Here is a 72,089-nt window from a genome sequence, read left to right as displayed (position 1 = left end):
CTCCACCTGCCCTTCCTGTTAGTTACACATATACGTATCAAGTAGGGTAAGCAACTTTACGCACAGAGTAAGCAACTTTTAGAGTAAGCAACTTTATACACAGAGCATACAAAGAATAAGTACTATAAACCAAAGATGTTAAAAGCATGAGGTAAGAAAAAGAAACATACAGTAGCTAAAACTAGTTTGTAATGATTCATAACACAACACAACTTCCTGTCTTTTTCTATTTGCAAACCTTCCTTGCTTCCACATTTCCAGGCACCATTTTGTCCATTGCTATTTGTTCTTTAATATTTTCACCTCTCTCTTCTGGAGGACCTCATAAATTCCATCCAATCTCAGCTCTTCCAGTCTTCCTCTTTTTCTCTGTCTATCCATTCTTCCTTCATATATTTGGCAAGAGCTAGCTGAGCCTTGGATGTTCACAGGCAAACAGCTTGATCACACATTAACCCAGACAAGAAGCAGGTGGAAACTAGCCCACTTTATCATGCAAGTGGGAGAAAGAGGTACAACTGTACACCTTGATTTTACTGTACATTAATCTTGCATTTGAAAATCACTTGAATTCTCCTGTAATGGCTTCTTTAGCTTTTCTACAGCAAACTAATTTGTCTGAACATTTGCGTCCTTGGAAATTGATTCTTTTGGTTTCCTCTCTAGCCTGCTGAGAGAAATTTGCCCTATTACTTTTGCTGTGAAATCATCATTTATGAACTCATAAATCCTCTATATCACGGGTGGTCAACCTTGGCTCTTTTATGACTCGTGGACTTCAACTCCCAGAATTCCTGAGCCAGCATGGCTGGCTCAGGAATTCTGGGAGTTGAAGTTCACGAGTCATAAAAGAGCCAAGGTTGACTACCCCTGCTCTATATGGTCAAACCACCTCAACATAGGTCTTTCACTAGCTTTTGTATTCAGTCCACATTCATTCAGCGCTCATATTTTTTTCACACAACTTCTTCCTGTTTTACTGTTTTTAAGGATGTCATCCCCGTGTCATTCAGCTTCTCTTTATGTTTCCCCAAACATGCCTAAGTCTCATTTTCATATAACCAGGGCTTTTTTCCTCATAGAATGCCCAGAACGGAGTTCCGGCACCTTTTTTGGATGGAACCTTGTAGGGTAGGCAAGGCGGATTGTATGATGTGTGTGAGTTCCAGCACCTTTTTTTTTTTTTTTTAGAAAAAAAGCACTGCATATAACCAAGTGGACAGAAGCATGCTCTTATATGCAGATATATCTGCTTCTTTCAACAAGCATTCATGACATGCCTCAGACAACATACTAACTCCAATCTCCTTTCTACCAGCCTCTGGGTAGCTTGAACATTTCTACCAAAATTCATAATTTCATCTGCTCTTTGCCATTTGTATTTAATTTCCATTCATTCAATTTTTCCTGTAACTTTTTTTGCATTCATGCTTTCTCCTTTTACCTCCGATAGGGGAATAATAATAATGACACTGGTAAACATTGTCAGGCATGGATGTAGTCCATCTTGTGCAGCCACTCTAGAAGCAAACTGCATCTACAGTAGCACTTATTTAGTTTCATCAGTTTTCATCATGCTTGACAGAGTCATATTCTTTTCATCTATTCTTTTTCACATGAATATTTATAGCATTTGTTTGAATTCCACTCTTTGACATATCCTTCTCATTCAAATCTCTAAAATACTCCTTCCAGCCTTTCTTCTCTTCACTTTCATCTCAAATCATGTCATCACTTTTATTTTTAATTCCATTTACGCTGCTCTAGGCCCTCTTCACCCACTGCCAAAATGATTTCTATAACTACTCTGCACTTTCTGTGCCTCCTTTAACTGTTCCTTCCTCTCTTTGATTACATTCCTTGTAACTTTTTCCCCCCTCTATGCATATTAGAGAAGATCTTTCTCTCCGAGACCGCCTTCTGCCGCAGGTTACCTCCCATCGGCCGGTACGCTCCCACAGAGTGGGTCTCCTCAGGGTGCCGTCAGCCAGACAGTGCCGGCTGGCGACCCCCAGGGGGAGGGCCTTCTCGGTGGGAGCCCCCACCCTCTGGAACGAACTACTCCCAGAGATCCGGGTGATCCCAGATCTCCCCTCCTTCCGCCGCGCCCTAAAGACATGGCTTTTCCAACAAACGGGATTGGCCTAGGGAATTTTAGTGGGGTTTTTAAGGGTAATTTTAACGACTAGGCCTTTACAAATATTTTCTTTTAATCTGGTTTTAATATTGATATTTGTTGTAATGTTGTTTTATAAGGCTGTCAGCCGCCCTGAGTCCGGTGAGGAGAAGGGCGGGATACAAATCAAATAAATAAATAAATAAATTGTTATTCCTTGCAACAGCAACCATTGTCATTTTTTCTCATCTAACCCCTTTTTAATTTCATTCCACCTGGCATCCTTTTTTTATACTTCCCATTAGTGAAGCTCCACACTCTTCTGTGGCATTGGTAACATCAAACTTCCCTCTCTTCCGAGCAGCTTCTCATTGTCTTTCCTTATGTCCTTTCCTTTCCATTCATTCTATTGAGAGATCAGTCTACCTTACAATACTTCTTCATGCAGAACTTGTATTTTTCTATCTGCAGTTGCTCTACTTTAACTCTAGGTTGTTTCGCTTCTTTCCTTTTCTTCCATGTCCATTTTTTCCAAGATCAGCTCTTGATCCTGCCTCCCAAAAAATAATTATGTGCCACGTTCAGATCCTATCATCACCCCTGTATCTTTGGTGTGTTTTTTTTCCTCATTGTTGTATCGCAAAGAATCAAATCCATTGTGCTTTTGAATTTATATTCATTCCACTGTAGGTAGGAATAGACTTATGTTTAAAGCATGCATTCAAAAATCAGGAGCTCACTTTTCTGAACAGAGAAACTCACAAAACTCACAAGAAATTGTCATTTATTCTTAGGTCTCCAAATGGACCAATCACATTTTATGTATTCTTTCATCTCCTTCTCCTCCATCCATTCGTGTCACCTAGCAGAATAACCCAACATCATTGGAGTGTGACATGGCACTATCATCAGCTTATGGTTCCCTGCTTTAATGGGCAGCTTTAATAACCTAGTCAACCCCAATTAATATTTTATGATGTGCATTTTAATTCCCTCAATCATAATTAAGTTCCCTGCATGCATTAATCAACTTTACTCCATAAAGTCTGGAGAGTTTCATTCAGACCTATTGCACTCTTCTCTTAGTTTCTCAGGAAGGTTTTATTTCTGTTCTCTTCATTTCACAAACAATGCATCTACTTTTCTTCCATTCGTTGCATTAGTTAACTGTTTATCATTAATTTTCTTACACCCTAACTTGCAAACCTCCGTGTCTCATGCAGCTTTCTCTGTTAATGAATGGCCCACTTTGATTTACATGCTCTCAAATCAACTGAAGCCCAGTTTTATCCCAAGCATGCTTATATTATTCTGTGCGAGGCGAAGTCTAGAGATCATTTTGCAAGACAACATACAGTTTTCTGCTACCTTCTCCCCATCCCCACATTAGGAGGTACAGGGTCGTCCTTGATTCACAACAATTCATTTAGTGGCCATTCAAAGTTAAAATGGCACTGAAAAAAGTGATTTATGACTGTTTTTCAAACTTATGACCGTTGCAGCATACTTACAGCATTATGATCATAATTCAAACGCTTGGCAAATGACTCATATTTATGACCACTGCCGTGCCCTGCGATCATGCAATCCCTTTTTTGCGACTTTCTGACAAAGCAAAATCAATGGGGAAGCCAGATTCACTTAACAGCCATGCTACTAACTTAACAACGGCAGTGATTCACTTAACAAATATGGCAAGAAAGGTCGCAAAAGGGGGGCAGACTTGCTTAACAAATGTCTCACTTGGCAACGAAAACGTTGGGCTCAATTTGGTTGTAAGTTGAAGACTACCTGTATATGCAGAGTACCAACACATAGATGATACTTAGGATGCCTACACTTTTTAATGAATAACTTTAGGCAAGACTGAGTTGACTATCCTCTAATAATCTTTAAAAACTAAGGCTGTCCTTAGTAAAGTAAGACAAGTGGCAATCCTAGATATGCACCTTCAGTTATCAATTCTAGATCAGAGTATACAAATCCCAATTAAACTCCCTTTCCTTTGCTTTTATGAAGAATGGGAAGCAGCAGTCTCATATTAATGTGATGTTTCTTGACCAGGACGATGTCTATATGCAACCCTGTTTCTATTGACTGAGTGAGGAAATCAAGGCTGCATTGCATGCTACTTCTGGCCTGGTAACTGCCATCCCTGAGGAGAAGACAAGCAAATAAGCTGTCCTCAAGTGACAGAGTACGGCACAGGTTGACTAAGAGATCAGAGCAACTCCAACATTTCTCAGACTGCTGGAAATTACCCCCACCCCCAGAGATCCTTACTGATGCTGTCATATTAAGGAATCAGTGACAGAAGAAGAAAATAATTAAAAACACAATAAATAATCCTACTACGAGAAATGAAAAATAAATATTTGCTGGCCCCATCCACTTTTCTGCTAGTCTTCCTTGCCTTTTGGAATGCAACCTCTGTTTTGCCAATTATAGACCACGTCTAGTCCCCAGCTTGAAAATGTTTGCACCACCGTGAGTGAGACTAGAGTGAACACAGTTCAAATCATCACTAAGCCAGGAAAGACAATGATGAACTTGGAATAGCTACCGATATTCAGTCTAACCCAAACCACCAGGTTGGAGACAGGGGAAAAGTAGAGATATGGATTATACCTGCCGTCTTGGGTTCCTTAGAGGAAAGGCAGAATTTGGTAAAATTGATAAACTGGTGAAAGGGAAGGAAGGGAAAGTCTTTCAGGGGTGCAGGAAGGGAGCAAAAATAACCAAGTTGACACCCATAACGATGGGATAGTAGCCTTACCCCTTTTTAATTGGTACCATTGCACATAAGAAAAGGCAGGGCATAGGTTGAGCATGCAAGGCAAGCTGTTTGATTCCTTCCGCAGATACTTCCCGAATCTTCACGTTTTCAACTTTTACTATAGGAGCCCACCACACCTTTTGCAAAAAGAATTTGTCGGTGAGTACACATATTCACAAACACAGTCCTCCTTTTATCTTCTGCCATAAATTAACCAAACCACATTCAAACGCTGTTTTCAGAACTGCTTCAAGCATCCCTTGGTGCCGGAGCAGAAGCCGGATCCAAAAGGCAGTTGTTGACTCGCCCCGTATTCTCTCTCACACACGCCCACACACACACGACCTGCTGTATCTGAGCTGGAAATTCTGTTAGGAAGTTCTGTGAACCTTTTCGCAGTTCAAAAAGACCAAAGAGCTCTTCCACCTTGCAAAAATCTGTTGGCTGAGATATTGCAATGAAGCAAGCGGACACGTTTATGCAAGCGTATTGACCTTACAAACCACAGGCGACTTTAATGCGACAATTCTACCTCCAGGATATGGGAAACTTTTTCACGTGTAGCCTCTTGGTTTTTTTTCTGTGCCTGAGATCTTGTGTTAACTACTAAAGCAGATGTAGCCTTAAGCCAATCTATGATACCGTACAGCCACAATTTCTCCAACTTTCATTGAGGCTGTGGAGGTGAGGGAAAGAAATACTCATATGGTTGTTTAAATATAACTCTCTGCTCTATATCTTACATTAATATGGCTTATAATTATTTGAGAATGATATGGCATGCAATAAGGCTATGCGCAGTGGTGGGATTCAGCCAGTTCGCACCAGTTCTGCAGAACCGGTAGCTACTTTTTTGTTGCCCAGGCCCAGAATGGACTTTCGGAAGCGGCATCCACGCAGAGAACCGGTTGTTCACATATTTGAATTCCACCACTGGCTATGCATAAGGTATGAGTGCACAAAATCTGTTCCGAGATTGTCTGCAAGGAGAGGCCCAAAAACTCAAGCTGGCATCCATGATGCAAGTAAAAAAACAGATGGCACTTCAATGATACCTTTGGGGCGGACATCTTGAATTTTTTGACCATGCTGATATCTTCTGTACTAAAAAATAATATGGCAAATTTTACTCCAATTAAACTTTTATTCCAAAATAAAAATTGCCTTCTCAACCCTATGGGTGATTTGTGTCTTTCTCAATCTTGGGTCCTCTCCCAGAGGCCTGAGAATTCTGCACAGTATCTGAGTTAGGAGTCACAGTTCCGAATGCTCCTACTACTGCTAGGACCACTTTGGCCTTTACTTTCCACATCCTAATTGTTTTATTTGTTTAGTTTATATGATGCCCATTTCACCCAGAAGTGACTGTAAGTGATTTACAATCATGAAAAACAAGCTAAAATCTTAAAACGTTAAAAACTATAAACAACACTAAGATGGTTTAAAATTAACAATTACGGGACCAGCACCTTGTTAATTTAACATAAATGCTTGTTCAACCAGCATTTATATGAAAAGCATCTCAGCCAATTTCAGTAAATTTCATAAGCCACGAATGTAAAAACAACAAAAAGAAACAAGCAAATCACCAAAAAAAAAACAACAACCAACCTTGGCACACTATGAGAAAATAAGAACATATCTGTTTTATTCTAATAGGCTACTCATCATATTCCAGCACTTTACCTTAATTCTTAGTTTTAAACTGTATCCTGGGCTGGCCTGATGACCTTGTTCTAAGGTCTTCTGGGGCCTGACTGATGTGCCTACGGGAATCCTTGCACATCCATGCTCCAGACACGATGAGAGGAGACTGAAGAGTCTGGAGACTGAGAACTTCTATTGTCCCCAGAAACAGAGAGATGCAGCTGCTACCATACAGAGACACAGTAGCAGCACAGATACACACAGGGCCTAGTTCACATGATACGGTTCTTTGAGTCAATACGGTACATGCACTAGTGAATTATGAGAACTCCCAAAAGATGCTAACTGACTTTTTAATACCAGGGTATTAACTTTCATTCTGTTCAGCTTTTGGAGAATTATCCTGCCAATGGACAAACAGGCAGATATCAGCTTCTTAAGCCCTTTTCTATTTTTGTTTCCGAAACGTGTGTTGTGCTAGAGAAGAATAAAAAGAGGGTTAAAATAAGGGTGCAGGGTGCCTTTAAATCTGCATCTGTTAGTTTTTAAGCCTTGACAGGTGCTTAGGAATATTTAGGAATGCTTACTGGAATGTAAATTGAAACATAATACATTTAACTGTATTGTGGAAGGCTGGGATTTCTAGGATAGCTCAGCCTTTTTATCCAGGTGGTCAGAGCTGAAGGGCAGCTTTCCAGCTGGCACCCTGGGTCTTCTCTCTTTTTGTTTTGTTATCTTTGCATCAGACTTGGGAAAGCCTTCAGAGAATGCCTTAAAAAAGGCGCAGCCTCTGAAAAATAAGAGAAATAGCCACCTTAGAAGACCTCAGCTGATGTCCTCAATCACATCCTTTCTCCTGTGGTTGCCAGTTTTAAACACTTTCAGTTGTACCAGCTATCTAGCCAACTCTGATCTAAACTAACTTGCTTACTGCAGAATCCTAACTTTCCATACATGCCCGGAATTAACAAAATATTTTGTGTGGTTGTCCATGAAATACATAACTCACGGATCACCTGCTGGGACAACTAGGCTTTACAGCAGGGTAAATGTGTAGGAGAAATGGCAAATAGTAATAATAATAATAATAATAATAATAATAATAATAATAATAATAATAATAATAATAATAATAATAATAGTAGTAGTAGTAGTAGTAGTAGTAGTAATAATAATAATAATAATAATAATAATAATAATAATAATAATATCATCTCCAGAATGCTCTCTAAATCACCCTCAAGCGTGTTTCCTCCGCGAAACACTGCAAAACACCGCATAAGAAGATCTAGCTTGTTTTTCAATGTATTAAGAAATACTCTGATTGCTGTAACAACAAAGGAAGAGGAAGAAAGCAGAGTTTTGATGTTGTCCCTGGAAGGATAGATCTGGATTCTTCTGCCAGCGTAACTGGGAACAGCGCCGACCTGCCACTTCTAATCCCCCATTGTTACCATCTATTATTTATTATCTGTAATGCTATATAATTCCCCCAGCTATATTATTAAAATCTGCAGAAGCGTTCAGAGATACCTTTGAATAGGATGCGCTCAGTGGAAATTAATTGCATTCTTATTAGCTTGACAGGTCCCTTTTATTCACATGCAAATGAGCGGCAAAGAGCTTCAGAGAGACTTCTGGAAAAGGGAGTTCGAGTCTTCCAAGCAACAGCCTCCTTTGGGAAAGAGCGCCATCTAGTGACTCCCAAGGTTGTTAAGGTGGGAGACTTATTTCGGTGTTCCTATCCAAGGGCATCTCTCACAGACGCGCAGTCTTAAGGCCGAGTTCTCACAGGAGATGGCAGAGTTTAAACTGCCTCACAAACTATAAAATTAGAAGCCAAGGAGGAGGCTATTTTGGATTCTTTCCAAGACGCAGCTTTTTGTGCGCAGGGATTTAGAGGGGATTGGTAGAGTTAAAAAAGAGAGGCAGGCTAATGCCCGCAAGAGATGTTTTTCTCTATACTTACAACACTGATTGCATCTAATTGGGATATTCTTTCACTTTCTTTCTTTCCTTTTTTTAAAGCAAGGCTTCTGGAGTATTTATGAGCTTTTTTTTTTAAAAAAAAGTAGATCTTTTAAGTTTCCTTAATCAATAAAAACTGATTTGTTCAGTTCCGTTCACCTAGAAGTATGTCTATCCAATTCAATGGGGCTTACTCCTCTGCATATTTTAATCCCATATTATAAAACTGTGTTTTCAAAAGATAAAATTTCTGTCAAAACGAAAACATGGATGCCAGATCTGGGCTGCAAACATCTGGTTGACGATTAGACGGCAGAACAGAGAGAGAGAAATTCCTGTAGTTCTTTGCTACAATTTAAATATCACCCAGCTTTTGCCCAACCCAAATCAGGGAGCTCTATTTGAAGCAGCGTATTGTGTACAGCTATCCATCCTTGCTTATCAGCTAGTCCTAGCCCAACAAAGGGTAGAGATCTAAAATATTACAATTATAAACCATGGGTTGTGGTTTGGCATAATGTATGAACTCATCCAATTTGGGGTTATTCAGCATACCATATCTAAGCAAACAATGGCTTATCAATCCATAAAGATCCAGCCAAATTTCTGTTACAGAAGGCTGCTCCAGTGGATTTCCTTGATAGATGCTTTTTGAAAGGGATGTATCCATGGCTGCATACAATGTTGGAATTCATTGCTGGAATGTATTTCTATGCAACAACTATAGTAGCATTCAGCCAGTAGACGGCAGTATTTACAAGTTTGGATCTATGGTATATACTCTATGCCAGACATGTCAAACTCGCGACATCACGTGACGTCGCGCAACGTATCGGAGCTTGTTCGCCGTTGCCGGCAATGGGGTGGACGCGGCTCCGGTATGATGAAACCGGCCCATGGGCCGGCAGTTTGACACCCCTGGTCTATGCTCTTGTGTGCTGAGTAGCGTTTCCTGTTTCCTATTACAGTTAAAATAGTTGAGCAGTAAAGCACATGGTGATTGTTCTCTTTGTTTGCTCTGTGTGGTGCTTTATATAAACAGAATTTCTAACATACAGTCTACATGAGGTTGGCCTTGAAGAGTATTTGGAAGCTTCAGCCATGCAAGATGCAGCAGTGCAGATAGTTGTGTATGCTCCAAGAACTGTGCATGTTACACCTCTGCTTGGTAAGTTGCATTGGTTGCCAATTTGCTTCTGAGTCCAAGATGCTGCCTATGATCTTTAAAATCTTACATGGCATGGGACTGGGATATTTGAGGGACTGCTTCTCTCTAGTTATATCTATCTGTCCTACCAGGCTTGGCAGGAGAGGGATATTATGAGTCCCATCAGGGAGTTTTGTGGGCTGGGAAGAAAGCCTTTTCTGCCCTAGGAGGAACCTCATTCCGGTGAAGCTGGTTCCAGTCCTGTGGGCCTTCCAGAAGGTCCTTAAAACATGATTTTGTCAATCGGTCTGGGAATCCTATGACAGAATGAAGCCTGCTAGATGGTTATATATGAGGCTTAAATGGGATGCACTTTCTTGCATGTCTTTCTGCCATTTTGTTTTTAATGTTCTAAGTTTCTTTTGGTTTTATTTCACTGAGTTTTTTTAATGCATTTGATTGCTCTATTATGTATGCCATGGGGCCAGTTTGGTGCAGTGTTAAGGGATCAGGCTAGAAAGAGGGAGATGGAGACTTCTAACTCTGCCTTAGGTACAAAATCAGCTGATGACTAGGAGCCAGTCACTGCATCTCAGCCATAGGAAAGAGGCAAGGGCAAACTATTTTCCCAAAAAAAACATGCCTATAAAACTGGTCCAGTGAATGAGATGGGTGGCTATATAAATTAGATGATGATAGATAGATAGATAGATAGATAGATTAGACAGACATAGATAGACAGAGAGAGAGAGAGAGAGAGAGAGAGAGAGAGAGAGAGAGAGAGAGAGAGAGAGAGAGAGAGAGAGAGAGAGAGAGAGAATGTTGCATTCCCATGAAAAATACATGTAATAATGCACTTGACTTTTCTGCTATCCACACAACTTTATGAAAAATTATTCACCGACTCAGATGATCAGATAATGAAGCTAGTTGAAAATATTGTACCACTCTTTTTGCTTATTTGTTCTGTAAATGAATTAACTTAAGCTGTTCAGTCTTTTCCTTCCCCCCTTCCATCTCTCTTTTCCTCCTCAATGGGCTAAATGGCCTGGGAAAGAATAGTGTGAACAATATCAATTAAGTTATGTTGCCATCTTGTACATCAACACACATTCCTAAGCAGGGCCACATGCAGCTTTTGGTAGCCCCCAGAGACCTCTAAATGTTAATACTAGATTGTAACGAATCATATGGCAAACACAGAAAAATATTTCATATATTAACCAGTCTGTTTTTATTAAATGTTAAGTGAAATCAAATCAAACTTGTTTTCTTACTTTGATCCCATCTACTGCTTCTTGGAGTATGGCCCTTATGCACCACTCCAAAGTCAAGGTCAGGACTTGGCTTAGTTAAGGTTGCATACTCTGACATCTATAGTAGTGGTAATTGCCATGAAACTCAGTAGACCCTATCTCCAGATGCTTGCTTTGGACTGGATTGATCGATATAGGGAAGGCAACACTTGTTTCTGACTGCTCTTCCACGCTTTCTTACCAATTTTTTTCCTGACTGGGTTTGATGGGAGCTGTAGTCCAAAGCACTTGGATGGTGCCAAGTTGCCTATCCCTGGACTAATGAAATAAATATGCCTTTGAGTCACTGTTGATTCCTGATGACTCTCTGGTCAAGTCCCTGCAGTTTTCTTGTCAAGATTTCAGAAGTGGTTTCCTTTGCCTGCAATCTAGGGCTGAGAGAGAATGACTGGCCCAAGGTCACCCAGCTGGCTTTGTGCCTACGGTGGGACTAGAACTCATTGTCTCCTGGTCTCTCACCTGATGCCTTAACCACTAGACTAGAGCAAACTGGCTCCCCTACTTAATGAACTTGTAGGATTAATTGTGAAAAGGAGATTCAAACCAAGAGACTTCTTAGCCCCAGCAGGCAGAGAAAAGATTTCATTGTACAGGTAAGTATGTACCTTGGTCATTCTTCACTTCTCTTGACTTTGCAAGTATAGAAAGGGCATTGCTAATTCTTTTAAACTACTCAAGTGAAACATGAATCTTCTAGACCAACAGCCTTTCTCACTTTCTACTGGAATTATATCATCAGAGTAGTGCCAAAAAGTCATAAAGCTTCAGCAGTAAAATATCACGATTCAGTCATCCGAGGGGAAAAAAATGTGCGGATACTTCCTGGAAATCAAGAGGCTTCTGTTAACAGAGATTAAGCAGGTCTTTGATAAACATTTCCTGTACTGCGAGGAGAGAATCAAGGGGAGGGAGGACAGTGACTCACCAGCCCGGTACAAAATTTGCCTAGTGTGTGAAGTGCAGAATACAAATGCCAGCAGTGATACTTTTTCAAGGATGAGTTCGATAAACTCTGGAGAGCTGGAAGTGATTCTCCTGATGGGAAATCCAGGGAAAACCAAGTAGAAAGCAGTTTATGGGCACAATCTAGGAAAGGTTTTTCTAAGACGCTTCCCTTATAGGCTAGAAGGCTTTGCATTGGCAAAGCTTTAGGTCAGGGGTGTCCAACCTGGGCAACTTTAAGACTTGTGGACTTCAACTCCCAGAATTGGCTGGCTGGGGAATTCTGGGAGTTGAAACCTACAGGTCTTAAAAGTTGCCACAGTTGGGCACCCTGCTGTAGAGCAATATAAAAAGTAATCTGGGATGTATTCAATGGTCATTTAGGATATCCAAAGAGGCATGGCCAAGTTCCATGCCTGTGGATTCTATTAGATCTACTCATAGGAAGGATGAGGATTTCCTAATTTCCTAATGTCCCTCCACTCCTCAGATGCTAACTTCCTTCAAGCTACAAATGGAACATCACTAAGACTTCAGATTCTACTGAACTGGAGTTAAGCCTAAACCACTGAGGGTAGGAGATGCTAAGAAAAATGGTTCAGCAATATCTGGAAAGATCCCACACACACACACACACTGTAGGCTATATAACTATAAAGAAATTATCTATCTATCATCTAGCTGTCTGTCTGTCTGCCTTCCTGCTTGCCTGCCTGCCTGCCTGCCTGCCTACCTACCTACCTACCTATACCTGTCTGTCTGTCTATTAGCTAGCCAGATAGCTCTCTATATCTATCTATCCTATCTAGCTATCTAGTTATCATCTATCTACAGGTAGTCCTTGACTTACGACCACAATTGAGCCCAAAGTTTCTGTTGCTAAGTGAGACACTTGTTAAGTGAGTTTTGCCCCATTTTACTACCTTTCTTACCTTTCTCGCCACAATTGTTAAGTGAATCACTGCAGTTGATAAATTAGGAAGCCGGTTGTTAAGTGAATCTGGCTTCTTCATTGACTTTGCTTGTCAGAAGGTTGCAAAAGGGGATCATGTGACCCTGGTCATAAGTATAAACCATGATCATGGGGATGCTACAAAGGTTGTAACTGTGAAAAATGATCATAAGTCACTTTTTTCAGTGCTGTAACTTTGAACGGTCACTGTTGTAAGTTGAGGACTACCTGTATTATCTATCTGTCTGTCTGTCTGTCTGTCTGTCTGTCTGTCTGTCTGTCTGTCTGTCTGTCTGTCTATCTGTCTATCTATCTATCTATCTATCTATCTATCTATCTATCTATCTATCTATCTATCTATCTATCTATCTATCTATCCAAATTTGCTATAGCTAGCTTATCAACTCCAGTGGACTTTGAATGGCATACCACCACCACCCCCCAAAAATCCATAAAAACCGATGAAACATAATACCATACAGACAGCCCGGTAACAACAAAAGCAACACAAATCAAACAAAACAAAGCACACACCCCTCCCCCCAAAAATGCAACACTAATTTAACTCCAGACCTGGGACCAAAGCCAGGTTTTAAGTGATTTCCTGAAGGAGAGAAGTTGCTATCATTATTTCTGGGGGGATGCTGTTCCAGGTGTGTGTTTCTGCATGTGTTTACATGCATGCGTTTGTGTGGATGCGTGTGTTTTTGAGACAAAGAAGGCATGCTTCTTCCGTCCTGCAAAATGACAATATTTAATAGAGAGGACCTGGAGGATGCCTTCTCTGATGGAATGTACTGGGCTGGGCAGAAAGGATTGGAGATAAGTGGACCTTCATATATAAGAAGTAAAGTAACAAACATTAATGCTTTATTTTTAAATACATAGCCTACAGCAGGGGTAGGCAACCTTGGCTCTTTTATGACTCATGGACTTGAACTCCCAGAATTCCTGAGCCAGCCATGCTGAGGGGAAAGGGAGAGGCTTCCAAGTTGAGCCATGCTGGCTCAGGAATTCTGGGAGTTGAAGTCCACGAGTCATAAAAGAGCCAAAGTTGCCTACCCCTGGCCTACAGCATGTATTTGTATTCTGCCTTTTCTCCAGGAACACTAGGGAGCCATACATTATAATATAACCCCATAATACATGCAGTCCTCGACTTATGAGCACAACTGAGGCCAAAATTTATGTTGCTAAGTGAGAAATTTGTTAAGTGAGTTTTGCCCCATTTTACGACTTTTCTCACCACATTTGTTAAGTGAATCACTGCAGTTGTTAAGTTAGTAAGTGAATCTGGTTTTCCCCATTGACTTTGCTTCTCAGAAGGTCGCAAAAAGGGATCACATAACTCCGGGACACTGCAACCGTCATAAATGTGAATCAGCTGTCAAGCATCCGAATGTAAATCACGTGACCATGGGGATGCTGCAATGGTCATAAGTGTGAAAAACGGTTATAAGTCACTTTTTCCAGTGCCATTGTAACTTCGAACGGTCACTAAATGAACTGTTGTAAGTCGAGGACTACCTGTAATTCCTTCTCAGGTGGACTGAGAATGACTTACTGCCCAAAGTCAAAGGTGAATTTCCATAGCTAAAGGGAGATTTGAAAGTACAGTGGTTCCAGGAGGCGTGATGAGTACCAAAAACAATGAATACCAAATACATTGTTCCCATAAGGAGTAATGTAGTGAGTCAGAAGGCAGCCGACACCTACAAGTTCTAGCTTGTGCATTGAGTACCAAACAAATGATGAATACCGGGACAAAATTTTCACATCAAAATGCATTGAGTACCAAATTCGATGAGTTTCAAAGCAGTTGAGTACCAAGGTACCACTTTAAATCTTTCAGCCCTAGTTCAATTATTGTACCACACCATCTATTATTATTATAGTTGGTTGCACATTCAGCCAGATGTTTAGACTGGATTTGGCACCTATCAAATCCTTCCCAAGGACCTGGGATAGATAAATATTGTTGTCTAATATTAAAAACATTAATGCAGGATGTTATTATTTATATTATATCTACAAAATCACAGCTGCCAGTCCTTTGGCTGGTGTTGGCCTTCATATGCGCCGAGTTCTTCTCAAGAATATAGGATGTTATTATTTATCTGTGCAGTATATTTGTGGTTCCAAGCAGTGTGTGGCCTTTTGTAATTAGCAAATGGAAATTTTATCAATGTGCAGATTTTCTAAGTGCTGTTCAAGATTTTGGGATACAGTGCCCAGTGTGCCAATAAACACTGGGACCATCATGATCAGTTTATGCCATAATCTTTCAATTTTGGTTTTCAGAGTTTGATACTTTGTGATCTTCTCCAATTCTTTATTTTCTATTCTACTATTTCCTGGTATTGCCACATCAATTATCCACACACTTTCATCTGTTCAATCACAGTTAAATTTGGCGGGTTATAGGCCAAGACTTTAAAAGTTGTATTCCGAAATCCCACAATATTTTAACCTGCTCATTTTCAACTACTTTTTAAACTCTTATTTCCACCAGTTTTTCATTACTAGCACATGGTAACTTTTATAGATGTTCCAGTGAATCATTTTGGTGAATGTGTTATGTCATTGTTTATAAACCATTTGTGCAATCTTCTTGCCTGAGCTCAGTGTGTGATCTTCTGCTTCTTTGCACAATCCACACTTTGAAATATTTTATGATTTTTTAAAAAAATGTCGCCTTGCTTGCATTAGTTTGAATATCTTTTTTTCCTGAGCAGCCACAATCAAGCCTTCAGTTTCGTTTTTTTAATGTTCCACTTGTAAACCATTGCCAGGTTTCATCTTTATCCACTTTTCCCTTGATCTTTTGTAGAAATAATGTTTTTTTTTTCTGGCCAGCATTCCATTCATGTTTTTATTACAGTAGTTCAGTATTCATGTTTTGTTTTCTGCACATTCAGTAAGTTCCAATTTTAACTTGCGTCAATGCTTGTTCTTGGCCATCTTTTATGTAATCAACATGCTTTTCTTCTCTGACAGTTTGTCTGACTTGAAATAAACTTCTGCCTTCATTTCTGTGGGGCAGGTATAAACTATTAATATTACCATTGGGATGTAATGCATAGTGACTACAGACATCATCAGTTTTCTTGGGGTTTTTTAATATACAAACTGCCCAGTTCAGCTTGTAGTCAGTTAATCATTCCACAATGTATAATATCACAGGTATGGCCCTGATGTTGATGGCTCCGATGGTGTTTCTACCGCTTGATTTTGTCTTTAGCAATTTTCTCTTTGGATGCATTCTTTATTTATTACATTTTTAACTTATCCATGCTTGATGTTATCCAGATACTTGTAGGCTTCATCCTGATGGCTCCAGATAGTTTAGCCATTCAACAACTCAGTTCTATTGCTGTTTGTGATTTTACCCCAAATTATTGCTGCTTGTTCACATTTTTCTAGGTCAAATTCCATTGTTATATCTGTGCTAAAAATTCTTATGGTACTCGTCAATGACTGGATTTTGATTTCTGATTTTCCATAAAGCTTCAGATCATTCATATAAAGCAAATGAGAGATTTGGGGGATAGGCAAGCTCTTATTCTCCAGAAGTTTGAAATTTAAAGGGTTTTTTTTCCCATGGTCACTGGCCAATAGAAAGATATTGTATGACATGCAGTCAAAAATACTGGCAAAGCATTCTTTTATAAGGTCTCATAGCACTTATTCCCTATGCTCCAGAAAAGAGAATCTGAATCAGTGGGTTAAAGCTACAAGTAAGCAGCTTCAGACTAGATCTGAGAAAGAACTGTCATCCGGTGGAATTAGTACCACATCAAGTGATACGTTTTCCTTCATTGGATATCTTCAAGAGAAACTGGATGGTCATCTGTCAGGATTCTGAATCAAGTGACCTCAGAGGTCACTTCCAACTCTATGATTCTATGACAGTTTTGCAAAAATAGTTTATCAGCCGTTCATAAGGATCTCTGCTGCGGTTTATCCATTGATATGTTTGTCTTCAAGGACACGTTGACATAGCTTTTCTTATGAACCAGAACATTGTTTGTCAGAGTCATCATTCATGTGTCTATCCAGAATACTTATTATCTGCAGGAAAGGGAATCACAAAGAAGGAAAACCACATATAGGAAAGAGGAGCAAAAGGACCTCCTTCCTCAGGGGGAAGGCTTCAGCAGAACAGCCAGGAGATGGCTTCTGAAGGCCTCTTGCCCATGGACATCTGAATCAGTCACTTTTCTAGGTCCCAGGTAAAGGAAATGGGACAAGAGCCAGTTTGGTCTAGTGCAGAGGTAAGCAACCTCGGCTCTTTTATGACTCGTGGACTTCAACTCCCAGAATTCCTGAGTCAGCTATGCTGACTCTTGAATTCTGGGAGTTGAAGTCCACAAGTCATAAAAGAGCCGAGGTTGCCTACCCCTGGTCTAGTAATTAAGGCAGGGGTCTTCAAACTTGGCCCTTTTATGACATGTGGACTTCAACTCCCAGAATTCCTCAGCCAGGCACACTGGCTGAGGAATTCTGGGGCTTGAAGTCCACAAGTCATAAAAGGGCCACGTTTGAAGACCCTTGGATTAAGGCATCAGGCTAGAAACCAGGAGATGGTGAATTCTAGTCCCACTTTTGGCCTGAAAGCAGGCTGGGTTACTTTGGGCCAGTCACTCTCTCTCAGCCCAAACTCACTTCACACGGTTGTTGTTATGGGGAAAGAAGAGGAGGAGGGGGAAGAAGAGGGAGATTTTAGGTATGTTTTTCACCTTGAGTTATTTATAAAAATAATAAAGTCGGGATAAAAAAGCCTAAAATTTTTTTAAAAAATAAAATTTTGAATCTCACTTGGAATTAACCAGTAACTACCAATTTTTGCATGTTCCATGTTTTCTTCTGCTTTCCCGTGCCCCTAACCACCATACAAAAAAAAAATCTTATATCTGTAATGGTCAATATCTGCAGTTCAGAACCTACCTCAAGTAGCCTGTGCAGGCTGAGTCACATCCCATGACCTGTTCTGATTAACACTCTATTTCTGAGTTATTCAGTGTAAACGTTAATGCCTTGTAAATAGCTCCAATTATTATGCCTTTTTATTACAGTACCACCAAATCCACAAGATCCTTTATAGCGTTTTATAACCCCCACCCACCCCAAAATAAAAACAAAAACCACCCAACAGTAAGAATGGTGCAGCTGTCTCTGGCAGAAAAATCTGGGATGCCACTAAAAGGTGAGAAAAAAAAACCCCCAATCACTTAATGTGTTCTTTTACTTTACAGCACACATAGACGCTGCAGCCAGGAATTGCTACATCAATCATCTTCTAAAGCATTACTTAATTAATGTGCAAAGACAGAAGGATAAGGCAGATCATCTCGGTATTTTCCAAATCCCAGAAAACAAGGAATAAAAAAAAGAAAATTATTATTTTCCTTAAATAACCATGTACGATAGTTTGATTTTTTTAAAAAAAAAAAAATTATATTTCAGGCATCTCAAAGAGACATCCCTGCAGATGGTGTATTAATATACACATAGTTAATTGATTATGTAATTCAATAACAATTGAAAAGCAGTTGATTGGATGTCTTTCGTTTGGCGGGTCTTACCGTTGAGAACGGGGCTGAGATTTTCTCAGTGCCTTACAATGAATGCAAAGGCCAGGTTGCAAGTGACCGACTAAAAATGCTTTCAATATGCATCATCTTTGTGGGTCCAGGAATGGGCTTTTATTCTAGTAGCGCTGCGACATGTTCCCTGGCACTCTTAAACCTGAGCTATCTCTCCCTTGCAGCTTTGTGTAGCACCACTCTCAGCTGAGGATGTTTAAGGGCAGCTAATGTTTGGAAGGGGGGAGGCGGGGGGGGAATTCTGCACGCAAGCAACAGCCACAAAGATGGCCTTGTCGCTGAGTGGCTTTCTGTGCATAGCAAGGCACGTTGCAGAGAGGGGGGGGAGAGGGGGGAGGAGGCGGGAGACCCCCTCCTCTCCTTCCTTTGCTTCAACCTAATTAGCCAAGAAAAGAAGGTACAGCAAAGATCCTGCAAGGACCAGCTGTCCAGCTTCACGGTGGATGGAGGAAAGAAAATTATCTCCTTACCCAACCAATCAATCAGAATGGAGCTGGAAGGGACCTTGGAGGTCTTCTATTCCAACCCCTTGCTCAAGCAGGAGACCCTATACCAGGGGTCTTCAAACTCGGCCCTTTTATGACTCACGGACTTCAACTCCCAGAATTCCTCAGCCAGGCAGGCTGGCTGAGGAATTCTGGGAGTTGAAGTCCGTGAGTCATAAAAGGACCGAGTTTGAAGACCCCTGCCCTATACTATTTCAGACAGGTGGCTGTCCAGCCTTTTCTTAAAATCCTCCAGTGATGAAGCACCTACAGCCTCTGAAGCCAAGCCCTTAGTTTTTGAAAGGTGGACAAACTAAGGACATCCAGCCTAGGGATACAGAGCTCAATTTCTCTATTTAAGTCTCCAGTTCTCAGCCTAACCCACTACCCTGGGGTGTTACAATGTCTTTGGAGGAAACAGGATATATAAATACACATTTTTAACAAAGAAACATCTCCAACCCAGTAGCAAAGTTTAATATAGAAGTAAGAGCAATAGGGAGGAGGAAGTGCTGGAGAAATAGTAGAAGATATATAATGTTGAAGTTTGAAGCTTGGGTTTGATTATGGCTAGCAATGAAGAGCTATTACAAATATTAATAATGCAAGGTAAGAAAGAAGTACTCTGCAATTATTCAGGAGGCATTTCCTACCTTCTAGTAGAGCTTACTGCAGATATTAAAATTATATTCTTGGACTGAGCTCTGGTAAGACTATTTTGGATATAATGCCTGAATTAGTTAAAGCGAAGTACATATGCATGCCCATAAATGCGGCATATGTGTCCAGTTTCAGGAGTTCTAAATATAGGAGTACATTGCTAAAAAAATGGGTCTTACTTTTTCCTGAGAAAACCACCCACAATTCTTATATTCGTTTGCTATCCCCCTGCTCAGCTTCAGCTTAACTGCAAACAAACATTTCTTTCTTCTTTGGAGTTTTGTGCTCTTTAGCCACCATCTATTCAGATTCTGTGGGAGGTCAGGATGTGTGACAATGTGAAAAACACACAGGAAATCAGTTCCTGAAAATGATATCAGAAAACATGGCTAATGTCAAACAAACTCACCTCAAAAAAAATTTTTTAAAAATTGCCGAGCTTGATTTTAAAAAGGGAGAGCCATACAAGACTGTGTTATCCCTTGGCCTCACACATAATTTCCAGTCAACAATGACAGAGAGGTTCTTAACGTTGCTCTCCTGTTGTGTACCTAGAAAAAACTTACTCTGTCTCAACCATATGCAGGTAGTCCTCAACTTACAACAGTTCATTTAGTGACCAGTCAAAGTTGCAATGGCACTGAAAAAAAATTACTTATTTTCCACATAGCTGTCGCAGCATCCCCATGGTCACATGATCAAAATTCAGACTCTTGGCAACTGACTCATATTTATGACCGTTGCAGTGACCTGGAGTCACGTGGTCACCATTTGCAACCTTCTGACAAGTAAAGTCAATGGGGGAAGCCAGATTCACTTAACAACCGGGTTACCAACTTAACAACTGCAATGATTTACTTAACAACGGTGGCAAGAAAGGGCGTAAAATGGGGCAAAGCTCACTTTAACAAATGTCTCACTTAGCAACAGAATGTCGGTCTCAGTTGTGATCATAACTGTAGCTCTGTAGTATTGCTAAAACATTGGGGGAGGAGTGTTGTTCTTTGTAATAGAAATCCCACATGCCATAAAGTCACACATCTTTCCATAGTATTTACCCAGAAGTAGGCCCTAGTCTGGCCAAATCTTTCCCAATGTTAATTAAGCATTCTACCCATTAACCTGCATCTGGTTGACTGAAACAGGAGACTGCTCCTGTTCATTTTTCTCCGATCATCCAACAAGGTACGGGTAATTCAACACTTTCCCATAATGAAAAAAAAATGAAAGGAATTTAGTCACTACAACACTGTTTCAGGTATGGAAACAGAATTGAAAGCTCTTAGAATTGCACGATTTAAAAAAACCATAAATAGGTTATAAACTAAACTCATTCTGAACATGAGTGCTTATCTATGTGAAGAAGTGTTATGCAGGTACACAATGTGAGTACCAGAAAATTTAGAGAAACTCCCAAATTTTGCAGAATAGACGTTTTTTAGAAAGAGAGAGAAACCCCCCTCAGGAACCCAGGGAGGGCTGAGCACATTTAGATCCCAAGGATGTTATTAGTGTGGACAGAAAACTAGAAAGCCAAGGATGAAGAAATAACTCAATAGAATATTATTGCTTTATGTCCAAGTTATTTATTTCTTGTAACCAGAAAAACAAGAGGAAGAAATAAAACATAGTGGGCCCAAAAAGAAAAAACAAACAAATGTTGACTTGAAACCATAAGAGGCTCCGATGAATAATCCAAACTGAGAAAATATGGGCGTTGACCACAAACAAACAAATAACAACAAAAGTTTGGAACAATTTGATAGAATTCTGGATTATTATTTTTTTAAATGAGCGAATTCAGTATTTCCAGATCTTAACAATGAGGCAGTCAAGGTTAGCACCTTTTAAAGAGAAGCACAATTCTTGTGAGAGCTCTGCTTCTTCAGGTAGGTAATGAATATAATAAATTTAATCAAAATATTAATATTTTGAATAGACTGGATTATATCATATTATATCACATTATGGTTGGTCACACCATCAGCCAGGTTTTAAGACAGTGGACATTTTTGTCCACTTATTGAGTCCTTCCCAAGGATCTGGGATAGGCAGATGTTGGCGTTTAATAATATTAATTATTAACAATAAACCTTATTGTCCCAGAAGGTCAACTGTTCCAAATTATTATTATTATGGTTGGTCACATAGCCAGATGTTTACCCTGGATTTGGCATGTTTATCCTCCTATCAAGTCCTTCCCAAGGGCCTGGGATAGGCTATTAATACCGTTGTTTGATTACAGTTGAGCTGCTTCTATCAAAGGAGTAAGACTTCCAGATGAGTTGCATGAATACCTTTGGTGGTGATTGCATGTGTATGTGCTTGAGTGCGCATGCACACACTTTCGAGTCATTCTTGACTCCAGGTGACTTCCAGGATAGGCCCCAGCAATTTTCTTGGCAAGGTTTTTCGGAAATGGCTCATCATTGCTTCTTTCTTAGTGCTGAATGAAAATGCCTAGACCAAAATCACCCACCTGGCTTTGTGTCCAAGTTGGGATTAGAACTCATGTCCTCTCAGCTTCTTGCTGATGCCTTAATCGCTACACCGAACTGACTTTCGTTGGTCTGTAAGGCATCATTTTATAATAAATAATGTTTTAAAAACATATGATAAATATAGAAAATAGAATTAGTGGAGATGTATCGCCTCCTTTATTTTCGTGAAGGAGAATATGCAAAGACATTTGATCAGGGATAATAATTAGTGCAGACTGCAAAACATAATTATTAATGAGCAAGGAGGACAAGACACTCTCTTCAGAATAGCTAAACTCATCTCATTGGTTTCAATATCTACAAATAAGCAATATAGCCCAAAGGAATGACAAAATTACCAATCACTTAATGATATGATTGATTTAAGAAAAACGATCACATAAAATACATATCACTTATTGGGCCTTATCTATAACGCCCTGGGAAAATAATGATTCAAAAAGTGAACAGGTGAAAAACTCCATGATTAAATGGATGCAGCATTTAAATATAAAAATCAGTGTGTAACAATGGAAATACTGATGGAAGAAAAATGCAGATTTTGCAGAGGATTGTTCTACCAACAGTATATTGCTTCAGCATTTATTGCCAAAGTAGGTAATTCATTCTTTAAAAAAATATTGGAAACTAAATAATAAGATTTTTCATTTTTCATACCTGGTGGTAATGTTGTAAAACCTAACAACTCTGGAAAACGATTTATAATAGAATCAAACAGGTACATTCTAAAGATGGACTTTTCTGTACAGCCTGCTATTTTTTAAATTAAATATTGCTAAATCTTATATTCCCACAAGTAATACTGAACTGATTTTTCTGTACGATAAGGGTTCTCTCTGCTTCTCATTGGAAAACATTTCCTTCCACGGAGGAATAGCAAATTAAGCTGTGAGTGTATATACCTTGATGTCAAAACTAACTTCATATTTAAAAAATTCTGATACAAAATGTAAGTGAACGTGGAAACCTTTTTAATAATAATAATAATAATAATAATAATAATAATAATAATAAATAAATAAATAAATAAATAAATAAATAAATATTATAATTTTAGAAACAGGGTTATACAACCTCCAAAATTTGAGACTGCTTAACATAAGATTATAACATTCCATTTTAAATTATTTGTTCAATTTGACAAATGTATTATATCAGCAAAAAAATATTGCTATTGCTTTACCTGTCTTTTAATTTGAATTGTACTGGTTATTGCTGTTAATTATTGAATAAAAGTAAAATTTTAGTACTGACTTATTTTGAAATTGATATAAAACAAATTGATGTAAAATATTTCAATTACAGATTTATATCAATGTCATTTTGAAACCTTTTAATCTTAATTTTGCAATGCTTTTAAATCTCCTTTTTTCTTTTTTATTTCTTTCTTGTATTTTTCTTTAATGATAATTTTACAATTAATAAATTAATACATTTCTTGGAGGAAAAAACCCTGGTTTCCAGAGGTAACTAAATTTAGCACAAAATATCCAACAAGAAGCTTCTTATTCTATTGTATCTATTTTCTTCTGAATATTGCAGGGTGCAGTTTTGTTTAACAAACTAATCTCGTCTCTGGACTTAATTCAGAAGAATTAGTCTGACTTTATTGTCTCTATTTTCAGCATATGTTAATAGGGTAAGGTTTAGATTTTTTAATAATTATCCCTGATGTTCTGCTCTGTGCCAAGCAGAGATATACTATAGCTTGATACCCTCAGGATATGTTGGACTGCAATTCTCCAAAATCCCAGTTTATGTGTTAGAACAGAAAAACTCCTGCTGGAGAAGAATTTATTGCTTCAGGATAATCCGCCACAATTCCTATCACACAAGCCACCGGTCAATGCAGCCTGCCTGGCCTCTGCAGAAAATGTTAGAAATCATTAACTAAAACAAGAGTTACCGGTATGTTTTTTCACTAAGTATATAAAGCATAAAACTACATCAACTATATCTGCATATTTATACTTACAATTATTTTTAGAATCAAGCATGTAGTAACTGATTTCAGGGGAAGACAAACTTCAAAAACAAAAAAACCCAAACCAACAAAACACAAAAATATGGATGAAATCTGCTCAACATCCTGAATGCTAAACAAGATGTAGGGAGACAATCTCACTCTAACCTTATGGATCTTTTCCAAATTGCTTTCAGAGTTTGTGATATACTGTCCAGGTAGGGCAGATGGTATCACCATCATTACTTCATTGGTTGACTGTTAGATAGCCACTAAATAATAGTCATCCAATTATGGAAGTATGTAATTGCAGTAAAATAAATCTATATAAAACTCGGCCTCAGTTTTACCCTCTGCAACCTGGGAACATTTCCATATTACAGCCAGCCAGACCTATTCTAAGGATTATACGTTTGAAAATCAGAATTTAATCTTGCTTAGTGTTGCTGTAATCACATGGAATCAGTTGTTAAAATTGTCCTTGCATGCACACAGTTCTGCAAAAAAAGTCAGAGGCACAATAGCTGGAGCTTGTAATATTAATAGCAGATTTTTTTCTCTCCAGCTACTAACCTACCGGTGCTGTTTCCTTTATCCTCTACCTGCAATTCTCTATTAGTATGTCTGAATGTCCCAAAGGTGCTTTTTCAAAAGTTTTCCTAGGAAAAACAAAGTCCAGTTGCCTTTTGGAAAAGCACCTTTGAGACAACCATGACCTGGATGACGGAGAATCTTCACAGCCTGAATGATGCCCACAAACTCAAGTGCGTTTGAACTGAGATCATTCTGATGTCAGAAGCAACTTAACCAATCAGTAAGTAATTCTTTCCCCTCATTTACTTGTTGTGGTTCAATTAGCTCTGGTGCGTCAAAACCGTAAAGACAAACTGGTACGCAGGGGATTGCCAAGTTTCTGTCATGAAAAGCACTGGTGTTATCCATCTGATCCAAAACTGAGGAATTGTTTGGACATGGTTTTCTATCACACTGGCAAGTAACGGAGAACCAAAAGGCCTGCAAAGCAAGACAGAGTGACTCACATGCAGTCCTCTCAGTAATTAATTATAATTGACCTTCAGCCTCATACAAAGCCCCCCCCCTCCTTATTCCACTTGACATGGCTAAAAATCTGTGAGAAAATGCTTCATTCACAAGCTGAAGTCAAAGGTCACAGCAGAAACCAGCTAATCGTTGCTCATACATGAACTTACGTCTGCAAGGAGCTACAGTCCATGCTTATCATAGCTTTAAGCCATGCTCAGGAACACACCTCCATCAAGACTAAGCCGTTATTGTCACAGCCAGGTTTGAATAGACGTGCCTATAGACATGCTGATGCTTTTAATTAACCCGGAAGGGATTGTTGCCAGGCAATTAAAGCAAGAAGTCAGAATGTTTACCTTCCATCCCTACTTCAAGGGGGAAATGTTGTTTCAGAGTATACCTGCACTTTAAAAATTGTCCATCGATTCCAATCCCAGGTCATTTCTTATGATAAAGAGAATTTTCTCGGTTTTCTGAGGGTGAAGAAGCACAACAGTTTTATGCTTCACAGCAGCTTTATGAAGCTATGTTTCGGGGAAGCTGAGAAGACTTTACACAGTGAAGGCCGCGCTGTGGCTATGTGTGAAATGAGACATAATAATGAGATAATCAGGAACTCTGAATTGTCTTTCCAGACACTAAGAGGAATCACAAAACAAAGTGACTAAGAACTAAAGCTCATTTAGGTGAGGATTATGGTTGAGTGCAGTGTCATTTCTACTGATTCAAACAAGCCACAATGTGGAACAATGGTGTGTGAAGGCAAACAGGAGGGCTATACCTCAAACTTCTAGTTGCTTTTATTTTCCTAAGTAAGATTTTTGGGAAGAGACCCTTGTATCTGGTCAAATCTGTGGCATCAGATAAGGGAAAGTGGCTTAGTATACTGTAAAAGGAATCTCAAATCGAGTGATGGTTTTGGCAGGCGATTTGGGGGTGGGGTCATTAAAAATGCTATAATAATAGACAGATTGTCAAACTCTGGAGAGATCTGGGATTAAATCCGCCTCAGACCTGAAACTTTCTAATTGGTTACTATCTCTCAGCCTAACACAACAATAGGATTGTTTAGGAGATAACATGTCGAAGAGGCAGGCCACAGGAGACAGCTTCTATGCAACCATGTTCTTGTGCATTTCCCATGAAGTTCTGTGTAGCTTGCATAAGGGGTCTTCCCTGGTTACCTAATTCCTTGGTAGTTAGTGGGGGAGGATGCTGGATTTTCAACCTTTCTGTGACAGCGTCGATTCAATAAAATTTCCACTGGCAATGTTATGGGACCGTTCTACCTCCTTGTCTATTAAAAGCATTCATAATATTCAACAGTGAATGAATATTTACTCTGCTAACTCTTATAATGGACATCCAGGACCCAAATCTAGGCAGCCCATTGAAACTGAATTCTATGTCACCTTCCTTGGTGTAGAATACTATATATAGTACATACCACACACACACACACACACACACACATACATAGACTTTGATGTACAACCATTCATTTAGCGATTGTTCAAAGTTAGAACAGCACTGAAAAAAAAGTGATTTACAATTGCTCCACACACTTATAGCCCTCGTAGTCCTCCTCCCAATAGCTATATGATCAGAATTCAGGCACTTGGCAAGCAGCGTGTATTCACAACAGTTGTAGTGCCCCCTAGGGTCATGTGATCGCTTTTTGCAGCCTTTCCAACTAGCTTCTGACAAGCAAAGTCAATTCACAACTGCAGTCATTTGCTTAACAACCATGGTAAAAAAAAAGTTCATAAAACTGGGCCTGACTCAGTTAACAACTGCTCTTGCTTAGCAATGGAAATTCTGGTCCCAATTGTGATTGTAAGTTGAGGATTATCTGTACATATACATAGACATACACACATATACTCATTCACATAGACCAGGGGTCTGCAACCTTGACAACTTTAAGACTTGTGGACTTCAGCTCCCAGAATTCCTCAGCCAGATAATTCTGGGAGCTGAAGTCCACAAGTCTTAAAGTTGTCAAGATTGCAGATCCCTGACATCGATATACACACATCATATACATGCCGCTTAGATATGGGAGGCCCAATTTTGGTACAGATTGAATTAGATTGAAATAGAATCTCAGCTCCCGAGATTCCTTAATTTGGGATGATAACATTGATGATGATTTATTATAGCTGCCCCACTCCAAAAGACTCTGGGTGGATGCCAAGGCAGTTAAAACCTATTTGTTTGTTTTTTTAAAGGGTTGCAAATGTTAAATATCTCCATTTTGGGAATTTCAAAATTCCCCCTAGCACTCATTAGAGAGCTAATTTGGTATAGTGACTAAGGCACCAAGCTAGAAGGAAACCCTGATTTCTGGTCCTGCTGTAGTCCCTCCAGTCCCAAAGCCAACTGGATGACCTTGAACCAGTCACTTTCACTCAGCCCTAGGAAGCAAGCAATGGCAAACCATTTCTGAAAAACCATGCCAATAAAACTGCAGGGATTTCCCCAGGCAGTTTCCAGGAGACAACACAAACTCAAATGAACAAAAAAAAAAGCCCTATGTTAATTGATCCAGGAGATAAGGCATCTCCTAATGCAAAAGAGGCCAAGCTGTAGCATCAGTATTACCAATCTGAAGGCTCTTGGTGAAATAATTATGGGCATTACAATGGAGCCAAACTACACATGCAGTAGTATGAGTTAAGATCAAGATGCTAAGTAGACATGAATTGTCTCACTTCAGTCTATAACTCAAAATAATTTTCTGAATGCTATGTAGATTTTAAAAAACATCTGAATATCTCCAGAGAAAAGGAGCCCAACAAAAAGTAGTTTGTGAAGGAGCTATCTCCAATTCTAATTTCTTAAGCCCTATATCTCTTCTAGTCTGAAATGGTACAGATGGTTCTCACCTACCCTGCTACTCTTCAGAGCAGACCGTGGTTAGTTACTAAGAGATGACAGCTACCCAGTCATCTAGGTAGTTTATCCAGCTACAGGGGCCTATTGAACAGACAAGTTTAGGAGATCTTGTTGTGCTGGTCTAGACTGTTTGGTGCCGCCAAATATTTTAAACAATGCCTCCCATAATCTATCTACATAGACCAGGGGTCTCCAAACTTGGCAATTTTAAGATTTGTGGACTTCAACTCCCAGAATTCCCCAGCCAGTATGGCTGGCTGAGAAATTCTAGAAGTTGAAGTCCATAAGTCTTAAAGTTACCCCTGGCATAGACTATGGCTTATGGGAGTTGTACACCAACCACCATGTACCCATGTATGTCACTGGGCAGCAGTCCTCACAAAAGTATCTTCCCGAAATTTGTAGCTTACCCCAAGGAGAGATCATGGATTTTTCCATTTGAAGGGCTTTTCTACTTAAGGGCTGTACTCCATGTGGTTTTTGTGGAAGCGGAGGACACTAAGAGTGGCCCATATGCATAGAAATAATGAAAAATGAGGGATATCTCTGCAGAGAGTTTTAAGGTCTGTCTCTGAGATGGGACATCTTTTGGACACATCTTTTTGGACAAGGAATAAGTGACAGAGATGGGAAGAGAATATTTCCAAACCTTTCTCATAAAGATCAGAAATCTTTTATTTTAACAGGTGGAGCACTTTGCTCAGGAACCACACCACGGCAGTAAGTAGGACTTATTCCTAGTTAAGAATGTATAGAATTGTAACCTAATTATTTCTTCATCTGTTTTCTTTTAGGGCTGGCAGTAATTTTTTCAGGCTTTTACGTAAAAGCAGAATTCCCATTGCAGCTACCCATTGCAGCTACCTTGTTCTTTGCTTTTAGTTTACTTGGATTTTGTTTATTCCTCGTGTAAAGGAAGTATTCTGCCACTAGGCATTGGCTCCCTCTAAAAACAGATTGTGATCAGATGGTAAATATCTCAGATATTTAACAATATGTATATATACAGTAGTTCTCATCTAACAAAAGGTTGTTCTGATCTGACACAGAGATGGGATTAAAAAAAAAACAACCATCCCATCTGCTGGTCACCTGGCTACTTAGGAATCTGGTATGGATTTAATAAAAATGCCCCAAAGTTTCTAGTAATGGCTCAGTCTTGATCATTCTGACCCCAAATGACAAGAAAGTGAGATCTACCTTTGTTCTGCCTTGGAAATAAATTTGTTCTTATAGCAAATTGTATTTTCTAGCACAGAGCATCAAAAGACAACTCTGTCATTAAATTAAGGGATTTATTTATTTATTTCTGCTTTTGACCCAACCAATAGTGAGCAGGGATGGGAGGAGGGACAGTGCCTCCTTTTGTACCATGTTATAAAATGCAGATTGATTCTGTGCCTGTTTTAAAGATAGATTTGCTTAAGGGTATTTTCCCCACATGTCCTCAGTGTATGTGTTTGGGGGAGGGCAGTGTGAAGGAGGCAGAGCAGTTTCTACTAAGTTTCCTCCAAACTACGGGCTTCACTACTAACTACCAGAATTTTATACTTTCTTCCAACTTTTCAGGAGCTGGACAGCTCATTTTCCTTCTATCCTTGTATATACCTCAGGATAAACTCTGTGCTTAATTCTCCAAGTCTCTTGGGTCGTGGGGCAAATCTGTTGGGGGGACCGAAAGCCTCCAAGAGATAAGTGACTTTTCCAAGGTTACAAAGCAAATGGGTAGCAAATCCAGAATTTATGTCATCCCATCTCCCAGTGGCAGCCCTTAATCCATTATGCTTCATAAATCAGACTGGGAGAGCATCTCTTTCTGCTCCAGAAAAGAAGGGGGGGATTAATAAGGAAAAGCGAGCAAAGGTTCACACTGAGGGTATTTCAATCAGGGAGCATAAATCTTGTTTGCCAAAAGACACGGCCTTTCCATATCCCTAATATTTATTTTTCCATGGGGCCGGAGGATGATAAAGACTGAAGGCTATTCCCCCTAAATCAGTCAGAATGCATTTTTACATCCATTTGGTATGAAGGGACCCCCCCCCCCAAGCAGGGTGATTTAAAAAAAACATAAGAGAAGAGGACTTTAGCCCCCTCTCCCCCCCCACACACACACCATTTATGGGCCAAGAGGGGATTTTAATTTGTGTCAGTGAATCTTATACAGAGTTACAAAATTCAGAATATACGGTGGTCTCTGTCTTTAAAATCTGCTTTCCAGGTGCCCGATCTGAATCCTAATCACCAATCAAGAAGAGCTGGAGAGAGGGTGTCATGGGGCAAACACATGGCATCTTTTCCTGCTCTTAAGCAATCAAACTGAAATGCCCAGCATCTTCTCTTTGGGACCAGGTTTCCATATCGGCAGCTGCTGGTTTCAGGAGCCCTCCCTATTTTTTTTTTTTTTGTGTGTGCAATAACTCTCAGCTAGTGCTTATTTCAAATGAAACAAGGAGCATTTCTAGCGTGTGGTGTTGGGAGATCACAAACGCATCCCTCCTCCCCCACCATCCATCCTGTGCCTCGGGTCCCCTTTCCTCCCCCTCCCCTCCCTGCTCCCAGCCCTGGGGATCTCTGTCCATCTGCCTCTCCCTCCTTCATTACCATATCGGTCCAGTTCCCCCCCCCTTTTTTTTTTTTTTAATTTTCAGCCAGCCCCTTCCAGAAGGCCCAAGACCAAGGAGGACCACTCTGCAGGGATAAACAAATAGCCAGGATGGGAGGCAGCCAGCCAGCTATCTTGGCCTTGAAAGCTGCATCCTTCTTTCCCTGCAGCCGCTCTGTCTCTAAGCAAAGGGGGGAGGGAGAGGAGGAGAAGGGGGAGGGTGCTGAGGGAGAGAACCATTCCAAGGCAGCACTAAGGCTGGCACAAGTCCATCACGAGCCATCTATGGATCCCAGTTCTTCCATTTATAGTTCACCTATTTAGCTGCAGCCCTGCAAGCCCGGGCGAGGGGGAGGAAGGGGTTGGCAACCTCCTCGCCCGCCCCCGTTCCCCCCCCCACACCCACCATGCCCCATCTGTCAAATCACTTCTAAAGCAAAAGACCCCCGCGGTGTTGTTTTTTCTTCGCCAAACTCTCACCTTGATGGGGAGGGAGGGAGGGAGGGAACCAGCTGGAGCATCCTTTTGGGGGAGATGCCCCACTAAGGTTTATCCTAAGCCTGAACTAGGATCGGGGTGGGTGGGGGAAAGGGAGCCCTTTGCCTTCTCCTCATCAAGACTGGACGTTTCTCCTTCGCCATCATCAACTCTCCATCCATCCTCCCGGCCCTCCCTTCCCCCCCACCGCTGACAGATCCGGGCGGCCCTTTCCCTCCACTCGCCCGGGCCCGCATCCCTTTCTCTCGCCTCCTCCTCCTCCTCCTCCTCCAGACCCCGATTTCTCCCCTTTCCCCTTTCGGCGACGGACCCCCTCCTCGCCTTACCTTCTCCGGGGCGCCTCGCCTCTCCTTTTGCAGCGGGCGATCCGGCGGCCGCAGAGGCAACAAAAGCGCCTGCCTCCTCCTCCTCCTCCTCCCCCGCTCCGTCAGCCGGGCAGGCCGGTCCCCATCTGGCTAATCACCGCGCTCCCCGGACACGAGCAACAGCAGCGGCAGCAGCTGCCGCCGCCGCCGCCACCGCCACCGCTGGAAGAAGGCGCATCCTCCCCGGCCGTGGCGCGGCTCAGCGCAGCGCGGCGCGGGCAAAACAAGCAGAGCCCAGCCAGAGCCAGAGCGGGCAGTAGGCGAGATGCAGACGGAGGGTGGGGAATGGGGGGGGGAATCTCGCTGTGCCAGCCCGGGATCGGCCGTATCCCCCGCCGACCCTGGGCTATTCCAGGCTGGGGTTCTGCAGTGGGCAGGCTTCTTTTGCCGGTCTCTCTCCCCCCCGCTTTCTCTCTCCCCCCCCCCCCGCGCTGGTGTCACTCTGGGGACAGACACGCCCTGAGCCTGGGGAACTTGGAGCTGCTTCTCAAGCGAAGCGGAACGCCAGCCCCTTAAAGGCGAAGCGGCCTTGCGTGCAAGCCGGAGACAGCCTGGCTCCCAAGAATAAACACACCTTGTAAAATTCAACACGGGGGAGGGGGGGAACCGCCGACCCCCGCTTTTCTAAGATTTAGCCTCACCTGCAGGTAGCCTTCGGACTTACGGCCACAATCCAGCCCACAATTTCTGTGGCAAAGCGAGGCATTTGTTAAGGGAATTTGGCTTGTCCTATTCTTGCCCGCCGTTGCTAAGCGAATCACGGCTAGTCGTTAAGTTAGTGACAGGGTTCTTCGGTGAATCTGACTTCCCCCAGTGACTTTGTTTGTTGGAAGGTGGCAAAGGGGGATTGCGTGACACACACACACACACCCGAACTCTGCAACGGTCATAAATATGAGTCAGTTGCCAAACATTCCAATTTTGGATCACGTGACCATGGGGATGCTGCAAGGGTTGTAAGTATGCAAAATGCTCATAAGTCACTTTTTTTCAGTGCCGTTGTAATTTTTGACGGTTATTAAATGAACGGTTGTAAGTCGAGGACTACCTGTATTAGGATTCCCACATTCCCACTGCCAAAAAAAGATGGCTGGCTTACGATGCCTCCCAGGATAAAGTAAGGGGGTGGGAGTGAATGGACAAGGGACCAGTGAATGAATGGAGGTGGAGAACTAGCCACCACTAGTTCAGGGTTTTAAACAACAGGCATCAGAAACACACTCTTTAGAAGAAAATAAAGATAAGGGAGTTGGATTATGGGGTACAGAAGTTTCTTACACTGGTGCAGGGGTAGGCAACCTTGGTTCTTTTATGACTCGTGGACTTCAACTCCCAGAATTCCTGAGCCAGCCATGCTGAGGGGAAAGGGAGAGGTTTCCAAGCTGAGCCATGCTGGCTCAGGAATTCTGGGAGTTGAAGTCCATGAGTCATAAAAGAGCCAAGGTTGCCTGCCCCTGCACCGGTGAAAGTATGAAAAACGATTAAAGTCCGCACTTTCCTAAATACTATTGAACTCGCTGGGGTTGCCTTTGAACAGAGATCTTTGTGATCGCAGTGCAAAATTATCAGGGTCTTAAAAGGATCTTCTGTATGTGGAAAGGTTAAAATGATTTGGGTCTTTCTAATATTATGATTAGTGCAGATGGAACTATCTCCTTTCCTTTCTGAGGACACTTGTATCCCCAAGTCAATGCCCACTTGGCACATTGGGCTGGGACTACAGTTCCCATAGTACTCAACTTACATAGCAGAGCAACTGAATTCAGAGAATGGGAGTCTCAAGGCATGTAAAAAGCATTATGTGGAGGATCAGTGACTTGCACTTGGAAGTATCTATTGGCAGTCATTACAAACAGGACCAGTTTGAGGGCATTTTATTTACAAAGTGTTCACCAGTTCAAAAGCAGCTCTGGGCTGCTGGTGATCCACACCTCTCTCTTTCTCTCTTTCTCTTTCTCTTTCTCTTTCTCTTTCTCTTTCTCTCTCTCTCCCTCTCCTTCCTATCTATCTATCTATCTATCTATCTATCATCTATCTATCTATCTATCTATCTATCTATCTATCTATCTATCTATCTATCTATCTATCTATCTATCTATCAATCTATCTATCTATCTATCTATCTATCTATCTATCTATCTCTATCCTATCATCATCCTACCATCTATCTATCTATCTTTTATCATCTCTCTCTCCACCCAGTTGCAGATATGGTGCTAGACATGGGAGATAAGCTATTCAAGCTAATAGATTTTTTAAAATACTGCAATCAGATGGTTTTACATTGCCCCAGAATATGAAAAGCAAAACTTGGTAGGAAACCAGCCAGGTACAGCAAGGAACAGGATTGATCTCCATCACCTGTTTCTGCCCAATGGAAAAATTGGCATTGTGTACAAGATAGATAAGCTTCTTCACATTTTGCCAATTAACAAATGGTGGGGGGACCTATTTTACTACAAAATTATATATGTTAAAATCATATGAATTCATTTGATGTTGCTAGCCAGCTAGTCATAGCTGGTTATTAGCCACAGCATATACCTTTGAGGAAACAATATTGGGAACAACAAACAAAACTCTGTTCCTTTACATCATACTTATGAACTTTGCACAAACATTTTGCAACAGTAATAGATCTCAACTGATTTGTAGTCTAATCCATCAAAATAATTCCTATGATAATTCCTTAAGGAAAAAAAAAGATTCTCAGATTCTCTGTCTCCCTCCCTCCCTCCCTCCCCCCCTCTCTCCCCCCTCCTCTCTCTTTTATCATCTATCATCTATCTCTAGCTGTCTGTCTCTCATCTATGTATCTCTCATCTATAACTAATCATTCTCTCTCTCTCTCTCTCTCTCTCTCTCTCTCTCACACACACACACACACACACATCTTTCTTTGTTAAACTTTCAGTGGAAAAGCTTTCACAGTTCCTAAGTGAACAACAACTCATGGCACATGTTCAAAGTGCTCTCTGTTCATGCTTCATGGAGACGTGGAGTTCAGAAGGGCCATTGGTTCCAATCCTACTCAACGCAGGTGTCCCAATCAGAGCAGCTGAACTAGATGGCTGTCTTGCCTTTGAACACATCCAATGACGGATAGGATTTAGCTTTCCTGATCATCCCATTGCTCTTCTTAGCACCTGCTCCAATTTTTCTGAATCTTTTAAAAATACATTGCTCAGAACTTGCTGCAGTATGCAAGGGGGGGGCACGGAGGGCAGGTGTCTCATCAGAGCAGAATACTTACATCTTGGGATTTGGAAATTATGTTTCTGATGATGCAGTCTACAATTTCAGTCTACATTTTTTGCAACCATATCCCTCTCCTGGCTCATACCCAGCTTCAAGTCAACTTCCAATATACAAATAATATTGCCACCCTGTACCTGTGCATTTGATATTTTGTTCCCTACCTAAGAATTCTGCATTTGTCTATATTAAATTTCATTTTTTAATCTTCAGCCCATTTTTCTAATCTACCGAGATCAATTTGCAGTTTGGTTCAGTGTCCTAAAATATTGATGTCATCTCCAAATCTGATAGGTATTACCCCTACCTCTTTATCCACTGTATATTGTTTAGAAAAAGATATGGAAATGTAGGGGGCCCAGAGCTGATTCTTGAGGCAGCTTACATAATGCTTTGGCTCAATTTGATGAGGAACCATGGAAGCCCACTCCTTGGGTATCCTTTTCAAAGCAGCTCTGCATCTGTTTAATTGCTATGCCATCCGTTCCACAGTGAGGTATTTTGATGAGTAGCACGTCATACTGTATGTTCTATAATCAAACAATGTGTATGGTGATGAATATTCTAGTCATGGTTGGAAAACAAATCACTCACATTCATGACGAACTCTATTCCGATGGTGTGTCAAGTCTTGTGGATTTAGCAGAAGGACATCTGGTTGTGTATTTTGGGGATGAGTTAGACTGTGTTAGTCCTGAGTGGACAAGGTTCTCAGGACGATGAACTCAGCTGTCTGTATAGCTAAGGTTTCTCACAGGATGTGGGGCTGAATCCAGGTGGTGGTGAATTCCACCTGTATGAGAGAGGATGGTCTCATTAATGCTTGAGGAGGTAGTGGTCCACCCTCTTCTCAAGAAGCCCTTGCTGGATAAGAAGATGTCTAGAAGATGGTCAGCCTGCAGTTGCAAAGAGCCTTGAAGGAAGTAGGTAGGTTATCTGGACCCATTTCTGTCCTGTATCAGACCTACGTATGAAACTGTGACAACATTGACCATGGTTGCGGATGTCCTCTGGCAAGAGCAGGATGGGAGCGGCTCTCCTAGACCTCTCAGCAACTTTCAGTACCATCAGTCATGATATCCTTCTAGACTGGCTCAGAGGTTGGGAGCGGGGGCCATGACGCTACAGTAGTTCTTCTCCTTTTTCTAGGGCTAATTCCAGTCTGGCTTATTAGGAGGTGAGAGGTCTGTCCCAAGACCACTTAAGGACCTCTTCTCCCACTGCTTCACAGGCTTCCAGATGCAATTCAACCGGCTGGTTGCCCCTTATTAAACTTTCGTGGCATGGGGCTGGGGTATTTGTGGAACCATCTTTCTCCAGTTGGTTCTGCCTCCCTGCCTAAATCCAACAAGTAATTGTGCCTTTTCTGTAACAGTGTCTACTCTCTGGAACAACCTACCCTGAGATTCATTTGGCCTTGACCTTGCTAGCATTTTGTAAATGTTTGAAGACCTGGATGTTCCCTTGGCATGTGATTTTGTACTGTTTGAGTTAGAGTGGGTTTGGGTGCCATTGTGTTATTGTTATCATTGTTGTATTTTTTCTTCTGTTGTTGGTTTTGGGAGGAACAGACTCAGGCTTAGTCCTGACAAGACCAAAAGACTGTGCCTACCCGGACCTTCCAAAATCAGAAGTATTCCAATACTGACTCTCCTTTGGGTTGCACTTCGCATTCAAGGTTTGTGAATAATTTGGGGGTCCTCTTGAACTCTCAGCTCCTGCAACAGTTGTATCTTTTCCTGAATTTGGAAGCTTATCAAACAGTCACTCTAATCACCTCGCAACTGAATTACTGTAATGTGTCTCAATGGAGATCCTGACACAGATAGTCTTCAAGCGCCCTTGAAGACTATCTGTGTCAGGATCTCCATTGTAGGCCTGGTGCCTTGCTGGGTTCCTGCCATCAAAGGGAAAGTGAGGAGGGGGAGGCATTTGGGGAAATCCACACCTGTGATTCAAAGGGTGGGAAATGGGGAGGGGGAAGTGACAATGGAAGAAGACCAGACCACCAAATTGGCTTGTACCAGGATCTTCAAGGCTGTTTGCCTTGAGAATGATATGCTACCAGTTTCATACCTCAGAGTTTCTCAAAACTTCATAACGGCATCACATTGGCTGGCCGAGGGACTGGTCATTGGGGGAGGGATTAGGGGTTGGAAAGAATAGCTTTGTATTTTGCGCGGGAACACCAGATTCTGCCTGACTTTATTGCTTTACTTTATTTTCCTGAGAGAGCAAACTGGGGCAGGTCTGACAATCTGGTAGTTACAACTGGTCCAGAATGCAGCCACCATAGGTAGTGACAGGGATGCTGCATTATGCACGCATGACTCCATGGTTTCGGAGCTCTGACTGATTACCAACTGGCTTCTGGGTGCAAGTCAAGGTGCTGGTTATTACATCTGAAGCCCTTTGTGGCATGAGTCCTGCTTATTATTCATTTATTTAATCAATTTCCATACCTTCCCATAAATGTTTCTGAGTGATGAACAATATCAAAAACAAAATCAAAACAACTCAGTTTGCAATCACTAGCATAGACAAGAGAGGGGTCCTTTCACACAGGCCGGACATAAAACTAGGTCTTTGGGGCCTTATGAAAGACCACCCGGATCAGGGTCATCCTAGTCTGTGGAGGCAGAATTTATCTGAAGATCCAGTTATCTCCAGTCTTCTCTGCCCATCCAGTTCAGCCTAGCAGGTAAGTGAACTCCAGGTTCCATCAATTAAAGGATGTCATGTTACAGGACTGAGGAAACTCATCTACTCAGTTGCAGTTGTTGCCCTCTGGAATGATCTGTGCCAAGAGATTTGTGTGGCAGCCATCCTTATGTCATCCAGGAAGTTACTGAAGCCTTGGTTGTTCTCTCAGGCCTTGAAGGCAAGGTGATAGTGGAGCCTCAATTTTATGTTATCATTTTAGTAGATTGCCCTTCCATTCAGTTGCACTCTTTTACAAGTTGGTTGTCATGGTTCCAACAGATGAAACTCTTCAAAAGAACTTTGAGGCATTGTTTACCTTAAAGGATCTTTTATTCGAGTAGCATAATATCTGCACTACATAATCGAAGCCAAAAACTGAATTCTCCTCCCTTGGGCACATAGTATCAAAGCACAATTTCCTCCTCTAATTAACAGTCATAAATCACATTCCCCAATTAGCTTGAAGTGCTGGCTTCCTCTCCAGCTCTCCTATCAGCTCTGGCCTCAATAACCTTGATTCTCATGCTAAGTTTAGTGTTGTTATTTCTAGCTGGACTCTCATTCACATCCCCCCCTCCCAGCATTATCTAATTCTAAAAGCGAAAAGATGGCTACATTTCCATCTGTTATCAATGCAAAAACATCTGATGTTAGCAGTGTTGACATTGGTTTTTTTAACCTGTAAACCACCATTTATGAGCTAAGCAACCTATTTAATGAATGAATTTAACAAATAGCATATTTTATTCAATTATTAATTGGGCTATTACTTAGGATTGCCAAGACACCCTGACTCCAAATCTAACCACATGGGGTGGCTTCACAAAGCATGCTAGGTAAAATATAGCTGACTCTTTTGTGGATTAGGTCATGCAAATATCGTTGTTTTTTCTCATATTACAACTCTTAGGATTTCAAAGGATGTTTGGCTAATACAGTGACAAATACTCTGTTAGGCTTGGCATATTTGTTTATTTATATCCCACCTTTATTAATTTTTACAAATAACTCAAGGTGGCAAACATACCCAACATATCTTCCTCTTCCAACTTTTATATTTTCCATATAAAATAGGCAAGAAAAGATCCGAAAGAATTTAAAGGTGTATGTCTGTGGGGACAGAACTGAATATCCTTCCTTTTATTCACATTAAAGATAATTCCATGAAATCCTTCAGTGAAAGTAATTCTGGGATAGAACAAGCAGTAATCAGTTACATTTAGCCCAATAATTTATTCAAAAGGTATTTTGGTTGTTGTTGTTGTTACTAGAATGGATAGAAACCATGGATATCTTCCCAAATGGAATATGCAACTTAACACACAAGTAGCATTTCCTAAAGAGATCTCCATTAGATTTCAGGAGTGTTTGGGAGACTTACTTTGGAGATGGCAACAGGGGGATTAGTTAATTAGGCTTCTGAACATCTCCCATCCCAACTTACTGGTATTTCCTACATTACAACTTGCCTTTCTTACATAGCAGTAGATATAATTCTTTCTTCATAACAATCCTGAAGAAGGGCCAATTAACTAATCAATAAAGCTACTACTATTACAACAGCAAAGAGTGGCTCATAGCCAGGAAAGATCATGTCTAAATAATGATTTAAAAATGGGTAGTCCTGGTTCAATATGCTAAACTAGCCTTCCTCAATCTGTGCCCACCCAATTGGACTACAGTCCCCCAAATAACAGGATTGTACTGCAAACTAGTCTACATTACCTTCAATCACTTGAGGCTGTAGTTTAATCTAGGAAGTCCAGATTAGAGAAATCTAATATTAGCTTGGGTCTTGTCTCATACTGTATTAATTCTCCCATAATTAAGCAGACAATCCATGCCTGTTTAAAGATTGACAGAGATTTCTGTTCTACAGAAATCTACAAATCCTTGGGTTCCTTATACTGAAAAACCTAAAACTTGCTTTCCTATATCCAATATTATCATCCGATCATTTGATCAACTGAACCTCGTCCATATTGTAGCTATGGGGGAAATTATTTTCTTTTGATGTCTATTTTCTTTTTTTTCTTACTAGAAAGCCTTAAATTCCTAAATGAATTGGCAAATCTTCCATTATTTTCAAAGACCTGCTGGCTCATGCCAAGTGAGACAGAAGTTACGAAGCTTGTCTATATGCTAATGGGCAGAATATGGGAAACCAACAAGCTGAGTTTCAGCTCTTAGTAAAGAAGGCAAATGCAATATAATAGGCATAATGGAGACTTGGTGAGATGACTCCCATAATGGAAATACAGTGTTATGAAGGACCAGAAGCAACAGGGAGGAAGAAAGAGTCGTGATATATGTTACAGCTCAGAAGTTGAAATGAATAAATTTAACAAAAGTGTAAAAAAAAACATCTGGGTTAAGGAGAGGAACAATGAAACAGTCCTGTCCTTGATATCTACTGTTGCCTTCCCAAACAAGAAGCTGTATTATAGTTGATATTTTCTAAATGCAAACTGCAGTTCATTCAAAGAGGCGTAGATTTAAATTATCATATGCAGTTAGTCCTTGACTTAGAATCACAGTTGAGCTCAAAAGTTCTGTTGCTAAGTGAGACGTTTGTTCAGTGAGTCTTGCCCCATTTTATGACCTTTCTTGCCACAGCTGTTAAGTGAATCACTGCAATTGTTAAGTTAGAAGCGCAATTGTTCAGTGCATCTGACGTCCCCATTGACTTGGCTTGTTAAGGAGGTTACAAAAGTGTGATCACACGAACCGGGGACACTGCAGTCATCATATAAGTCAGCTGCCAAGTGGGTGAATTTTGATCATCTGGCCATGGGGATGCTGCAGTGTTCGTAAGTTGTGAAAAATGGTCATAAGTCACTTTTTTCAATGTTGTCATAACTTTGAATGGTCACTAAATGAACTGTGGTAAGTCAAGGACTACCTTGTTGGAGGATAAACTCTGCTAAGCTTGGTTCTTCCAGGAAATCCCTTACTTATCTTGCTAACAACTTTTACCTTCAAAAGTGAGGGAAGGCACAAGAGGATTAGTCAGTCTGCTATGCCATAAATCAATTTGAAAGGTTTAGCTGGGGAAGGGGAAGTAGCAGGGACACTGGAGGAAAGTGACTGTGTAATGTTGGGGTTTTTTGATTTAAGGGAACTAAAAAAGAATATAGGCAAACATAAAACTTCAAAAAGGTTTCAAAAATGGGTCTCGGTAGGCTTCCATGACCAAAGATCTGACAAAGGCCCAGGATGGAAATTCTAAAAGAGAAAATATGAAGGGCACAATTGCAATCAATACCAGTGCAGAAGGAAAACAAGGTAGGAAAAGAAGCTTGTGGTTACACTAAAAGCTAAATGAATGTCTAAAAACAAAAAGGACAAATACAGAAAGTAGAAAAAGAACCAGGACACAAAGGAAGAATCTATACAGGTAGGCTGGAGCTACATATATACCTATAGACCAGTGGTGGCGAACCTATAGCACATGTACCAGAGGCAGCACTCAGAGCGCTCTCTGTGGGCACGCACGCCATCACCCCAGCCCCGCCTCCCCCTGCGGTCCCCTCACCAGCAGCCTCCCCGGAGAGTCACCCTCAGGTGTGACCTGCGCGGAGCAGCGCAGCCAAGGACATGGCAGCCGGGCAGCGGGGACAAGACTCCACCTTCACACCCCATCACGTGCAGATGATGCTGCGGGCCGTGGAGGTGGTGGGTGGCTCTGGGGTGGGTGGGGTGGGGGGCAGTGGGGCACGGGGACGGGGTGCTTTTTGGGCACTCAGTCTCTAAAAGGTCCGCCATCACTGCTATAGATTATAAGCTACCTATATGCTTAGCTATGGTATATACAGGTGTGTATGTGTGCATACATGCTATATATAGGTAGATTGTTGTCAGGAAAATGAAAAATCAGAATGATCTGTATTTATTGAAAGTAATTAAGAATAATAAAAGGGGCTTTTTAGATACGTTTAAAGTAAAATCACAAGACAAAAAATCAGTATGATATCTGTCCAGTGGAAAAGATTAAAATATGAACATGTAGTGAAAAAAGGCAGAGTTTGCAATTCCTATGTTGGTTAAATCTTATAATAGAAAAACTTGGTGTTCCATCAGGAAGAGCAGGACAAAGGGGTAGGTCTGAAGCTTGAGACTGAAGCAGACATGGTCAGGAAATACCTCCTCACTGTGAATCATTTTAAATTTTCAGGAGCAGATGAATTCTTTGGCTCCTGAAGGAACTAGCTTATGGTCTTGTGAAACACCTTTTTTCAAAAAGAAATTCTAAAGAATTAGAAGTGCTAGAACAGTAAAAGTCTTCTTTATCCTCAAAAAGTATGAAAAAATAAATTCAAATAAGCTACAGACCTGTCAGACGAGACACTGAAAGCTAGGAAGATTCTACAATTGATAATTTCACTTGTGCAGTCTAAAAATAATGCGGTATCTGATAACAGCCTAGATTTGGCTGGAACAGAGTTTGTTAATCAAATCATTTTTCTTAACTGACTACCCTTCTTAATAGATTGTGGGAATGCTGGGGATGCAATATATCTTGATTTAAGCAAAGCATTTCACAAAGTGCCCCACAACATACTGATGAGCAAATTCGTTGTTTTCAGGTCTTCAGACACGAATTACCTCTGCTGCCCAAATAATACACCGGGAACACTATCTTGACTGTGTCTTTGTTTCATTGTAAGTTGTATTTACAGTAAATTGTATTCACAATTATTGTTGTAATTGTGTATATTAGAGTGAGCCTGACAAAAGTGACATAAATCTGCATACATGAATGAATGAATGGACTTTCGTGGTAAATTCTAGATTTCTCCTGGCAAAATGCGGCCCAAGGTAGTGAAGATCACTTTGTAATTTTCTAGGATTCCCCTCACCCCGCCCCTTTTTCTACAATTTTCTGCCACTTGCAAAAAGCCAACATTCTTAAGCCGAGCACTCCAATAGTCTCACAATCAAGTCCACTATTTGCAGTTGGTAGAGGCAACTTCTTTGTGTTGGTCCATTTGTGGAATGGCCCCTCCCTAGTATAATCTAACTGTAGCTTTGCCAGTCTTAAGCAGCTTTTAAAAACTCTTTAGTTTGTGCTTTAACTACTTTCCCATATTCAAGACATACGCCTAGCTTAGAGCAATCTGGGTATCACCAAATAGAAAGAATTCCATAAAGAGTTTTTCTCTCTGCACATTCTTCAATTTAATTCAGAGGTTTTAACGGCAAGATAGTTCGATGTACCTGGAGAAAATATTCATTCCACAACTGAGATGACCTGAGTTATGTGCCCATGCAATGATCATTTAGTCACTTAGAAATACAGGTAGTCCTTGACTTATGATCACAATTGAACCCATTTTTTTTGTTGCTAAGTGAGACAAGTGAGTTTTGCCCCATTTTATGACCTTGTTGCCACAGTTAAGTGAATCGCTGCAGTTGTTAAGTTAGTAATGCAAATGTTAAGTGAATCTGGCTTTCCCACTGACTTTGCTTGTCAGAAGGTCACAAAAGGGGATGGCATGACCCCAGGACACTACAACCGTCACAAATATGAGACAGCTGCCAAGCGTCTAAATTTTGATCTTGTGACCCTGGGGATGCTGCAACAGCTGCGTGAAAACCAGTCATAAGTCACTTTTTTCAGAGCCGTTGTAACTTTGTATGGTCACTAAGGACTACCTGTACCATTGGCACCACTGGTTTTGGGGCTAAAGAAAATAATGTGGCATGCTGTGCTTTTCCCCAAGGCAGGGGTAGGCAACCTTGGCTGTTTTATGACTCGTGGACTTCAACTCCCAGAATTCCTGAGCCAGCATGCCTCAGCTTGGGAACTCTCTCTCCCCTTAGCATGGCTGGCTCAGGAATTCTGGGAGTTGAAGTCCACGAGTCATAAAAGAAACAAGGTTGCCTATCCCTGCCCTAAGGGAAAGTGAAGGCCCAGCTCTTAGACTTGGCACGAGGCTTCTGCAAAGACCCCATGGATCATCTCAAACCCAATAGGTAGACCTCTTGGGAGAGGGGCTCCAAAAGCAGAGTCCACCTTCTGGGAACCAGCCTCCAAGACAAGACAACTTGGTCAGATGGGAAAAAGGGCCTACCTGTTCAAAAGTCCATTTTATACCACGTGGCCCAATTTACATCTCCATTCTTTATCAGGGTTGGGAATATTCTAGCAAGGTCACCATCAGTTACTCTTTTAAACACCATGGCGCCAGTACAAAGACACCAAAGAGTGGAAGGGAAGCCGTGGGGAATACAAAATAAAATTCTGGAATTACCATCATACATTGTATTTATACCACTGCCACTAACAATGCAAGATTTTAGAATCTAGACCAGGGGTCGGCAATCTTGGCTCTTTTATGACTCGTGGACTTCAATTCCCAGAATTCCTGAGCCAGCCATGCTGAGGGGAAAGGGAGAGGTTTCCAAGCTGAGCCATGCTGGCTCAGGAATTCTGGGAGTTGAAGTCCACGATTCATAAAAGAGCCAAGGTTGCCTACCCCTGATCTAGACTAAAGATTCAGGTAGTCCTTGACTTACAACCATTCCTTTAGTGACCATTTGAAGTTACGACGGCATTGAAAAAAGTGACATATTTTTCACACTTACAACCATTGCAGCATCCACATGGTCACATGATCAAAATTCGGTCACTTGACAACTGGCAAGTATTTGTGACAGTCGCAGTGTCCCGGGGGGGTAATGCAATCACCTTTTGATGACTTTGTGACAAGCAAAGTCAATGGGGAAGCCAGATTTCACTCAACTGGGTTACTAACTGAACTGCAGTGATTCACTTAACAACTGTGGCAAGAAAAGTTGTAAAATGGGGCAAAAGTCACTGAACAACTGTCTTACTTAGCAATAGAAAATGTGGGCTCAATTGTGGTCGTAAGTTGAGGACTAGCTGTATTGCAGGGGTCACTTTTAGAAAGTAAAATCAAATCACCTTTGGCTCCAGCATGATTTTAGATGACTTTCCCAGACCCATGTGATTTTCTTGGAAACACTTGGAAGGGATTTGCCACTACCTCCTTTGAGGATGCATTTTAAAAAAAATTCTAGTTCAGGCTGAAGTATTAGAATTTCATAGTAAATGCCCATCCAAGAATGAACCAGGCCCAATCATGCTTAGATACCCCTGGATATAAATTAAAAAATCGTTGTCATCAGGCAGGAAACTGGTGAGATCTTGAGGTGGCTGTTAACATCTATTCTCTCTATTCTACCTTGTGATTTTTAATATTTTAAAAATACTGTTGTTTTTATGCTTCCATTGTATGCTGCTCAGAGCCACTCTTTGTGGAGGTGGACAGTCACATAAATCTGATAAATAAAAAAAGAAGGAAAAGACGAGAGCTCCAGTGTATAAATACAGCACACCAAACTTTTCATGAACAAGTCCTTCTTTCGAAATTAGTGTTGCACATATTTCCTAGAGCAGGGGTCCTCAAACATGGCCACTTTAAGACTTGTGGACTTCAACTCCCAGAATTCCCCAGCCAGCCATGGCTAGCTAGGGAATTCTGGGAGTTGAAGTCCACAAGTCTTAAAGCGGCCAAGTTTGAGGACCCCTGTCCTAGAGCTTAAATGAGGAGCTGTCCAAATGCTGACCACCCCAACTCTTTGCCAGGCCTAGTCAAGACACCCAGCAGAATCCTAAAATCAAATAACAGATGGGAATCTTGCAAAATTGACCAATGCAGTAAAGATTTAATGGCTCTTGTATGAGCTTTCACAAGATTTCAAGTAAGAATACCAACAAAAATCACTGAAACTGTACAAGTCTTGGTGTATCTTGTGAGATTTGGGGCCCCGTTTCCTTTAATGTTATAACTCTTGGGCGTTCTGCTTCATTACACAATGGGGTTCTATGCCACCAGAAGACACTTCCAGTAGGGCAAGGCTTGTAGTTTGAGGCAAAGGAGGGTTGTCCCCTCTGTAGGAATTTCTTGTCTACCGTTTGTGTGCGTGCGTGTGTGTGTGTGCACGTGTGGGCACCTTTGAATCAATGTACACTCCTGGTGACTGCCTGGATAAGTCCCTGCAGTTTTCTTAGCAAGATTGTCCAAAGTGGTTTCGCCTGGCCTCTTTCCTAGGGCTGTGAGAGAAGGACTGGCCCAAGGTCCCCAACTGGCTTTGTGCCTAAGGCAGAACTAGAACTCAAAGCCCTCCAGTTTCTAGGCTGATGCCTTAACCATTATCCCAAACTGGTTCTCACCCTTCCTGGGATGCTCAAAAAAGGAACAGGAGGATACCTGGCTTTGACTATGCAATGGTGGATTCTTGCTCAGCTTTAATTAGAATTAAAACCTCCAGAAAAATCTAGTCCTTGTTCAATTACATAAAATGCCCCGAGAAAGAAATTAAACATAAACCAAACAATAGAGAGGGGGGGGGGAAACACTAGGGGAGCCAGAAATAGCGCCCTGCTGTTTCCCAGTTTGTTTCTGCCATTATGAGTCACCTGCCTCTCAGTTTTGCACAGGGCTTCAGTGATGCAACAATTCTTTATATAAAACTGCAACCACCTGTTCAGCGGCACAGACAGGGATTCGTTCCAGGTGTGTCTGAACTCGTGTTTTTTTTTTTTTCCCCTTTGCTGTATCGCAGGCGAGACCACATGCAGGTTGCCTTGTTTTCTAGGTCTGTATCAGGCCACCCTGAAAAGAGGCTGTTTTGTTTTTGGCTTTGCTTCTGGCGGAAAACCCCAGTGGTGCCAACTTCCATCCCACAGGGGAAAAAAACATATAGCCGTGACACTGCATTCGTTTCAAAATTAAAGTCTTCATTCAAAATTAGAGTCTCCGTCCTTGGCTGGGCTCTTCCTGCGAGAGAGCTTCAAACAGAGCTGGTATGCAGATGTCCACAAGGCTGCCGGGTGTCTGTACAAAAAGAGGGCAGGCAATTCCCGAAAGACTTAAGACTTCCCTCTTTTATGCAAAAGGCAGGAGACTGATAACGTGAGGGAACCCAACTTCACTTTCAGATCCGAGGTCCAGAGAGGCTGCTTTTCCTATTACCTTGGACATTTGCTCTGTGCTGCTCTAACGTCGAACCAAAGAGCATTCTGACGAGCTCCGAGGGACTCCTCGATCCTACTCAGCAAGCTCTGTGGGGAAGTCCAAATCTCAAGGGGGGGGGAAACCCCTGCTGAGAAAAGACCAGGAGCTGAGCAAGATCTCCCTTGCTTGCATCTGGACTGAATTCCTGACCGAAAGGCTCCCTCAGACAATGATAGCAGGATTGCTGGCAGAAGATTTGTGTTCTGCCTCTGCAACAGGCCACCCTTCTACAGGCTCAAAGTATCTCAGAGGGCCAAATGCAAATATATAAGACTTGTCTGGATACTTTACTGATTAGTAAGATATACGAAAACTCTCGCTGGAGAAGAAAGGATCGTTGGATCGGGCTTCTCGATTAGGGATAAGAAGAAGGGTTGGGTAGGGGATCCACGGTCGTAGATAAAACCTTATATGCCCAACGCAAGAGGTTGGGGGCCGTTCGTGTTCGGACTTTTTGTCTTGCCTACGACGGACACCATGGCGGAGCCCTTTCTGCCTGCTGGTCTTGTAGAAGCCCATACCCAGAAGGTTCAGGTAAGTCCTAAACTAGAGGAGAACCCCCCCCAGACAGACTGTTTCAGTTCAAGAGCAGCCGAGCTGATTCCAGGAGCTGAGAAAGCACCAAAAAAATCCAGGTTATGCTGGTTGGTTGCCACCAGCTGAGTCCACTGGGAAGTCCTGAACCAACAATGGTTTATCTGAGGAAAAACAAGAAAAAGGGATGAGACAGAGGACAGGCTGGTCCCTGCAGGTCAAGCACCTGCAACAGCAGTTTCATAGTTAAGACTACTCAAAGCTAAGCAAAAGAGGAATTAAACCAGATGGAAATGTCTCAAGCAGAGCAAGGCTTGTTGCCTCTACTGGGAGATTTTACAATGTAAACCTGGAGGCAGAAAGTACTCCCTGAACAGCATGTCAAGATTCTAGAGAATTCTGATCTAGGTGAACCACCTCTTTTACTATTTCTTGTTTAATACTTCTATTAAGCAAACACAACAAGAGTTTGTTTAGCCTATCATCTGGACGAGGGGGATCATAGCTTATTCTTCCAAGTAAGTCAGGATTCATAAACCGAGAGTAAAATCCTAGTTGCAAATGGAGCAACAGTCAGGATCTCCAGTGCAAAGGTAGGCATCCTATCGGCCACATGATATTCCATGCCTTTTGGCATGGCCCACCATCGTGCTGGCCATTCCTTTTCCCCACAACTTGCTGCAATGCCCAGTGGTAATGTAACACTTTCCCTCCACCGGTGCAAAAGTTGAAGTATTTCTACTTTGTTCTCCAGATTCTGTGTCCTGAATGTATCATAATTTTAGGGATTTGTGGCAAACCTTGAACTGACACTGCCTGCTTTGCAATTCCTGCTAATGCAGCAGGAATCTAGTGTCGCATCAAAACTGGGCATCTGGCTGAAAGGCAGATGACCAATCTCTCTTGCCCCAACCCCTGCCTCATGCTGGATTAGATCTCAGGCAAGCCCAATTCAAGGCTTCCATGCTCCAGGCTTGGGTGGCCAGACTTCCATGCAGTATTAATAATAATAATAATAATAATAATAATAATAATAATAATAATAATAATAATAATAATAATAATAATAATAATAATAATAATAATAATAATAATAATAATAAAAGTTGGACGGGACCTTGGAGGTCATCTAGTCCAACCCCCTGCTCAAACAGGAAACCCTATACCATTTCAGATAAATGGCTGTCCAGTCTCTTCTTAAAAACTTCCAGTGTTGGAGCATTCACCGCTTCTGGAGGCAGGTTGTTCCACTGGTTAATTGTTCTAACTGTTAGGAAGTTTCTCCTTAGTTCTAGGTTGCTTCTCTCCTTGATCAGTTTCCATCCGTTGCTTCTTGTCCTGCCTTCAGGTGCTTTGGAGAACAGCTTGACTCCCTCTTCTTTGTGGCAGCCCCTGAGATATTGGAACACTGCTATCATGTCCCCCCTCGTCCTTCTCTTCGTTAAACTAGACATACCCAATTTCAGCAACCATTCCTTATATGTTTTAGCCTCCAGTTAGCTAAGGAGCCAGGCTGTAAGAATTCTTCTAGACACCACAATCCACATTCTGGTAGCCTAGAAAATGACACACTCCAATTATTTCATAGAAGGCAGGGGACAAGTTTACGTACCTACCAACTCACCGTCTTTCCCTTCCCTGGTCAATCTCATGCAGTTATCTGGTGGTGGCTCCTACTGACTGCTTCTTCAGTTATGGTGCTAGGGGGACTCCCAGACTGGGAGCCCTGCTGTCCCCACTGCTGTGAGCAGAACACCACCATCTCCTCCAAGTTGCGCAGTACAGTCTCAGTGCCCTTGGGAGGCACCGGCGGGATCCGAGCTGGCTCCAGCACTCTGCAAAGGAAGACAGGCAGACGTTGCTAGCAAACCCTGCACTCAGCATGCTACAACCACTGTAATGGTGTGTGGGAATGAGCGTGGGAGACAGACAGGCAGGACAGCCATAGACAGGAACAACTGGCAGGTAAGAGATGTCTCAGCCCACAGAAGGAAAAGGGGCACGGGAATCATTTCAGAAGGGACCCTCCCTAGTTTTCCGGAGGGTCAACCGAAAGGAGAAATACTTTCAGTCTTGGCAACATTCTGTTAATCTAACCCAGGGGTCTTCAAACTTGGCCCTTTTATGACTTGTGGACTTCAACTCCCAGAATTCCTCAGCCAGGCATGCCTGGCTGAGGAATTCTGGGAGTTGAAGTCCACAAGTCATAAAAGGGCCAAGTTTGAAGACCCCTGATCTAACCTTATAGTAAGATGGAGTTAATATTCTTGGTTGTGCTATGTTGCAAGGCTAACAAAAACTGATGATTCATGCAAACAGCTACACTGCACGGAAAGCAGGCTATGTTAGGCCAAGTCCTGTAAACAGCAATGAGATCTGATCAGTGAGTCCAACCCCCATCTTAGTGCAAGAATCTAAATTAAAACAGGGGTAAAGGTGGCCTTTTAGTCCCCACTTGAATATGTCTCCTGAATACCATCTCTCTGGGTTATTGGGTCCACTGCTTTACTATCAAGACGCCTTTCCTGACATTCATTAAGAATATGCATACTTCAAATCTCTTCTTCCGCTTCCTGCTGCCTGAGGTGACAGAGGTCTCAAGTCTTCTTCTGTGTGATGTCCTTTAAAATGTTTGATGATCGTGCTCATATTTTATTTATTTAATCAACTTCTATCCTGGGTCACAGTTGGGGCACTAGCCGGAGAGACAGACGTGTCATTCAAGGCTGCTCGCATTTGAGAAATGCAAATGAGAAAAATCAAAACAATGCCCTTATATCAGACGTACAATAAACGTTACCAGAATCAGCTCCATTAAAAGTGAAAAGCTTGGTGAGAAGAGATGGGGGTCTTGCCCTTTTTCTGAAGGCTGGATGAACGGAGGGCCAAACAAACGCATTTTTTTAGGGACAGCACTACGCAGATCTTCTTCCATAAGCCACAAGGCTCTTGAGAAGAGCCTCTCTTACTGATCTAAGTAACTAGCCAAATTCACAAGTTCCCCCTATGTGCAAGACCAAGCCATTTAGGTCTTTAATGGAGTCACGGTCTGAGAAAATTCATCACGAATCATTTGTTGACTGTTGGACACGTCTAGAAAGGTAAATCCGCAGTACACTAAGGAAAATAGAACGTGACAAATCGTCGGACTAGTGATGTAAAGTATAAGTAACGTTGAAGGCCGTGAAGAGTTTTTTTGTCGAGGCGCATTTCGTATAACATCATTAGTTCTACCCTAATTAAGAAAGGTGTGGATAATTGTTGCTGAGTCAGACTGGTTCAGGAAAGGTCGCGGTTGGGACACTAGCCATAGAGTTGAAAGGAGCTCTTAACGCAGACATTACCTGGAGGGTAAATAACAGCAGGGGATCAAGGACCACTGTTGGACTATAGACCTGCTTTTTCAACTGAAACTTTCCTTCAGTTCCCAAGTCCAGAAGCCCTGCCATTGGATCTGGGTTCATCTTGTTCTCTCATCCAGACCATTACTGAGCTTAGGCAGCACTCAAGGGCGCTGCCTGCTTTCTTGAATTACATCAGTGTTTTTGGCAACTTTGAGATGTGTGGCATTCTACTCCCAGAATTTCCCAGCTAGCATGCCGAGTAGAGAATTCTGGGACTTCAGAAGTGCATCCTAAAATTACCAAATTGGAAAAAAACACCAAGCTAGATTATAGGGAGTGCTAAAGCTTGGGTTCTGAAGGAGATTCATACTGCTCTTTCTTTGCTTGGCTATCTGTTACATTTTTGCCGTCTTCACCGCATAATTGGAATATTGATTCTTTTCTTTTATTCTTTTCAAGGTCTCTAAAGAAGTCCTTTCGATTATTCTTGGCAGCTCCTTTTGAGTTTCAGCTTTCCTGAGCACTTTCTATTTCCAGGCTACTTCTCCAAGGCTTCTTTGTCTTTTTTTTACTCATCCCATCCGTCCTAGAATAGTCCCTGCTTTACAGTATTTTCAGACCTTCCGCTAAATGTTTTATGCAATCACGCTGATTTCTTTTGCTGCGCTCCATGTTTTGTTTTTTGGGTGTTTTTTTGCAAATTGGAATCATCTGCACTTGTGCTTTTTAACTCTCTTTTTTTAGGAACACTAATCCACGTACTTTGAGCTCTTTTTTTTTCCATTTGCTTCTCCTGTCACAAGAATAATTGCTCTGAATTCATTAAAATCCTCTTATTTTAAGCTTATGTATTTCAGCCAATTACACTTAGCTTTCATTTCCATTAAAATAATAAAAGTCTACTATGACATGGACACTGTGCCCCAAGATCTCTGCTATTTCCCCTTTGACTAAGTCTTCCGTGGTGTTAGTACCCAGTCAAGACGATCCTCTAACCTTTTGAAGGAAAAAGTTTGTCAGTATAAGGAAAGACACAAATTTCCTGCAAGGACCATGCTTTAATTTGTTTCCCAGAAAAGCTTAAGATAATTAAAATTTAAAGTAATTAAATTTGCTTTTTTTAAAAAAAAAAAGAAATCATCCAATTTATATTGATATAAATCTCTGCTATGCGTTGCAGAATTCACTCTTCTGAATAAAAGAACAAGTAAATAAATACACACAGATCTGCTCTCTTTTTGCAAAACCCAACCAAATGAGAAGAATTAGAAATATAATGTCTCCTGTTGATTAAATCAGAGACAGGGATGGTTAACATTTCAAATTAGAGGTAGTCCTTGCTTAATTATGTTAATTGGGATCAGAATCTCAATCATTAAGCAATGCATTCGTAGAGTGTGATGTCACACGACCACACATTGCTTAGCAACAGCGATCCCAGTAGTCGCTGTTGCCGTTGTTAAGCGAGCATTGCAGGTTGTGAAGCAAGGGCCTCCTTGCAATCTCCTGCTGGGTTCCAACAACTAAAATCAGTGAGGAAGCTGGAAGGAAGTTGCAAGTGCCAGCTGGTTCACAAGCAAGCTGACTGGCAGGTATGGGGCATGGATAAGCGACTTTTGGTCTGGGAATGGCTGCTGCTGGGTGAGGGAGGGAGGGTGCGTGAGTGGTTGCAGCAACACACATGAGAGATTTCAAATCTGATGGTGGCTGCTGCAGGTGAGAGAGACTTAACCAAGCATCTTGCAACCTTCCTTGCTGGCTTCCCCATTGACTTGGCTTGTGGAAACCTGGCAGGGAAAGTCACAAATGGCGATGGGATTGCCATGGGACACTGCAACTTTTGTAAGTGTGCAGTGGTTTGTCAGGTGGCCAGGTTGTGATAACGTGACCCGTGGAAGTGTGCCATGCTGGAACTTGGAGGACCAGTTGTTAAGTACCGCTCGTTCAGCACCACTGCAACTTTGAATGGTCGCTAAATGAACGGTTGGTAAGTGAGGACTGACTAGCTGTGGCAAATTGCAAAGGCAGACAATTATGAGCCTTGTGTTTTGTCAAGTGAAATGCAATCCACTCTCTTAAACTGAAAGTTTTTAAACAGCATCCACCCTCTTTATTAGTCAGCTTCTTTCTGAGTTCTTTTGCAAGCAGAATTTCATTTAAGAAAAGGAGGTAATCAGGAAGAGGGAGAACTTGACAAAGAAGAAGTCTGGCAGGTCTAAATCTTAGTGGAAAATCCTTTGTTATCTCTACTAAGATATATCTGCTGCCAGTTACCCCTAATAAAGTATAACTGCCATGAGATACCCCACATTCAATATTTTAATTTCCTTATTTATTTTTGCATGGGACAGTGGAGAGCAATGGAAAAGAGAGAATATGCTTAACTCCATGGGATTATTTCCAAAATACTAGGGGAAAAAAAAACCCCAACCCCAGCCCCCTGGCCCCAAACACTCTCTGGGAAAGTTAACCAATCCTAAAATAAACCTTGGAGATATTCTGGCTGCTTACCTGTCTGAGGAAACGATGCCTGTGTGGCTCATAGAACGTCTAACCTGAAGGATGGAGAGAAAAAAAACATACAATGGTAAGGATATAAACACAAAGTAATACCCTGCTATTCTGACTGGCACATGTATGGATAGTTACAACTTCACAAACACAAATGGGTTTTTTTGTGGTGTGTGTGGGGGGGGGGAATAGTCACTGTAAGTGACCAACTACACATTCAGATTTTTAAAATTATTAATCTAAGTTTGACTTTTTTTTCTCCAGCTGCATAGTCTCTGGAAAAATGGTCTCTCTTTAGTTTATTAGATGTTTTAAGAGCTTAATCTCACAGACGACAGCTTTTAAACCATATGTCAACTACTTAGCTCAGGGGCCTCCAACCTTGGCAACTCACCCAGCAAAGCTGGCTGAGGAATTCTGGGAGTTGAAGTCCACAAGTCTTAAAGTTGCCAAGGTTGAGGACCCCTGACTTAGCAGATGTACTTTCCCAAGCTGTTGACCACCAGGGAGCCCCATCTCCAGCCACTGGTGCAAGCCAAATCAGCAAGAGTAGCAAACTAAGATCTGGAGGTTCCATGCCAAAAACAAACAGATAGCAGTCTATTTCTCGTCATAAAGCAAGTCTAAATTACTTCTTCACTTCCTATCACCTTTCACAACTGCCTACAGATAACTGCAGTTCGTAGCAGAATAGGATTCAGCTTAAACAGACGAACGGGACAACTCGCCGCAGCCAAATCACTACAGCCAACTTGCCGGGGGACCACTTAACGATCCAATTTAATTATTTAAAATAAATTTTAAAAAATATTTTAATTTTTGTCATTCACGTTTCGTTTTGTCCCCTCCTTTGGCATCCTTTCTTTAATGATTCTATTCCACCATTTCTTTGATATTAGTGTAACTCTTGTCCCGCAGCACGTTGTCCCGTGGTGAGTTGGCCAGAGCAAATTGGCCGTGGCGAATTGTCACAGACCTCTTGACAGATATAATCCAGTTCCTAGGTAATAAAAAAACAACTAACTCAATATGATCAAGGTATGAAAATGGCAGATCTTAGAATTAAAAATGAAAGCCATGCTATATAATGGTAACTTTGTTCCAACTCTACATTCTAAGGAATGTAGAGATTTCCTGTCAGCACCATGGCGAGCTGATGTTTAGCTAGCTTTTGCCGGCTAGCAAGACAGCTTTGTGAGGGAAATCACCACTGGATACTGGATCCGAGTCAGCATAATCTCTCCAAAACAAAGGAGATTGTTGAGATCATCCATAGGACCCTGGATAGGCGCCCCTCATGAGTAGACCATGGAAACTGTCGTTACCACAGTCAGCTTACAAATGTAGTGGCTGATAGTCAGGATTTACCTCAAGATAAAACCTGCAAAGCAGCCTTTATAGACACTAAGCTTGACCGAGCCTTATATCTTAATCACTTTTTTTGGAATTTGGGTTTTTTTTCTTTAATTCTTTGCATATTAGAGAGATTAAAACCCTTTGGAGGAGTAGCAAGGTTTTACTGAATTCATCGGATGAGTTTTCGTCTTCTTAAAAGATGGTGCGAATTTGATTTTTAAAAGTTTTAAAAATTTATAATTTGCGGGGGGGAGGAGGGGACCGTGCAGCAAAAGGGTGCTTAGTATATGGATTTTGGAAAGTTAATGACGGATTAAGAGGCCAGAAGGATTTGGAATTATAGCTTTGAATTATTTAGAAGATTCTTTCTCGCGGGAGAATGGAGATTGATTTTATTTTGGNNNNGTGCGAATTTGATTTTTAAAAGTTTTAAAAATTTATAATTTGCGGGGGGGAGGAGGGGACCGTGCAGCAAAAGGGTGCTTAGTATATGGATTTTGGAAAGTTAATGACGGATTAAGAGGCCAGAAGGATTTGGAATTATAGCTTTGAATTATTTAGAAGATTCTTTCTCGCGGGAGAATGGAGATTGATTTTATTTTGGTTTTTTTTTATGATCAGGAGACCTTGAAGGCTGGACAATAGAGGCAGAGGGTAAAGAAAGTGGAGGAGACATCGTTAGTGCGAATTTTTGAATATCTCTCAGCCAAGCTTTTGCACAGAATGGAACAAATGGTGATAAGCTATTAAAACTCTTTTTACCTGCTGGGATGAAGGGGAAGTTCTTTTTTATTTTTCATTCCCTTTTTCTTTTCTTTTCCTTTTACCCGCTCCCTCCCCCACTTTTCTTTTTCTTGTATATTTGTTTGTGATTTTTATACTTATTGCATCATACACCATTGACTTTTATTCTTTTCATGTATAATTCTTAATAAAATTATTTGAAAAGAAAGGATGCATACTAGAGCAGGTCTGTATATACCAGGGGTAGGCAACCTTGGCTCTTTTATGACTGGTGGACTTCAACTCCCAGAATTCCTGAGCCAGCCATGCTGAGGGGAAAGGGAGAAGTTTCCAAGCTGAGCCATGCCGGCTCAGGAATTCTGGGAGTTGAAGTCCATGAGTCATAAAAGAGCCAAGGTTGCCTACCCCTGGTATATATTGTTACAGTTTTCATTAATGTAGTATAGACATAATGAATGCAATTAAAAGGTCAAAATACTTGCAGTTTCTTTTATACTTAAAATGGGTTGGTCCAACCTCTCTTAAGAGAGCCTTCCACAACACAAAAAACTTGTAGATATTTTACACTACAACTCCCATTAGCCTTTGCTAAAATAGCCAATGCTCAGAATAACTGAAGGGAATATATTGGTCAAATGAATTCTCCATATTCTGAGATCTAGTGATTACTCTTGTCTTTTTTTTAATATAATGTATAAATCACAGACATACAAATATATAGAATTTCTAAATTAGAATGGCTTTTTAACTTACAGAAACACACGATATGCCTATGAACAGACAATTACACAATTTCACACGTAAAACAAAAAGACAAATGCTTTGGGCATTATGAGCTTTTTCAGCATGTACACGAATTCTGATGAACTATATAAAATGATCAGCATCAGGAATTTATTTCATTCTGAGATGTCATTCATTGCACATTAAGATAAATGCCTCCGGAATGGTTATTTGGTTATTTCCCACAAGAAATTAAGTCAGGACTACCAGTTTGGTGGTTTCTAGATGTTTGGGACTAAAACTCCTAAATCCCAGCTAGCATGAGGGCAGTAATTAAAAAAAAAAGGATTTATGTGGAATCAAGTTGCCTATTCTTGATTAAATCTGTAAGAATGAAAAACAGCACCATGGTGTGACAATTTCTTTCCTGGCAATGTGGCATAAACACAGCTTTTCAGAAGCAACCCAACTGAGCTTCCTATTAGGGTAGAACTAATGAATATGAATAGGAAGAAGTAATAAGTAGCCTTACCCGGTGGGAATGTGGAAGTTTAGTGCCCACAAAATCAGAAGGCTCAGGAACTGTTGAAGGATGATACAGCTCAGGGGCCAAGCGAGTATTTGCAAATTTCATGCATTCTTCTAGGGTAGAGATGAACTGACTGCAGGTTGCCCGCAATAAAGATGAAGCTTCATTCATCTTCTGGTGGGAATTGAGAGCACAGACAAGTGAAGCAGCACAACTGCATGATGGCCTTTCCACCCTAATCCTCAGAGTCCCACCACCCAATGGGGGGGGAGGGGCTTGAGAGCTAAAAGGCCCAATTCGAATGCTCAGTTGCTCTCTACGTGCCCCTTTCCTGCCCAAATGGGTTGGGCTTCCCAACAAGCAACTCTAGATAGGAACATTAATTCTTCATTCAGCTACATGAAAGGACTGTGTCACTTCAGCAAATCAACACTGGCTTTACAAGGTTTATAATTCTATTAGAACACAGGAAATATAATAATAATAATAACATTAACAACAACAGCAACAACAACAACAATAATAATTGGAAGGGACCTTGGAGGTCTTCTAGTCCAACCCCCTGCTCAGGCAGGAAACCCTATACCATTTCAGATAAATATCAATATCAATTTCAAATATCAATATCAAGCACACTTTCCTGAAGTCACTCTCCTCTCCCCAGATCTTTGCTTGTAATGCAGTTAAATAAGAATGCAAAACTACAGCAAAGTACTTGATTCTCCATTGGAGTCTGCAATCCTTAAGATCTCAAGCCCACCTTTTAAAACATTGGTAAATGTTTCCTATATACTACGTCATCACCTGAAATTTTAGCAGTGGTGGAGCAATACTGAGACAAGCTCACCTCTATTCCCATTCCAAAAATTTGTTCCATGGAGAAAATAGGAGCATCAATGCATTTTAGATAAAGCGGGAAAACTCCCTAAGGCTGTTGCTTTACAAATGTGGTACACAGAAGCAGCATGAATTCTATTTTTTTTAATTCTGATTAAGTTCTAATTTTAAGTTATTTACACTGGAAGTAAAACTAAATTTAACACTTTCAAACGATTCAAAATTATATCCCCTACATATTTATTTATTTATTTAATTTATTTATTTAATTACATTTATATCCCGCCCTTCTCCTTGCGGACTCAGGGCGGCTAACAATCAGATAAAATACAAAAATACAATACACCTTTAAAATTAATTAAAAAGAGATATTTAAATTCAATCTGATTAAAAGTAATTAAAACCCCTTTAAAATCCCTTAGGCCAGTCCCGCAAGCTGGAACAACCATGTCTTNGTGCGAATTTGATTTTTAAAAGTTTTAAAAATTTATAATTTGCGGGGGGGAGGAGGGGACCGTGCAGCAAAAGGGTGCTTAGTATATGGATTTTGGAAAGTTAATGACGGATTAAGAGGCCAGAAGGATTTGGAATTATAGCTTTGAATTATTTAGAAGATTCTTTCTCGCGGGAGAATGGAGATTGATTTTATTTTGGGGTTTTTTTATGATCAGGAGACCTTGAAGGCCGGACAATAGAGGCAGAGGGTAAAGAAAGTGGAGGAGACATCGTTAGTGCGAATTTTTGAATATCTCTCAGCCAAGCTTTTGCACAGAATGGAACAAATGGTGATAAGCTATTAAAACTGTTTTTACCTGCTGGGATGAAGGGGAAGTTCTTTTTTATTTTTCATTCCCTTTTTCTTTTCTTTTCCTTTTACCCGCTCCCTCCCCCACTTTTCTTTTTCTTGTATATTTGTTTGTGATTTTTATACTTATTGCATCATACACCATTGACTTTTATTCTTTTCATGTACAATTCTTAATACAATTATTTGAAAAGAAAGGATGCATACTAGAGCAGGTCTGTATATATCAGGGGTAGGCAACCTTGACTCTTTTATGACTGGTGCACTTCAACTCCCAGAATTCCTGAGCCAGCCATGCTGAGGGGAAAGGGAGAAGTTTCCAAGCTGAGCCATGCCGGCTCAGGAATTCTGGGAGTTGAAGTCCACCAGTCATAAAAGAGCCAAAGTTGCCTACCCCTGGTATATATTGTTACAGTTTTCATTAATGTAGTATAGACATAATGAATGCAATTAAGAGGTCAAAATACTTGCAGTTTCTTTTATACTTAAAATGGGTTGGTCCAACCTCTCTTAAGAGAGCCTTCCACAACACAAAAAACTTGTAGATATTTTACACTACAACTCCCATTAGCCTTTGCTAAAATAGCCAATGCTCAGGATAACTGAAGGGAATATATTGGTCAAATGAATTCTCCATATTCTGAGATCTAGTGATTACTCTTGTCTTTTTTTTTAATATAATGTATAAATCACAGACATACAAATATATAGAATTTCTAAATTAGAATGGCTTTTTAACTTACAGAAACACATGATATGCCTATGAACAGACAATTACACAATTTCACACGTAAAACAAAAAGACAAATGCTTTGGGCATTATGAGCTTTTTCAGCATGTACACGAATTCTGATGAACTATATAAAATGATCAGCATCAGGAATTTATTTCATTCTGAGATGTCATTCATTGCACATTAAGATAAATGCCTCCGGAATGGTTATTTGGTTATTATTTCCCACAAGAAATTAAGTCAGGACTACCAGTTTCGTGGTTCCTAGATGTTTGGGACTAAAACTCCTAAATCCCAGCTAGCATGAGGGCAGTAATTAAAAAAAAGGAATCAAGTTGCCTATTCTTGATTAAATCTATGAGAATGAAAAACAGCACCATGGTATGACAATTTCTTTCCTGGCAATGTGGCATAAACACAGCTTTTCAGAAGCAACCCAACTGAGCCTCTTATTAGGGTAGAACTAATGCATATGAATAGGAAGAAGTAATAAGTAGCCTTACCCGGTGGGAATGTGGAAGTTTAGTGCCCACAAAATCAGAAGACTCAGGGACTGTTGAAGGATGATACAGCTCAGGGGCCAAGCGAGTATTTGCAAATTTCATGCATTCTTCTAGGGTAGAGATGAACTGACTGCAGGTTGCCCGCAATAAAGATGAAGCTTCATTCATCTTCTGGTGGGAATTGAGAGCACAGACAAGTGAAGCAGCACAACTGCATGATGGCCTTTCCACCCTAATCCTCAGAGTCCCACCACCCAATGGGGGGGGGAGGGGCTTGAGAGCTAAAAGGCCCAATTCGAATGCTCAGTTGCTCTCTACGTGCCCCTTTCCTGCCCAAATGGGTTGGGCTTCCCAACAAGCAACTCTAGATAGGAACATTAATTCTTCATTCAGCTACATGAAAGGACTGTGTCACTTCAGCAAATCAACACTGGCTTTACAAGGTTTATAATTCTATTAAAACACAGGAAATATAATAACAATAATAACATTAACAACAACAGCAACAACAATAATAATTGGAAGGGACCTTGGAGGTCTTCTAGTCCAACCCCCTGCTCAGGCAGGAAACCCTATACCATTTCAGATAAATATCAATATCAATTTCAAATATCAATATCAAGCACGCTTTCCTGAAGTCACTCTCCTCTCCCCAGATCTTTGCTTGTAATGCAGTTACCGTAAATAAGAATGCAAAACTACAGCAAAGTACTTGATTCTCCATTGGAGTCTGCAATCCTTAAGATCTCAAGCCCACCTTTTAAAACATTGGTAAAAAAAAAAAGAGCCATTTCCTATATACTACGTCATCACCTGAAATTTTAGCAGTGGTGGAGCAATACTGAGACAAGCTCACCTCTATTCCCATTCCAAAAATTTGTTCCATGGAGAAAATAGGAGCATCAATGTATTAGATAAAGCGGGAAAACTCCCTAAGGCTGTTGCTTTACAAATGTGGTACACAGAAGCAGCATGAATTCTATTTTTTTTTAAATTCTGATTAAGTTCTAATTTTAAGTTATTTACACTGGAAGTAAAACTAAATTTAACACTTTCAAATGCTTCAGAATTATATCCCCTGCATATGCAATTAGAGCAGGTACTGGGCTAAACAACAAACCATCCAGGCTGGAGAGCCAAGGCAGTTGCACATACAAGAGATAAAGACATTAGATTCAGGCCACTGGGGCATGGTATTTTTCCAATATTGCCAGTAAGAATGGAATAATAGTCCAGTGTTTCTGTTCGAAAACATACTTTTGGCATTAAGCCTTTGATTGAATTTTTTTTTAAAGATTGCTAATTATTTCTGGAGCAATGATGGAAAGATTGAGAGAGAATAAATTGTTCAAAAAACCCTGAGAACTTTATTTTAGCACTTAGATCAATTGATAAGTCACCCATGTCTAAAAGATTAAATAGCTGCACTGTTGATGATACATCGCAGATTTACCTGTCAATTGACAGATTTTTCTTTTGCTGAATTTGTAACTGGCTTCTAATGCCATGTCCAACTTTTAACAGGTGGGCCCGATCTGTGCCAGATGCATTAATGCATTAAAGGAGACAAAGTGGGATATATGGTCGTTAAGCCTCAATGAAACCAATAGATGTCATTGTTTAAATGGTGCTTGCAAAGAAACTGTGGTGGGTTCGTTGTAAATACGAATAGTGGCAGCATTTGGATCTTCCAAGCAAGAGGAAAATATGTCCTGGATCAGCCGGGCTTCCTTTATGTCAGACCATGTCCAAAACATAGGAATATCTACTTTACATAGCCATAAAACAGATCTAGAATTCTTAGTGGCCCTTGGATATTTGGATTGTTGTGTGGACTCTTCACCCTTAATTCCAAGGCACTACAGCAATGACTGACTGTGTCACTGGCTCCTGAGACCTCTGGACTACAAAATGCCATTGGGCCTGTTGGCTGAAGTTACTAGAAGACCAGGAGGCCTGGAGAGCTCTCAGCTTTCCATCTCGGTCCTACAGTGATCACAAATAAACTTGCTAATGTTGTCAGAGAACTAATATTTCACAGATTTCTTAACAGACCTGGCTGAAACATGCAAACACAGAAACTTGTAATTGCTCTAGATCAGACATGTCAAACACAAGGCCCGGGGGTCGGATGCGGCCTGCAAAGTGGTTTCATGTGGCCCGTGAAGCCATCCTAGAAACAGTGAGGGAACGGCCCCCGCTGCCTTGGCCCTGGCCCAGGCCAGTCGGGAGCCAATGTACAATTTTGTGGTGGCCATCTTGGCACTTGCCCCGGTCCCACTCCCTTCTGCCAGAGACCCTCAGATCTGTCCCATTCCTGCCCACGCCCCCACAGGCACCCTTGACGCGAATGATGTAGAACTGGCTACGCCCACCCAGTAGGCCACACCCACTCCATCCACGCCCACCCAGTAGGCTGCACCCACTTTGGCCACACCCACCCGGCCCACCAAGGGCAACCGCAATGCTGACACCCCTGCTCTAGATTCTCTCCCACCCTACCTGTATGTCCAAAGGAGATCCATTCTCTTGAGGTTGTGTTGCATCCTGCACAGCTAGCACTTGCTGTGTCAGCACGTCACAATATAGACGCAGTTCTGACAGTTTTCTTCCGAGGGACTCGTTGCTTATGTCCAGATCTGGGATAGATAAGCAAAATTTACACAAGACACTGAAAGAACATTCACACAGTGCCACAGAGTACAGAAGATTTAAGCAGAATCAGAATTAGTTCTGATTTTGCCAGTGAAAAGCTTGCTCCCTCGGTCATATCAAAATAACCTCTAAGATGCCTTCGGTGCTTTCAAAATGCAAATATCTTTTGAGTATTAATCTGTGGATAGCACCAAAACTGAAAATAAAATGCAAACGATGTAATAGGCAATGTGATATAGACTGTCAGTGTGTGTTCGTTTCATGTACCCTTTTCCAGTGCAGAGTAAAAATAAATATATAAAAAGATTAGTAAAATCAAATCAACTTCCTCTGTTTCAATGAAGCGGCACCAATTTATCTCTGAAATCCAAAAGCATCTAATGTGATGCAGGAACAAAGAGCTACTTTAAAGAACTGTGGTTAGATGTGTTCATGCTCTGAAGAATTTTTCTAAAAAAGAGCTTGCACATTGCATTAAGCTCGGCTGAGTTACCTTCTGGGCCTCGTGAACGTATGCACAATTTTGAAAGGACATCTCAAACACTTTTGTGACTTATTTTTGTTTTCTAAGAACATTGTCGCTCTGTGCCATGAGACATGGGAGATTTAGCACTTGAAAAAAAATAAAGATTTTAAAACACTGAAAATCAGCGTTGAGGTAGAGACTCTGGCTGGCACCACAGATAGCACATAACCTTTATTGAAGTATGCCAGGCTTTGATAATTCTTTAACACAGCAATATGAAGAAGAAACTAGGAGATGATGAAGCAAAGGAAAGCTGATTTAGTGACTTTCTGTGAAGTAATAGAGGAAAAAGTATGTTAACTGCAGTTGGTGCACAACTGTATCTGTGTGGGTGGGATGGAAGAAAACATTTATCACCCAATCTGCCAAAGAGAGGCTTAATCTTAGCCACCATCTTAGTGGTATTTATTCTGGGAAATGTACACATAACTTATGTGCATACGTGCACTCACGTTTCCAATATTTATTTAGGGAAGTAGAATTTCAGAATGGTCTATTAAAATGAAATACCTATTACAAAACATTGGAAACATTAACAATCTACTGAGTAAAAGATGAAGGATCATAAGAACAGTCTATAAATGACCCAAATATACATTAAAAGTATTTTAAGCGCAGGCTTTGACTTCCTCTCATACAAGGAAAAGTTAACAAAGCAGCTGAGGTCCCAAGCTGCCTTAAGTTGTGACTTATTTTGTCTAAGTAAATGGTGTAAATCCAGGCAATAGTCAAGTTTGCCTGTAATTAATTTACTATGGATCCAAAACTAGGTAATAGTGTAGGTTAGGGCTAAGAATGCTTTAACCAAAATATGAACTCATGCTTTGTGCTGTAGTAATATGGCTGAGTACAAACTGAGAAACCCCCAAGGGCTGCCACTAATCTGCTAGACATAGAAACAGCTGTTGGATAAGCTATATAGTATATAGCCTTGCTGACACCAACATAAAGCTGCTCTAATCTCTTTTCACGTCCTAAAGGGGGGATTACTTGGAGGGATTAACACTCCCCCCTTTTATACTCAGTGATTTAGACCTTTGTGGGGTTCCTATGTGGGTTTTCCCCCATTGAAATTGGGACTGCTCAAATTAAAGGGGAAAAAAGTTAAGTGGGGGATGACGAGCTATTGTAAAAGTAGCCATCTGACATCAACACCATACAGTGGGAGGTTGACATATAGGTCTGTGGGAAGATGTTAGCCATGAATAATGCTAAATTAACCTTGATGTGTCACATGAACTATGTCACGTTTGCTGATTCAGAAAACCTTATAAACCAGGCATGTCAAACTCACGACGTCACGTGATGTTGCGCGACGTATTGAGACTTTTCCCCCATTGCCGGGAATGGGGTGGGCGTGGTTTCGGCGTGATCCATCCGGCCTGCGGGCCGGCAGTTTGACATGCCTGTTATAAACGATGGTTTACTGTGACAAGTGAACCCAGTCAATAACAATGCTGTAATAAGTACTGGAATTCATTCTTCTTTCTCTGCACATTAAGCCCTTCATTTTTTACTCTCATCGAGTCTTATTTTGGGGGGGTTGAGCATGAACAAAGTTATGAACCAGCTGCAGTGCTTTTTCCTGGAGATCCTCAGAGACTGGCAAATAAATGGTGGAGATGCTAGTTGTCTGTAAGACTGTCTGTGTTCAATCATTCAAATAATGGATTTTTTAAAAAAAAATCCTAAAGACTTGCTTTTCAAAAGGGGAATCAGTTCTGTTCTTTCTCTCATTTTATTGCTGAAATACAAGTAGTCCTCGACTTATGACGACTGAGCCTAAAATTTCTGCTGTTAAGTGAGGCATTTGTTAAGTGAGTTTTGCCTCTTGTTATGACCTCTCTTGTCACAGTTGTGAAGTGAATCGTTGCAGTGGATAAGTTGGTAACCCGGTTGTTAAGCGAATCTGGCTTCCCCCATTGACTTTGCTGGTGAGGTGGTCACAAAAGGTGATCACATGACCTGGGGACACAGCAATGGTCATAAATATGAGTCAATTGTCAAGCTTTGATCACATGATCATGGGGATGCTGCAAAGGTCGCAAGTGTGAAAAACGGTCTTAAGTCACACTTTTCAGTGCCGTGGTAACTTTGAATGGTCACTAAATGAACTGTTGTAAGCCGAGGACTACCTGTATCTAAAAATAGTCCAAATCATGAAAACTAGCACTGGGGACTCAACAGCACATTCAGTGCTGTATCTACACTATGCTCTCCTTTTTGGATCCTGACATCAATTACTCTAACCCGCTGTAGCCAGTCAGCAATCTAACTATTATGAGAGCCAAATCCCTATATGCAAACATGGGTGTAAATGGAGGGGAGAGGTTGCAAATGACTCAACAAACCCAGATATGTTTGCTAATGAGAGTAAAGTACTCACTGAAGTTGACCAAGTATTTTTACTCAGTACTAACTAGCTCTATCAACAACCCCGTAATCTTGAGCCCACCAATTCATTAACACAAAGCTATTGACAAAAAAACCAACCTTTTTCTTTCTGGCTTCTGCTATCCCCGAGGCAGGCTTTGGAGCTGCCCAAAGCCACCAGCCATTTCTGTCTCTCAGCAGCACCTCCTGCCTTCAAGTAGAAGTACTGCTCACCTGGGATGACCAGCTCCATACGAGTGGAATCGGTTGCATGCACTACAGGGAGGGGTGAGAGAAATAAAAGGAAAATAAAAGCAAGCATACAATCACTACCGTCCCCCCACACACTCTGCCATGGACAGGGTGACACTTTTTCTTATTCGGTCAAAGATGATTTCATGGCCACCGATTGAAATCCCTACCTTCTATAAGATGAAGAATTAAGAGGGGAAAATAAAGCTATCTTTTCACCACTCAGAGATCATCTAGGGCAGGGGTAGGCAACCTTGGCTCTTTTATGACTTGTGGACTTCAACTCCCAGAATTCCTGAGGGCTCTTTTATGACTCGTGGACTTCAACTCCCAGAATTCCTGAGCCAGCCAGAAGTCCACGAGTCATAAAAGAGCCAAGGTTGCCTACCCCTGATCTAGGGCATTAAACTTGCAACATCACGTTACGATGTATTGCGACTTTTTTGCCATTGTCAGCAATGGGGTGGGCGCGGTTTTGCCATGACGCATCCAGCCTGCGCGGGCCGGCAGTTTGACACCCCTGATCTAGGGCTAAAGGAATACCATGCCCTCAGGTATGTGATTTGGACGAAGCACAGACCATAATAGCGAAGAACCCAACCAGAACACTCCAGATGAAAAACATCAACCTAATAAAAATTAGCCTAACTGAAAGAAAACGCCTTTAGGAGTAAGAGGTTTTAGAACACCGTTTTAAGTTTTTGGAGCCAACAGTGAGATTTCCAAATGCAATCTTTGTGTTTTTGGTAACGAGAGATAAAGTCTGCCTACTTCATTTACTGATATTTGCAGATCAAGCTAATGTTCAGTCACAGGAGCAAGGCATTTTTTCCCCATTTATTTGGCAAATGCACAAGCCTCCTACAGATTGTCCTTGATGTACCGTTTGAATTTAAAGATTGTACTGAACACACTGAGTTATAAATCCCACCTGAAGTTACAACCACTGAAGGCTTCCCAATCTATCTTCCCTCTCCATCTCAGCTGCCCAACCACTGCATACAAATCTGCTACTCCCCTGTCTTTACTTGCTCACTGCTTCCTTCCTAACCAATGCCCCACCATACCCAGAAGGCCCAGGCCTTCTCCCCACCCCACCATGCTTGCAATGCCTGGGTCCATTTACTTTTGCCTTTTTGTGCAGCTGCTGACAGGTGTGACAAGCTGATGCAAGTGCAGCCAGACAGCCAGTGAATGCAGTGTTTCTGAAGGCTAGATAGGGCCTCTGTCTACACTTCAGAAACATTGTATTCTCTAGTTTCTGGCTAGAAAACTAGCAAATGCAGCGTTTAGAAACATTGTGTTCTCTAGTTTTCTAGCCAGAAAGCTAACATCTTGGTATTTCTGAAACCTCAAAAGTCTAGCACATAGAGGGGAGGGGGGATTCCTGTGGCAGACCAGAGAAAGGAAATTGGGTTCCCAAAGATCCGAGCTTCCTTTCTCTAGCCCAGCACAGCAGTTCCCTTCTGCACATGGGGGGAAGAGGGGAGAAGACCTGTGATGGGCTGGAGAAATGGAGCTCGGATCTTCAGGATCCAAACTTTATTTCTCTGGCCCACAGCAAGAGTTCCCTTCCATACAGACAGGGAAGCTCTTTTGTTCCATCCACTTAATGATCGCAATTGGGAAAACTGGGTTTGTGGTCACTCAGTAAAACAGTCTTGTGGCTGTCTTGCTTAATGACCACAACAACTTACAACCACAATTCCAAGCCCGTGGTTATAAGTTGAGGACTACCTGTGGTTCAATACTTAAAAGAACACTGGGGGTGCCCAGACTAGAGGCATGGCATCATGTAATCTCTACATGGTATGTTAGAATTCCAGCAGATCCAGGTCAATTCTGTATAATCTAGGCTCTGCAGCATGCAATGAATCAACGTAACTTGCATGATTGCCAGTAGATTACCCGTCCACTGTTTGAAGGCTGAAAAGCCTGATGGACCATATCTGGGGTCCCTAGATATTGACTATATAATCTGGGCTTCAAGAGAGCCAGTTTTACACAGTGGTTTAAGATATCATGCCAGAAACCGGAAGACTGTGAATTCTAGTCTCGTCTTAGGTACAAAACCGGTAAGGTGACTTGTGCCAGTCATTCCCTCTCAGCCCTAGGAGGAAGGCAAGGGCAAACCAATTCCAAAAATGTTGCCAAGAAAGCTGCATGAACTTGTCAAGGCAAAGGCCATAAATCAAGGCTAATTCAAAGGCACCAAAACAAGTAATAATAATAAAAAAATCTGGTTTTGACTGAATGGCTGACAACTATCATTCCATAAGAAAGCAACTAATGAAGAAGGTAAGAAACCACAGGCTTTTAAAGGAAGAGCAGCAAACAGCTCTGGAATAAAGAAAGCAAGAAGGTGAAGCTGCTGCAGTCCTTAGCAGAAAACGGAAGACAATGCACAATACCGAATGAAGCAAAGTTTGGAAAAGATAAATTATGTTACATCTTTTCTATTCCATGTACAGTACTGAAACTGCCTACCTTTGATTTCACATACAGCCATCTTGATGCTGCCTTTGCTGCCTTTGCCCACATCGTCCTGAGAGTCATAATAGGAGAGGATGCCATTTTCTAACACAAAATATCGTGGCTGCCAACCTGAGGCCAGAGAAGAAGAAAAAAGAGGGCAAATTGGACCTTGTAAACTATTTGCAGTGGGGGATGGGGAGCAAGGGAAACCAACTAAACTTCCCCATATGTTTGGATTTACATTAATTTCCCAGGAATTTCTGAACTAAATTGACTAGGGTGGGCAACATGGTCCTTGTGGTACTATTCTTAATTTATGCCAGGCTCCTTGCCTCTCCATATTTATTGTTTGAAAATACTATTTATAATTAAATTAGAAGCAATCATGCTGTTGAGGGCTGCTCATTCAAAAACCGCCAGATACAAACATCAATTGACCATAATAATACTTTTCACTCTCTCTAGTTTAAAGGTACTTGGGTTTTGTCCCAAGACCTGGCCCAATAGACAGAACCCACAGCAGATTTATCCCCACAAATAGCTTCCATTCCACTCCATCTAGGGAAGAATCAGTGACAGGAAAGTAAAGTGTTCAATTCAGGAAATCTCTATGAGTTAGCCCCCAATCTACTTACTGTATGGAATCCCCTCCAGGAGGAATCTTGTCTGTTCCAGATTATTGTGATTTTGGCACCAAGCAAATACATTTCTCTTTTCCTTAGTATTCTAGGATTTTGAGCCCAGCTTTTAAACCCAGATTATAGAAGATAATTCTAATTCCCTGCATGAAATGACAGTATTACTATATTTTAGGTTCTATTCCTTATACAGTCTCTTTGGGGCCTTATTCTATTTTTCTACTCAATTACATGAGGTGTTGATTCTTTTGTATAATCTACCCAAGAGAAAGTTTATTGTTCAGTAGTTATAAATAAAAAAAAAAGATCAATTCCTCTCCCCTCCTATTTTACCTTATTTATTTATATCCCATGTTTCCTCCAACAGCTCAAGGTGGCCTTATCTCCATCTGTGCAATAAGCTGCTCCAGAGTATATGCCCAGCTCAATACCCCAGTGAGCATTCGGGGCTGAGGGCAAACACGAACTTGGGACTTACTAGTTGTCATCTTTCAACTACATTGTACTGGGGACCAAATGTTTACCTACCCTGCATTAAAGGGATGCCCATAGCAAGCTTTTATATACTGTACACATTCCAAGAATAAAGAAATTGGCCATAAATATTTTGTTCTTTAAGTAGAACAAAAAAGGTACATATACACTGCAATGAAGATTAGTGCTATCAATACAGTGTCCATACATCCTTTACTATAAAGAACAGTTTATTTCAGAAAGCTGTACTTTAAATTTATTTACTAAGCAATTTATTAAATAATTAATATTTAATTACAATTTGTTAATTAATCAATAATTAATTCTAATTTTGTGGGTTTGCTCTTGAATTTTCCTTTGTAAAGCAAAGTTATAAACGCAAAGAATTATTATTGTCTATCTTTATGAACCTCTTCCAGATTTGCCCCCAAACGGCGGGTTTGTCCTTTATTTCTTTCAAGAAAATAGAGTCACTTTTTCACAAAATGTAGTTTTTCACATCTACAGGCAACCTGGCAATGGTCGAAGTTTATTCTTTCACTGCGTCTCCAAGCTGGAGAAACCCGGTTTAATTTCTTCCAGCTGTGCAGCGCTTAAACAGTCTTTGATCCATTCAAATGTTGATGGATCGACCCTCCTCACCCGGGAAGAAGAGGCAGGTTCCATTGCAAAAGGATAGTTGCATTTCAGGAAGAATAAGGAAGAGCGAGACACAGAGAAACGGAGTACAAGCCTGCGGGGACAAAGATGGAAGGAGCCTGGGCTGCTGAATACTCTTCCTATTTCTATTAGGGCTGCGTGGCTACGGGAGAGGATACAGGCGGGCGGGGAGAGAGAAGAACCCGCATTAGAGCTCCCCGTTACTCGCTACCTGGGAGCCAGGCCTGCCTGGAACACTCCCACTCACCTGAAATATAGTTGGTCCATTTCAACAGCGCTCCCTCCATCACCAGCGCAGCTCAGCGCCGGTCTGCCACGCCGATCCAATTGCGGCCCTGCGCCGGCGAGGCTCAGCCAATCATGGGGCGTGTGCTGATCGGAACGGAGGAGGGTGGGGTGAAAGAGAGAGAGAGAGAGAGAGAGAGAGAAAGAGAGAGGTGGGGGTGGGGGTGGAAAGAACAGGAGGCGGACGAGAAGGAGGACAGGGGGGAGGAAGCGGAGGCGGGAGAAACGTAACGAATTGGAGGAGACACAAAGCCGGAAGTATCTCTCGGAGCCAATTACAAGACGCGGACCCTCGCACTGACTTAAGGGCAATGTAGTCCTGAAACTGCTCCGAATTTGGAACATGCCAATCCTCTCCCAGCACTTTCTTGACTCGTTTCTGAGTCCTCTCAGTGTTAGAAATGTGGCTTAGCGGGCGATAAGGAGTTGAGCTTCTCAGGGATATTGGTTAGAGCCGAGTCTGTGCAGGCTGGATGACGCAAGTTCAATGGGACTAACGACTAAAGATGTACAGGTTCAGACGGTCATATACAGTTGGCAGTTATCAAATATTTCATATCGTGTTTCGCTGGAAATCATCATCTTTGAACCAATACATGCAGGAGAATCCCAATAAACCAATCAAGAAAGGCACCCTTGGGTCCCACTGAGGTTTGTGAGATTTATCCTGTAATCATGGCTAAATGTTTTCATATCCTTATACATGCACTTTAACACCCCCCATATATTCCTTGAAGACTGAGAAACTGATTACTGAACTATTAGTTGCAAAATAACATGACATTTGGAGAATGAGCTATAGACCATTCTATAGCTAAGACAGTGATGGTGAACCTATGATATGCTTTGTTTTGGGGCGACATGCTAGCATCCATGAAAAGTTAACAAGTCTTTTCCCTGTTTGAATGAGCAAGAATACAAGAAATATGAGATTCTGCACCACACAAATCTTAAAATGGATTCTTCCCGTTTGTATCAGCACATGATCTCTCTTCAGAATTGTGATTGGTGGTGACATGAAATAGAGAGCAACTTACAAAATTTGATAGAAACATGACAGCTATGCTGATCAGGTATCTTCCAACCACTGCACAGATTGCAGTGAAGCTCATTTTCAAGGCGCAAGCGCAGAGAATATCTGCAACCACAGAGTCCAGAATGAGCGCACTATCAGTGTTTGTATGAACTCAGTTTTTTCATTTGTATGAACAAGTAGGTTGAACTATAAATGAATATATAAAGAATTGTTTCTCTTTTTGGAGGCGGGGGGGGGGGGCTGATATGTCAGCAGAATTAAGTTAGGCATATTCTGAATTTTTAACATGCTGAGCCACAAAGGTTCGCCATCAATGAGCTAGACTACCAGATCTGGGCTGCAAAAATCTCATTGACTTCTACAGTGACAGTTTTGATCTGATAGCTCTAGCTCAGAGAAACCAGATGTATTAAATTGGCTCCCATACTTTGGAGTGTGCTTGCTTCTATTTTTTAAAATCAGTTAATAGGCAAAGCTGTCCTAAGGATAAAAGAAATACTGACTTGTAGATAACCCATAAGCTGAACCAAAATCCTTTCGTGTGCACAATATGTGTCACAATATTTGGCTGCCTGTGTCCGATGCTGACCTGGTGCCTAAGCAGCATATAACTGAACAAGTTGTGCAATATACAATATAGCACAAAGGTTTTCTCTAAGTTCAGTATCATCTCCTTCAACTTAATCTATGATTTTGTTTCCAACTGAAAAAATCAGCCTTCTTTTAAAAAAATAGTAATGAATTGTAACTAAGGTCATATTTCTGATATTATCTCTTACCTCTGATTTTTTAAAAATTCCCAGTCTATACGTTTTAAACTGCAAGCCTTTTTGGGAGAAATGTATCTTTAGCATTGTTAATGCTATGTACCACCTCCACAAGGGCACACTGCATGAGTTATATACATTTGGATGTAAAAATAGGGAAGCTAAAGTTAATGGATTTGCAGAAATTCAGCAAATGATGTATACCCCTTCATAGCTACATTTGCACAAGAAAATGAAACTGTTAAATTCACATTTTAATAGTGTGCTGAACGAACCCAAACAAACTTATTTCATCATTCAATGAACCCAGAAAATGGGTGAATTCACTTAAGTATGGGTAAGTGTGCCATGCAAGCATAGTCACTAAACAAAACTTCTGACTTTGCTGGAATTGTAACTACAGGATCATCCTTCGTTGTTAAGCAATTGGGGAAGAGATGTGAGAAGGGATTAGAGCTAAAAAGTGATGCCACGCAGGTTTTGATCATTTAATCATCTTGATATATTATTATTCCTAACGTGGTACTTGTAATAGCGAAACTATTCTTCCTCGAACCGCGCCCGCATCCTTTGGGGTATATTTATATGTCTAATCCAATGTTACAGCTTGGAAAATTACAACAGGAGAACTACGACTCCCAGGGTGCACAGGAGCAACCATAATGCATTGAAGCGTATCGAAAGCGAAGCCACTCTGTGCCTCCCTATGCTGCAAGGTCTCACGGGATGCGTAGTCTTCTTGTCAATGTTGCCTTGTGGCGGTAGTCTTCGTGTGGACTCCAGCTTCCAGGATGCGCCACGTAGCGTTTTTGAGGCGACGGGAGACTATCGCTTCCTC

The 72,089-nt window shown here is 41.2% G+C and overlaps 1 protein-coding gene across 1 annotated transcript; it reads right to left on the bottom strand.

Annotated features, from left to right (window-relative positions):
- Positions 1-47,166: 47,166 nt before the first annotated feature.
- On the bottom strand, positions 47,167-69,468 carry LOC107303098 (pleckstrin homology domain-containing family A member 3-like). Its single transcript, XM_015832295.1, has 8 exons — positions 69,411-69,468; positions 67,404-67,520; positions 64,785-64,940; positions 61,613-61,749; positions 56,236-56,406; positions 52,881-52,924; positions 48,638-48,860; positions 47,167-47,189 (listed from the first exon to the last, which is right to left on the bottom strand). Exons 1-7 carry the CDS (start codon positions 69,448-69,450, stop codon positions 48,674-48,676), a joined length of 852 nt encoding a protein of 283 aa, XP_015687781.1. The 5' UTR covers positions 69,451-69,468; the 3' UTR covers positions 47,167-47,189; positions 48,638-48,673.
- Positions 69,469-72,089: the final 2,621 nt, after the last annotated feature.

This window comes from Protobothrops mucrosquamatus, unplaced genomic scaffold, assembly GCF_001527695.2.
Source record: "Protobothrops mucrosquamatus isolate PMUCROS unplaced genomic scaffold, P.Mucros_1.0 scaffold_24, whole genome shotgun sequence".
NCBI classification, from domain to species: Eukaryota; Metazoa; Chordata; class Lepidosauria; order Squamata; family Viperidae; genus Protobothrops; species Protobothrops mucrosquamatus.
Note: the sequence above shows the minus strand (reverse complement) of the source record. Positions and strands in the feature narration are given on the sequence as shown.

Bases quoted from the DNA above. Each gene is read 5' to 3' on its own strand.
- LOC107303098 (XM_015832295.1), bottom strand. From the start codon at position 69,450: ATGGAGGGAGCGCTGTTGAAATGGACCAACTATATTTCAG. The intron at 56,407-61,612 runs GTAGGGTGGGAG...AATTCCCACCAG, and splicing joins GATCTCCTTTGGACATACAG to AAGATGAATGAAGCTTCATC. The intron at 52,925-56,235 runs GTAAGGCTACTT...TCCATCCTTCAG, and splicing joins AACTTCCACATTCCCACCGG to GTTAGACGTTCTATGAGCCA.